This window comes from Candoia aspera, chromosome 2, assembly GCF_035149785.1.
Source record: "Candoia aspera isolate rCanAsp1 chromosome 2, rCanAsp1.hap2, whole genome shotgun sequence".
NCBI lineage: Eukaryota > Metazoa > Chordata > Lepidosauria > Squamata > Boidae > Candoia > Candoia aspera.
The window spans coordinates 163,552,339-163,624,427 of NC_086154.1; the positions used below are offsets into that span (position 1 = coordinate 163,552,339).

General features: G+C 42.7%; 2 protein-coding genes and 1 pseudogene across 4 annotated transcripts in view; 1 reads left to right on the plus strand and 2 right to left on the minus strand.

Annotated features, from left to right (window-relative positions):
- Positions 1-6,773: 6,773 nt before the first annotated feature.
- MLF2 (myeloid leukemia factor 2) lies at positions 6,774-27,030 on the plus strand. Of its 3 annotated transcripts, none has more exons than XM_063294679.1 (9): positions 6,774-7,132; positions 8,360-8,432; positions 9,098-9,224; positions 12,268-12,303; positions 20,326-20,379; positions 21,365-21,490; positions 21,795-21,954; positions 22,046-22,237; positions 26,454-27,030. In XM_063294679.1, the coding sequence occupies exons 2-8, from the start codon at positions 8,383-8,385 to the stop codon at positions 22,222-22,224; spliced, it is 732 nt and encodes a 243-aa protein (XP_063150749.1). In that variant the 5' UTR covers positions 6,774-7,132; positions 8,360-8,382; the 3' UTR covers positions 22,225-22,237; positions 26,454-27,030. The 3 variants fall into 3 exon arrangements, 1 of the variants encoding a protein (XP_063150749.1); XR_010067292.1 differs by having other exon boundaries at positions 6,775-7,132; positions 22,046-22,286; XR_010067293.1 differs by lacking the exon at positions 6,774-7,132 and adding an exon at positions 7,360-7,380 and having other exon boundaries at positions 22,046-22,286.
- A 903-nt stretch (positions 27,031-27,933) lies between these two features.
- LOC134490153 (helix-loop-helix protein lin-22-like) lies at positions 27,934-33,653 on the minus strand (annotated as a pseudogene).
- A 30,003-nt stretch (positions 33,654-63,656) lies between these two features.
- Positions 63,657-72,089, minus strand: part of COPS7A (COP9 signalosome subunit 7A) — a 9,284-nt gene continuing 851 nt past the window's right edge. Inside the window, exons 2-8 of the mRNA XM_063294680.1 lie at positions 71,821-72,026; positions 69,988-70,063; positions 69,144-69,232; positions 68,744-68,946; positions 66,849-66,954; positions 64,433-64,584; positions 63,657-64,232 (exon numbers count right to left, since the gene is read on the minus strand). Coding sequence (XP_063150750.1) covers positions 64,193-64,232; positions 64,433-64,584; positions 66,849-66,954; positions 68,744-68,946; positions 69,144-69,232; positions 69,988-70,063; positions 71,821-71,982 — 828 coding nt within the window. The 5' untranslated portion in view covers positions 71,983-72,026 and the 3' untranslated portion in view covers positions 63,657-64,192. The remainder of the gene's footprint in view (positions 64,233-64,432; positions 64,585-66,848; positions 66,955-68,743; positions 68,947-69,143; positions 69,233-69,987; positions 70,064-71,820; positions 72,027-72,089) is intronic.

Below are 72,089 nucleotides of genomic sequence, written 5' to 3' on the forward strand. Positions count from 1 at the left end.
ACCTGCTAAAATTCTGGTTTTTATATAGCTAGAAGGAGAACAGAAGAAGCCTTATCCTCTTATATCTGGCCACTCTAAATAGCAGCAGGCTCCTTTTGTCATTAGTTTTCTTTCTATTAGTCACTTTAAATTCCATTCCAGAAAGTAAGACTCTTGGATAATTTAGGTGCATGCTATGATCATTTTGTGGGAGTAAACTTCCTTGAATTTAGTGGAATTTACTTCTGAGTAAAGATGGCTTATGCAGTACATATGCTGCTGCTGCAGCAGCAGCTAATAAATAATGCATAATGCTTTTTATTCGAAAGTATATTGTTCAGCTAGAATATTTTTAAAAATCTTCTAAACAGTATTAATGTTAAAATCAGGGCTGTTTCATCCTGTCATATACTTGTAAAAAGGGGAATTAAACATATTTTACATGGATTAGAGTTATTGCTTCATGAGCCAATATACACTCCCAGTTTTCTCTGAGAAATTTCTTGAATGCATTACTTAGAAATTAGGTTATATGACTAAATTGTACAGATCTGGGCAGAGTCCATATTTTTCCTCAAGCCTTGAAGTTTACTGAATCAACCAAGACAAGTTACCCACAATAGTGTTGTCATGAGAATATATGAGACCATATCTTAATACTATACTCTTTGCAGGGCAGGTGGGATAACAGTTATCTTCTGGTAAAGCCAGAATAAATTGATTTTAATGTGGTGGCTTCTAGTTCATTTCCAGACAAAGGGCTGATATAGGCTATAAAGTATTTAATGGCTTAGAACCACATTATGAAGGAATTCTCTATCTTCTATAATCTACCTTTTATGCCCCTTATCCTACCTTTCACATATACATATGTATATATAATTTATTTTAAAAATTTAAAAATAAAGATGAAAACTAATACAAATTAATACAAAGAAAAAGAAAAATCAAAGAGAATTAGCTTTCTCTGCAAGAAAGAAATAAAAGAAAAATAGAAAAGAAAGAAAAAAGATACGAAGCAGTGGCTTCCGATCTTCTTTATAGCAGTTATAAGTACAATTATAAATTTATCTCTACTTTGTGGTTACAACATGACTATCTTCTTTCTATAATCTATCCTATCTAATCATCAAAACCATAAATCATAAGTTCGTTTTTTTCTGTTTTACGCAAGAAGTCCATAAGGGGTTTCCAGTCAGGAATAAACATAGATATTGCCTTTAATCAAAGAAGTCAATTTGGCCATCTCAGCAAGTTCCATCATCTTCACCAACCATTCTTCCATTGTGGGCAATGCTGAATCTTTCCATCTTTGTACATACAATAATCTCGCTGCAGTTATCATATACAAAAAAAAAGTTTCATGGTTTTTTCCCCAACTGTTTGTCCATCAGTCCCAAAAGAAAACGTCTGGTCTCAATTGTATATTAATCTTTAAAATCCTTTTAATCATCTTTCACACATACTCACACTCTGCTCATCATTAGAAGCATTGCACTTCATTGACTTTATTGGCTGAGGCATTTCCCAGTGCCTTTTCAGTACAGGCACCAAAATGATAAAAGCTCTTCCTTGAAAAGAGCTATTCTTTCTTTGGCTTTCAAACAAGCAGTGCTCCTATTTCATCAGGCATCTGGCTTGTCTTAATAACACTTCTGTTGTGGTTTACATTTGGCAGAGATGGAGGGTGGGGACAATAGCTTTCAGCATACCCAGGCAGACAGAAAGCCTCCAAAATGGGCATTCCAGAGGTGAAATATCATTGGCTTTGTGGAAATATGTTGATTTAATTAAGATTCACTTAATTAATCAAGCACAATTTTTTAATTAGCTAAAGCCCTGGCTAGCTTTTGTGATTAGATATGCTAGACTGAACTTTTGAGAAGCACTTTTATAATATCTTTACTTTTTTTTTTGTCCATTCAATTGTGTCCAATTCTCAGAGACTGCCTGGACAAGTCCCTGCAGTTTTCTTGGCAAGCTTTTTCAGAAGTGGTTTGCCATTGCCTCCTTCCTAGGGCTGAGAGAAGGTAACTGGCCCAAGGTCACCCAGCTGGCTTTGCACCTAAGACAGGACTAGAAACTGTCTTCCAGTTTCTAGCCTGATGTCTTAACCATTACACTAAACAAAGCAGCTTTAGAAACAAACACAACATAGTGTTAAATACTTGATAGGGAATCACTTCAGTTTGTTTTAAATAACAGTAACAGGTGTGAAGAGTTCTGGGACTGATATATGCAGGGTAAAGCTATTGAAACACTTTCCTTTCCTCTCCCCTATAGTTTCAATGAACATTCTGCCACATCATTGGAACAAAAAGGCTTCCCTCCAGGGAGTAAAAGCAGGTACTGGGGGAAAGGATTCACTGGGATCAGAGTGGGTTTTGGTAGATGGATTAAACTTCAACTCCAAACCTATTATGACACTAAAAAACTATGATATGCTTGTGCATGTTACTAATTTTTAAAAAGAAAAGAAAAATGGTATTATTTCCAGTGATGTACTCCCAGAGTGCTAGGTGGCAGTATTACAACCGAAACTCTCCCCACGACCTGAGTTTGATCCCAGCGGAAGCTGGATTCTCGGGTAACCGGCTCAGGTCGACTCAGCCTTCCATCCTTCCGTGGTCGGTAAAATGAGGACCCAGCTTGCTGGGGAAGGTGACGACTGGGGAAAGCAATGGCAAACCACCCTGCTATAGTCTGCCAAGAAAACGTTGCGAAAGCAGCGTCCCCCCAAAGGGTCAGACATGACTCGGTGCTTGGACAGGGGACCTTTCACCTTTTCACTCAGCATCACAGTTAATGTTGGAAGTGTTAACAAATCAGCATGCCTCAATTAGCATATAGATGAGTTGATCCCATGATGCAATTCTCTATGTGAGAGGAAGCTGTTTGTTGCCACTCCCACTTCCTCTCTCTTTTTCTCTTCCTCCTTCCACCATCGGAGAAGCAGCATGCTTTGGCTGCTCCTCCCTCCATCTTGGGCCATGCGGTCGGGCCTAAGAAAAGAAACTTTTTCCCCCTTTCTCCATGCAGCCCTTAGCAGCAATGAGGGCTAAAGGTGAATTAATTCTTAGGAAAGAACAGAAGATACAAGTAACTTCAACTTTTCCACCGAACATGGATGTAACCAAACCAAGAATAAAGTCAGTAAGATATTCTTTTCACTTCTTTACCTACTCTGTCTAAGTGTGTGATTCTTTATGCTTGGGAGGGCTGAATGTGTAAGACCAATAACCTGTGTTTCTCTAACATGCTCATTGAAGCTATTTTAAAGATAATATTCTTTTTCTGTGTACAGCTTCTCAGCGGTGTTAAGCTCTGCTCCATTTCAGTGGTTCTAGCAGGCCATTAAATGGCTTCAGTTGACAGGTAAGAGCTGGCTTAAGCACCATACATCTTTGGACTCTCAGAGCCAGCTGGGCTGATAGGCAGTGCCTGCCCTCAGCCCTCTTTAAGATTTGGAGACCAGCAGGTAATTAGATCTAGCGACCTTTTTCCATTTTGCATACAATCTAGCAGTGTCCTGGAGTAGTGTGAAAAATCATGGCTAAAACATAGCCACCTACCACAGTTTGGAGCTGAGATCTTACTGACATTTTGCCAAAGTCCTCTTAACCTAGGATTGTCTGTGGAAGCAAAGTCAGGCAAAGATCGATACAGCAAATATATACCTCCAGATGGCTTCTTTCCTGCTGGATTTTTGCAGGGGGATGTTAGTTTGGGCTAGCCCCCCTGGATGGCACCTTTATTATTGTACTGGTTTTATCTCTTGCTTTATTCCATGGCTTTTAATGCATTGCTGTTAAAGTTAATCAGGAATGGAGCAGCACAGAAATCTTAGTAATAAAAATAATAAAACTGAAAGTGGAGCTTTGGGCACAACCATTTGGGGAAGATCTTGCTATCATTTTTACCAAACCAAAGTGTCCCCCCTCCCCCATTAGAACAATCTCTTCCTGAAAACCTCATGTTAAACTTGACCTTGAACAAAACTTCAAACAAATTAGGTTACTGATTCAAAATTCAGGACCAGTTCTTAAAACAATACCATGGGTACACATTCTGGTCCCAATGAGAAAAAGTATGACAATAAATTATCCCTAATAATTTCAATACATGGATTTTTATTTGGCTTCAGAACTCAATCACAATAATCTCTAGTTTTTGTTTTGCTAATAAGCAAATTTGGGATTATGAGAGCAAGTTACAGGGACTATTACAAAATAGCTGCCATAAGCTTGCAGATTTCCAAAATGATTAGCATGCTGGGTATAGCTAGCCACTAAACACCCATTTCCCAAAATATAAATTAGTGAGATTGAAAGAAAAAGTAACTTTGACAAGAAAATGGGGGAAAACAACAACAACATAGCTCTGTCACAGGCAAAACATTCAGCTACCCCACATATCCATGCTTGAGACAACAATAAAATCTAGGGAAACTCATGCAGGTCACCCCAAAACATATAACAGAGGCAAAGTATCTCCTTCACACTTTCCAATCCTCCCTACCAAGTTCCCTGTCACCCATCCAGAATCTCAAGATGGTCCTTTTTGTGGGGAGGGAAGTATATTTCAGAGCAAGGTTCTGAGTTAAAACCAAGAAGTGCTTCTGCTATCAGAAATGCAGGCTATAAACATACTAATAAATGAATAATAACTGCCTTTCCTTGGCTATTTGAGATAACTGATGTTACAATTTAGGTATAAACCTTACATTAGCTAAAAGGTACATCTTGTTTAAAACTTTATGTCTTCCACTTTGAAGCAGTTTTCTCAACATTCAGATACCCCTTCCCCCCAAAAGCAGACGAGAGCTCAAATGTATTTTCCTATGTAAAAACTGGTTGAAAAAGCAAGGCATCCCCTTATATTCTGCAGACATAGTATGTGCTGCTGCCATTTTGTAAGGGTGCAGAGACCTCTGCTGTTCACATAAGTGCTTTGCAGGTTCAGTGAGTACTGGCAACTATCCTACCATCATCAGGAACAGGGCATTCCCTGCCCATTTGTGTGAATGAGGGTGAAGCTGGACTGCTGGCAACCATTTCCTTAGAACAAATCTTATATTCTTTTATCCTCTCTTGCAATATGGTCAGCTCAAAGGGGTGGCAACCCCCAGTCTGCCATCTCAGGATATCTACTAGGTACTCCCAAGTTTAAGCGTTCAAATGTAAGATAAAAGAAATCAGTAAGTTTCTATCACTGTTAGAACCTAAAACACAACATTGGCAGGTACAATCCTACCCAGTCATTTTGTGAGGAAAGAAACTGGTATCACCTTCCAGCGTGTTTAAATAATGAAGTCAAGTGATGATTGACATTTTAGCTCTAGTGCCAACCATAGCAATGTGCAGAGTAACAATCGGTCTGGAGAATGGACTTCTGAGTTTATTTTGAACGTCATACCTCCCTCCTTTTTCTTTTTTTAGGCCTACCCTCCAATGGTTGCCAACGCCAATGGAATTCAAATTATGAATTCCCCAACTCCACAATTGGAAATTTTAGCAGAATTATTATTGGGCAGCCCAAAATAGCTGATAGCAGTGACAGAAATTCATCTTTCTAAACAGGATTTAATTTCTGTGGTATTGAACAGTGGCATACACTTTTTTACAGTAAAATTTAAAAATATATCCAAGGAATTTGTAACGTTTTAAAAAAATACATACATTTCCTTGCCAATACCCTGTGTAACAACTGTGGCTTAAGATTGTGGTTGTTAGTCCTACCAACATAACTTTGACTTTGTTGATAATGCTCATATTGCTGGAATGTGGAGCCTTTGGCCTACAGCCTACATCTCTTTCTTCATTTATTAGATTTCTGTCAAACCTTTCCTGCAGGAGCTCAAGGTGACACAAGATCACACTTCCAATTTTTCCCTATAAAAAAAACCAAGGAAGGCTGGTCTGACATAAAAAAAAACATAACCACCACACCAGGCAGGCTCTGTTCAAGGTTCCTCTAGCCTACATAGACTGGGTCTTCTGCCACTGGGAATCTTTCCAAGTGGTGTTTTCCTAGATGGCGGTTCCTCTTTTGCCTTTCCCTCTGGGAGTGAATGAGCTGCCCTGGAGCCAGTAAGGCAGCATCAGCAAAGAGCAGGCAAAGCCAGCTTTCAGGGAACCACCATTTCAGAGCACTACATGCACCTAAAATGAGTCCATCCTGGACCTGTGCTTGCCTCTCATACAGTACTTTTCAGTGAAAAAGACAAGAAACAGGCAAAGCCACAAGCCCACCTATAGTACAGTACCTACTTCCCAAGAGTGGCATATTAACAAGCAGGGGTGGATGACTGGCTCCCCCACACTGACATAGTTCAGCCCTGGGGAACTATCCCAATCTTGGGCTGAGTTCTGTTCCACAGCTTGAGTTACTGTAGAGTGCCTTGCAGTGTAGCCTAGCACAGGTGCTCTACTCAAAATTTCTATGTAAGATCTTATCTTTGTTGCACAGGCACATAAACGTGTGAAAAGCGCAAAGCACCATACCATTGAAGAATTGGCTGTTTTGCATGCTTGGAAGGCTCATTTTGAGCGCTAAGATAACTGTTTTTCCAGAATTCTTCTTACTGAATGTTATATTCCTGCCTGTCTCCAACACATCCTTACAAGAATCATGCAAAACTTGGGGTTCTAGATATGTTAACTACAGAGAGGGGGGCCACTACTCGACGTGGTAAAAATTATTACTGCGTTGCTTTTCAACGAGCAATTTAGCTATGTAACTCTATTTATCGGAGGCGGAGCTTATAAATGAGGGTGGTGTTTCTGACCTCACATCCTGTTTAGGCCTTGTGGGTTTCTTTGAAAACGAAAAATATCCTTTTACTGCAAACGGGATTTGCAACAGTATTTATATTTTTGTAAACGAAGCGGGGACAAAGCGGAGCAATTTGGTCTGCCTTTCCTGTTGCCAGTGGGCGGCTGCGCTGTGGTAGCATAGAATTGGAAAGGGGAACATCTCCTCTCTTCTGCCCCCCCTCCACGCAGCATAGTTACAACAAAGAACATACCGTGGGGTGGGGAAGGGGGCAGGAAGGGATGCAGCATTAATCTTCCCCTTTAGGGCTCGCGGCTGGAGCAAATTCCGTGAGAACTAGAGACAGGAGGCGACAGTAACAAAGGATTTGGCCAGAGAGGTGAGTAGTTTTGCTGGAGAGTTTTGTGTGGGTTTTGGAGGGGGATATACTTAAGTATGGGAGCTGGGGATGTGTTCACAAAGGTCCAGATTTCTCATCTCTGTCCCCAGATCGTTCTTTCTCCTTGGAGGCGGGCGCGCGCAGCGGAATTTGGAAAGGAAGGTGTTGGGTTTGGAGAGAGAAGGAAGTCGGGAGATGCGGCAGGCCGGCCTATAGAGGATATAGGGCAAGCTGGTGTTCTTGATGCGGTACTTCGTAATAAATGGTTGTTGAGATTGCAGCGTTGTTCCGGTATTCTAGTGGTATTTTTTACCTTGTTATTGTCACTAGAATCCTGTAATATTAATGTCATGTCTTATAATCGGATTTGCTGGATGTGGTGTAGGTGAGCTAGTGTCGTCAACTTTAGGAGTGGTGGAACGCATGGAGCGGAGCTCTCTAATTTGGGGAGAGGAATGCTGAGGAACACGGAACATCCTCTGCGCTGAGAAAGGAGCCAGATGGTTTGAATACAAGTGGGAGATCTAGGACTGCATTTGCATTCTCTCCTGGGAAGAGAGAATGGATTGATGCATCGCTCTCTGTGTGTGTGTTGTCACTGTGATTATAAAATGCTGCAGAATTCCTGATACGTAGCTATTCGGTCTTTGGTTAAAAATATTCTGTTACATAAATTGATTGATTTCTGTACATACCACATTAAAGCGATCAGATTTACGATCAGACTCGGAGGAGAACAAAACTCCGGTATTTTTTAGCAGTTGAGTACAAGAGAATTTTGGAATTAGTTTGTTCAGCAGTGAGAAAAAGAATCTACACCATTTTCATAGTCTATTAAAGGTGCAAGAATTTTCTCCTCCTTCACATATTTGCATAAATGTGGGAGAGAGGACTGGATGGCTTAGTGAAGATAATTTGTGTTGGATGACACAACTTGAGTGCTTCTTGGCAACAGTTTCAACTGTTTTTGAAGTCTGCTTCTCAGTTTGTTTCTCTACATAGGAAGCAAGTAGCAGCTGGGTTGGGGGTGTTACAGTTATTGGAGTTTATTTATGTAGTGTTTAATATTGTTTAAGGACTAGTATTTACAAACTGCCTAATGTGTTGGTTTTGCATGTAAAAGATGTAATTTAGTTTGGATAAGATTGAGTAGAGCACAATTGCTTGAAAAGAGGGATTTGAGAAGTTAATAAAATTCGTATCTGTTTCCTGTTTCCCTTTGCACAGCCCATCCTGCATTTGAGGGAATTATGTTCCGGTTCATGAGAGATGGAGAGCCAGAGGATCCAATGTTTATGATGTGAGTCTAGGATCCTAGCCTTTCTACATAGGAGAAAAGCATTAGAACAATATTCCCAACTGGTGGTCCGCCAGGATTCTGCAAGTGTCACTGTTAAGAGTCACAAAAACTATTTTTAAAAATGGTCCAAAACTCAGGAAACTGTTTAATGCCACAAGATTTTGATATTTTTGCCTGAAATAGCTTGAGATTTGGTGATCTTGCAAGGTTTCAGCCATTTTAATTTAAAAAAAATGAAATAAAAATGATGATTTCTCAGACACCACCTAGGATGGTCTCTTTATTTGTCATGGTGTCTACAGATTTTAAGTCATTGGTGGTTTTCTTCAAAAGCTTTTGCATGATGACACAGTAGACCATATAAAGGAAAAGGGAGGGAGGGTATGAGGGAGATGGGCGGTGATAAAAATATGATAAATAACAGCTTGTGAAACACTGTGCTAGAGGAAGGAAACAGGACTGTTGGATTGATATGGATTACTTAGAGCAGTGTTTCTCAACCTTGACAACTTTAAGAGGTGTGGACTTCAACTCCCAGAGTTCCTCAGCCAGCCATGCTGGCTGGGGAACTCTGGGAGTTGTAGTCCACACCTCTTAAAGTTGCCAAGGTTGAGAAACACTGACTTAAGAGTTTTAACTCCCCTGTGAAACTTCTTTTCCCACAGGGATCCTCTTGCTATCCATCAGCAGCATGTGAATCGTGTACTTTCAGGGGGATTTGGATATAGCCCTTTCCTCAGCATTAGCAATGGGACAGTACCTGGAACACGCCAAGCTAGTCGAAGAATGCAGGTAATTAAGAAATCAGCGGATTGTGGCTAGATCTGTTTACTACTTTTGCTATAAATATGTAAGTTTCCAGTTTAGTGCTTTGGCTTGATCAGAAGAATCTGGGTTCTGTTTCAGTTATGTACCTATGCCCAAAGAAAGACAGTTACATGTTGCACTTCCCAACATCAAAACAGGGACATCCAATTAATTTTTAATTTATACCCCACCTTGTCACTCAGTGAGACTGCGGATACATAAACTATTAATATAAGCCCTAAACTATCTTTAAAAGTGCCTATTATTACTCCAAAATGAAATAGAAAAAGAGCAGTTGAGAACATCTCTAACCAAATTCTAGCAACACCATTTTAATTTGGAACCTGTAACATTGTAAATACTTCAGTGGGTCTGGGAAGAGTATTGTGCAAATAGGAAGCCCCCGCTGGAGACGACTAATTAAAATACCAGTGACTTACCAAGGTTTTCCCCAGAATTGCTATTTTTTAACTTGAGAGCAGAGGCCCAGCCATTCCTTAGCAAAACAGGGCTGCCTCTTCTTAAACAAAACCACTGAGTTGCTGTTTCATTGGGTTGCCCACTATGAACCTTGGAAGGTTCATTGCTATCTTCTTGGTCCACTTTGTAATACATTGTGTTTGCTTGCATATGTTACTCTGTTACCCATTCTCCTAATTTTGGAAGATCAATCTGAATAATTCACAGGCTTCTTTGGAATTATTCTCAAGGTTGGTTTCTTTTCTGTTGTCAAAGATGACTGATGAAGGAATTAAACAATATCAATCCCAGAACAGAGCAGTTAGGGTGAGGGAACAGTTCATTTCCTCTCTCCCTCCCACCCACCAAATGAGATCCATACTTTCTCCTTCCTTCAGTTGCAAAGCAGAAGAGCATCTGCCCTCTTCTTCCATTACTTACATTAGTATGTTTATGCCTGTGTTTATAGACGTTCTCAAAACAATTTAAAAAGTGGTTGAAGCAAGGCTGCTTTATTTTGTTTTTATATCAGACTTTTGCTGTGCCACAATCAAATGATATTCAGCAGTTTATATAAGACAAAAATTAAAATATTCACTGTCAGATTAAAAATCAGTCACAGTAACAAAATAACATCAGTAGATAGAAATGTATAGAATAGTAGTAGGAAGTGAATAATTAAATGTTTTATTTTTTGGAGGGAGGAAAGATGTTTAGGAGGTTTATATGAATTTTTTTTCCTCTTCGTTTTAATATAAGGGGGAGGAGTAACTGTACTTAGTGATTTTTATTATGTGTTAAAGAGGAATGATTTACAGAAATAATGTGTTTTGGTTTAATACAGAGTAAGAGATTGATTATGGAAACTTTGTATATCCTTGCTGTTAAAAGTCGGAAGCCACATCTTTTTGTAAATTAAAAAAAAATTCTTTTCTTGTGTTTCTGCACTTTTTTTGGTTTTTTGGTTTTGTTTTTATTGTAGTTTTTATTCTTTCTTTGAAACTTAGTAAAATTTACTATAAAGAAATAACAGAATAAACGCCCTGGCTAAAAACAATAAAAACAAAATAAAAGATAACAATAAAAACAAAGGTAAATAAAAAGTACAGGTAAGGGAAAAAAGAACAAGAACAAGGCCTACTTCTTTGCAGATAAAATGCGAAATCTCATTTATTAAGGTTTCCTTCTGTAATTTAATCTTAATCATGGCTTCCTATTAGCTTGCTTAGAATGGATATTTGGGAAATCTTTGGCAAGAGACTTTGCTTTTATGTAAAGTTACTTATTTAGTAAAATAGCAATACTTTCTATTATTCTGTGTACATTTATTAGATGTATATCCTGCCAATTCTCTGGGAGCTCAAGGCAGTATACACAGCACTTCCTCCTCCAGTCATCCACAACATCTACAGGCCTATCATGTAGTCTAACCAAAATTATCCAGTGAGTTCCAATGCTGAGACTGGACCTACATGTGGGTCTCCCCAGTTCTAGTCCAAGACCTTAACAGTCTCTCTTGTGATCTGTCATATGATAAAGAACCAAGTTTTGACAGAATGTAGTTGCTCTCCATCAAAATAATTGCCTGGTGAAGGTCTCTCAAAAGGGTTCTGTAGTAGAGATAATGCAAAATATTATTTTCACTTTTATGATATACTCGTTGTCTTCTGGTTCATCCACTTTTTTCTCTGACTCCCACAGACTCATTGCCAGCTTCCAACTTCTGAATTTAACATTCATATTTAAGAACCTTAGCAATTTGTTCCACAGATGTTTTTCTTTATTTGCCTCTTCTCTATCTGCCAAGATATTCAGCCCATTGATTTTCACTGTCTTTAACTTAGCACAGCTTTACTAGATTGGAAGTTTTGTGTTTGTATTTTAGCTTCTTCATCTGGGCAAGATTTCTAGACCTTAAATGAAGTAATCTTGCCTTTGATGCTTTCTTGTAAAATATTAAGTCACCTTTTTTGTATTTATTTGTGACTTTTCTAACTTCTCTTATGTGGCATTAAATAACCTTCAGGCTTCTGAAAGGAACTTGACATTACAAATAGTAATTCAGTTTTTAAGAAGTTCTTGTTTTGTAATTAAATACGTTTGACTTGGTTGGCAATTTCTACTGGTGTGTGTGTTGAACTTTATAGTGTTCTGGCCACAATTTCCAAATCATTTGATAACACTTAAATTTTATTTCAATTCCTAGAAACCAAATAAGGTGTTATTTAGGTTTGTCTCTTATCTCATAATTTCATGGTCAAGACAACAACCTTATATTTAATTAGTTGAGAATATATCCTGTAGAACTCAGTACTGTTTACATCAACACACAAAATTCAGTAGCACTGACAAGCATGTAGTGGATATATCTGTTTAGATTTTGGCTCTTTAACACAAATTTGGGTCATGATAATCAATTTGAGAATAGGTGAAGCTCTAGTATACACTTCTTTAATTTTTAAATTAAGTACTGAATTCCTTTGTCCTTTTCTATTCTATGCCAGATAAAACAAGTTTACTCTAGGGAAGTGAAGTCTAATTACTTTGTGTCCCTTTCTCACTTCTATAGGCTGGAACTGTTTCGCCCTTTGGGATGGTAGGAATGGTAAGCCATAATTTTCTGGTTTCCACAACTACTTGTTTCTTCCAACATGGTCCGTGTGATCTTCTTTTCTGGGTGGTAATTCAGCTTCCTTCAGTTGCAGCAAAGTTTTGTGACATTTTGAAAATAAAATTGTGAAAATAACGAGGACAGTAACATTTTCCAAATATTAACAATGGGTATGATGATTTTTATGGTAGTTCTCAGTCATTAAATATGATGCCAACAGGAAAGGAATTGAATACACCTCTTCAAGACAGAAAGCTGGGGTTTCTCTTTTGCATCTAGTGGATAGAACAACTTTCCCTCCGTCAGCCTTAACTCTGCCTTCTAGAGAAGAACAGCTTTTCCTTTTGGCTCCATTTTGGGCAGAGAAATAATTATGGTTGATCACACAGTCAGCCAGATGTTTAGACTGGATTTGGCATTTTTGTCCACCAATCGAGTCCTTCCCAAGGACCTGGGATAGGCAGATGATGTTATTTAATAATATTATTTTGGGGCTGAGAAATATTATTATTACTATTATTCTATAACACTATTCTATAACATTATTACTATTACTATTACTACTATTACCTGGTGCATCCAAAGAAGGGAAGGGAAGGTGTACACGGGCTGCTCCCAGGTTCAGCTTATGCTCACTCACTTCATACTCACAGCCTGTTGAGGCATGTAGATCTTGTCAACCCCCCTTGCTTTCTACCTGGGTTTTCCAGATAGGTGCGGCTTGAGCAGACAAGAGACACAGCCCTGGTCAACAGCTGGGATATAATTAGGGACACACACAGATCACTTCCAACTGAACACTGAGGAACAACAGGTTCTTTGTAATACACGGAGACCAATGAATTTAAAGTAACAGCAAAATTTTACTGGTTGCAATGTACCTTTGCTCTTTCTCACACATGCACATACACACTCAACCACACTTATCCACGTCCTTCTCAACTAGGCTGCTAGGCACTAGCTAGAGGGACAGAAGCCACCAAGTTGCCACCAAGTCTGGATCCAAAGACTACTCAAGGAGTGGGCAGGCTTTGGGACCCCTTTTATTCCCCAATGTCCTTGCTTTGTTGATTCACAAGACTGGCAGCTACTCTTGCCTTGTTAATTTACAAGTCTGGTAGCTGTTGATGGGATGGGGGGGGTGGGTTTTCCATGCACACAGGCCCAACTTCCTTTGTCTGGTTTAGGTGACATTTTTCCTTTGTTTCCTTAATGACTTGCTTCCTTCTTATCTACCTCCCTGAAGGGATCTTTTAGACAAGAGTCTTTATGTGCCTGCTTCATCTTTAGGTTATGGCAGCTTCAGCCTAGTATCACAAAGGGAAGGGAAGGGAGGGGAAGGGAAGGGAAAGGAGAAAGATGCACTGCTTGTGGAACCTTGCTGTCTGTCAAGGTACTGCTTGAGAAGAATAGGGCAGGAGAAGCTCCCATCTTCTTAGTAAAGAAGCACAGGATCTACAGGTGTCAGATCTGCAATGTTTTCTCAGACAGATGAGCACAGCACTGCTGGAACATGACCTGTTGGGAGTGGGAGTGTGTAGGGATGAGTTTTACTTTTGCCAGATCATGGCAGAATTGAAGGCTCCAGGATGCAAAGGCCTTGGAATTTCTCAAACAGTACTACCTAGCAGGCATCATATGAAGAAACTCAGAGAGTTGAGGGTGGTATGCTTGGTGTTGAAAGTATTGTCCCATCTAGAACATGGTTGACATGTTCTAATTCAAAAATTATTTTGACAAACTATACATCAATGGGAGTGGAATGAGATTGTAGGGATTTTAGATGGAAGTATCATGCAGTTCTTCAGCAAAGGATCGTTACCTTGTCGTGGTGCTGGAGCTTGAGCACCTCAATGATGCCATGAGCTAAACCGTGAAGGGCCACCCAAAACGGGAAGGTCATGACAGAGAGGTCAGACTAAATGCGATCCCTGGGGAAGGTAATGGCAACCCACCCCAGTATTCTTGCCATGAAAACTAAATGGATCAGTACAACCAGAGATATGTCGGTATACCATCGGAAGATGAGACCCCCAGGTCGGAAGATGGTCAAAATGCTACTGGGGAGGAACAGAGGATGAGTTCAACTAGCCCCAGACGTGATGACGCAGCTAGCTCAAAGCCGAAAGGACGGCTAGCAGCCGACGGTGCTGGTGGTGAACGGTGAATCCAATGTTCTAAGGATCAACACACCATTGGAACCTGGAATGTAAGATCTATGAGCCAGGGCAAATTTGATGTAGTTATTGGTGAGATGTCAAGATTAAAGATAGACATTTTGGGCATCAGTGAACTGAAATGGACTGGAATGGGCCACTTCACATCAAATGACCACCAGATCTACTACTGTGGACAAGAGGACCACAGAAGAAATGGAGTAGCCTTCATAATTAATAGTAAAGTGGCTAAAGCAGTGCTTGGATACAATCCAAAAAACGACAGAATGATCTCAATTCAAATTCAGGGCAAGCCATCTAACATCACAGTGATCCAAATATACGCCCCAACCACAAATGCTGAAGAAGCTGAAGTAGAGCAGTTCTATGAGGATCTGCAGCACCTACTGGACAACACACCTAAAAGAGATGTTATTTTCATCACAGGAGACTGGAATGCTAAGGTGGGCAGTCAAATGATACCTGGAATTACAGGTAAGTATGGCCTGGGAGAACAAAATGAAGCAGGACATAGGCTGATAGAATTTTGCCAAGACAATTCACTCTGCATAACAAACACTCTCTTCCAACAACCTAAGAGACGGCTTTATACATGGACTTCACCAGATGGACAACACCGAAATCAGATTGACTACATCCTTTGCAGCCAAAGGTGGCAGACATCTGTACAGTCGGTAAAAACAAGACCTGGAGCTGACTGTAGTTCAGATCATGAACTTCTTCTTGCACAATTTAAGATCAGACCAAAGAGATTAGGGAAGACCGACAGATCAGCTAGATATGAGCTCACTAATATTCCTAAGGAATATGCAGTGGAGGTGAAGAATAGATTTAAGGGACTGGACTTAGTAGATAGGGTCCCGGAAGAACTCTGGACAGAAGTTGGCAGCATTGTTCAGGAGGCGGCAACAAAATACATCCCAAAGAAAGAGAAAACCAAGAAGGCAAAATGGCTGTCTGCTGAGACACTAGAAGTAGCCCAAGAAAGAAGGAAAGCAAAAGGCAACAGTGATAGGGGGAGATATGCCCAATTAAATGCAAAATTCCAGAGGTTAGCCAGAAGAGATAAGGAATTATTTTTAAACAAGCAATGCGCGGAAGTGGAAGAAGACAATAGAATAGGAAGGACAAGAGACCTCTTCCAGAAAATTAGAAACATCGGAGGTAAATTCCAGGCAAAAATGGGTATGATCAAAAACAAAGATGGCAAGGACCTAACAGAAGAAGAAGAGATCAAGAAAAGGTGGCAAGAATATACAGAAGACCTGTATAGGAAGGATAATAATATCGGGAATAGCTTTGACGGTGTGGTCCGTGAGCTAGAGCCAGACATCCTGAAGAGTGAGGTTGAAGGGGCCTTAAGAAGCATTGCTAATAAGGCAGCAGGAGATGATGGCATCCCAGCTGAACTGTTCAAAATCTTACAAGATGATGCTGTCAAGGTAATGCATGCTATATGCCAGCAAATTTGGAAAACACAAGAATGGCCATCAGATTGGAAAAAATCAACTTATATCCCCATACCAAAAAAGGGAAACACTAAAGAATGTTCAAACTATCGAACAGTGGCACTCATTTCACATGCCAGTAAGGTAATGCTCAAGATCCTTCAAGGTAGACTTCAGCAGTTCATGGAGCGAGAATTGCCAGATGTACAAGCTGGCTTTAGAAAAGGCAGAGGAACTAGAGACCAAATTGCCAATATCCGCTGGATAATGGAAAAAGCCAGGGAGTTTCAGAAAAACATCTATTTCTGTTTTATTGACTATTCTAAAGCCTTTGACTGTGTGGACCATAACAAATTGTGGCAAGTTCTTAGTGGTATGGGGATACCAAGTCATCTTGTATGCCTCCTGAAGAATCTGTATAACGACCAAGTAGCAACAGTAAGAACAGACCACGGAACAACGGACTGGTTTAAGATTGGGAAAGGAGTACGGCAGGGCTGTATACTCTCACCCTACCTATTCAACTTGTATGCAGAACACATCATGCGACAAGCTGGACTTGAGGAATCCAAGGCTGGAGTTAAAATCTCTGGAAGAAACATTAACAATCTCAGATATGCAGATGATACCACTTTGATGGCTGAAAGTGAAGAGGAACTGAGGAGCCTTATGATGAAGGTGAAAGAAGAAAGTGCAAAAGCTGGCTTGCAGCTAAACCTCAAAAAAACCAAGATTATGGCAACCAGCTTGATTGATAACTGGCAAATAGGGGGAGAAAATGTAGAAGCAGTGAAAGACTTTTGTATTCCTAGGTGCAAAGATTACTGCAGATGCTGACTGCAGTCAGGAAATCAGAAGACGCTTAATCCTTGGGAGAAGAGCAATGACAAATCTCGATAAAATAGTTAAGAGCAGAGACATCACACTGACAACAAAGGCCCGCATAGTTAAAGCAATGGTGTTCCCCGTAGTAACATATGGCTGCAAGAGCTGGACCATGAGGAAGGCTGAGAGAAGGAAGATCGATGCTTTTGAACTGTGATGTTGGAGGAAAATTCTGAGAGTGCCTTGGACTGCAAGAAGATCAAAGCAGTCCATCCTCCGGGAAATAAAGCCAGACTGCTCACTTGAGGGAATGATATTAAAGGCAAAACTGAAATACTTTGGCCACATAATGAGAAGACAGGACACCCTGGAGAAGATGCTGATGCTAGGGAGAGTGGAAGGCAAAAGGAAGAGGGGCCGACCAAAGGCAAGATGGATGGATGATATTCTAGAGGTGACGGATTTGCCCCTGGGGGAGCTGGGGGTGTTGACCGACAGGAAGCTCTGGCGTGGGCTGGTCCATGAAGTCACGAAGAGTCGGAAGCAACTAAACGAAAAAACAACAACAATCATGCAGTTGGATGAAAATATATCTGGCTTCCCTGTCAATAGTGTGTGTAAAAGGAGCATAGGATATAACTGTAGACAGGGGAACCAAGAGCCTGTCATGGGTGTGTAAGTGGATCCTACATCCACAGTTCTGTTTGCAACAGTGGACATCAGGAAAGTAAGAAGGTTTATCTTCTGATTTCAAGATAACAGGGCAGAAGGAATTGATGCCCTGCTGGCACCATGGCCAAAGAGTCTAATATATAAACACTAATCCTGACTAAGCTGACCCACAAAATGAGGATGCTCAGGGCATAGATAATCTTAATTCCTCCCTTTTTGCCCAGGGTACTGAGACCTTGGTACTGAGCACTATGGAGATGGGTAGGGAGCTTCCCAGATACCTGCCAGTACATCCAGACATACTGAGCCTAGGTCTCACCCTCTGCCTGAATCCATAATGACTTCAGCCTGTGCCTGGAACTTGAATGGGGCATCTTCTGAGGGCCAGCCTGCCAGACCTCAGCAGTGACACCATCTTGGCATCTAGGTAGCTTAAGTACCATCAGAATCTTGGCATGCCCTTGAGCATTGGTGCAGGAGACAGAGATGAATAGTGATAGGTTTCTAGAGAGGGTCTGGATAATAGCCTGAAGACCAGTACCTTCCACAATCAGGTCACTCATCTGGGGTTCACACTGTAGGACAGATAAAAGTTTCATTTTGCAACATCCCTAAGTTCACTGTTTTCACAGGGGCACCAGTCTACTGTTTCCCCAGTTTCCTTTATGGGATCTGACATTGGTTCTGAGAGCAATTACCACTGTCCCTTTTGAACACATTAGAGAGCCCCATCAGCACTTTCACACAGAAATCAACCTTTCTAATGGCAATGTCCTTGGCCTGTGAGAGATGAGAAACTACAGGGTCTCTCAAAGGAGACTTGATTGTGTTCCACCAACACAGGGTAGTTTTTGGGGCTTTACCCATGATTTCATGCCAAAGATTAATTTCACGTTTCTCGGGATAGGAGATACTGCTACCAAGTTTCTTCCCCAATTCTGAGTAAAATATTTGAAACAAATTAGACATATACAGAACCTTAAGAATTTGCCTTAAGTCCCCTCTAGGGGAGTGGAAGGCTGACAGCTTATTCATCCCCTTTGAGAGAGGAGATGAGTAGGTGGGTCACGGAGTGTATTACTCTGGCCTAGGCAAGCAAATCCTGACTGGCATCACAGCCTATTCCATCAGTCTCAGGGGCTCTGGAAGTGGGGATTCTGCTAATAGACCTATGCAGGGTGAGAACCTGGGCAGAGGCAACTGGCTTCATAAAGCATTCCAAGACAGACAAATTCACCTTGGCAGAGGCAGCCTCCCAATGCTCTGTACTATGGAGGATGCTTTAACCCATGCTGGTCAACCGGGCACACTGCTGCAGTACAGACTTCCTTCTTGGCTCCATCTTTAGTGACTGAGAATTGCATTTGGACTTACCGTGTACCATTGTGGTAACCAAAAGATGGACCCAACAATCCCACTGAAAAGTAAGGGTCTGTAGAGGTAATTAGGAGGAATTTCTTAAACTTGTTCTTTATCCATAGCTTGTATGTGAGTGGTTTTGTGTTTCTTTGTTTTCCTTCATTACCATACTGAAAGCATGTTTTACTTGTATTTATTCCTGAAATCGTCTATTAATAAAGATGTTCCTAAACCATTTTCTCAGCTGAAGTTATTATGAGGGGGGAGGGATTCTTTCTACTAGATGCAAAATTCTAAGCCCCGCTTTCTGACTAGAAGAGGGAAAGTCTTTTCAAAGTAACTAAGAGACGATCAAAAAGCAGGAATTTTCAGTAAAAATATTACTGAATTTGAATTAAACTTTTTTCAGTGACCTTTTAAGATAAAAAAATATACTAGGGTGGAATTGGGTAGCTTATCAATCTAATAAATGTCGTAAAAGCATATTGAATATGTTCTTAAATACATATTTAAACATACCTTAAGAGTATATCATTTGGCACTTGGCAGATTGCAGATAAGGAGGAAAAGATAATTCAGAGGTCTAGAGAACTTTACATACATATTGACCACAAAGTGATCTGATCACGGTAAAGGACCGTTTACACTGTCCTCCATTTTCAAATCACATATAATCTACTCCAAGTAAAAAACTAGGTCTAAGGCGCCTGCCTGTATGCATCAGACCTGAGATTGCCTAAGCACATCCTGATCTCACATCCAGAGCATGGATATTAAAATCTCCCAGCACTAAAGTCTGGGAGACTCCAGCACTAGCTGGACATCTGGAAAAACAGGCAAGTCTACCATAGCAGCAGGATAATCAGTGCACCTACATTAGCCCTAACATTATTTTCTGGCCCAACTTCACTTGAAGGGCACTCATATCTGGTCACCTGTGGAGTAGCACATCTGGTCAGTGCCAATGTCTCTTGAAAAATTGTTGCCATGATCCCTCCCAGAGCTTGATGTTAGGACTGCTGCAGTACCTGAAACCCAGGCGGGCAAATGTTAGGGCTACATTCCTGTCCTCACCCAGCAAAGTTTGTGTGATGCAGGCACAACCCTAACCCATAATACTTGTTGAATGGTGCCATTCCCAGCAAATGTTTCTGTAGAACTCCATTTCAGCAGTCTCTCTTCTCCAGTTGCCACTTCCAATCACGCTGTCTCTAACAGGCCTCTTCTTTGCTGCTGCCATTCTGTTACACCTACTTTCTTGGCCAGCCTTCTTCCAAGCTCACTGTTCTTCCTGGTGGTTTGGCCATAGTGGCCACAACAATGCAAGACACAGTGGTCTCCTTGAACTCTTAAAAAAATTGCCACAGATATGTGTAGTGAGCTAGGAAGTGTTTTCTGAATCTGTGCCCTTGAGTTTGGAGCATTCATATCGTTATGGTTATAGAAAGTACTCATGAACAGTTGCTAGAAATGGCAACAGCTCCCCATTTCAACTAGTCACTCTCCACAAAGCTCTTGTTTTTTTGTCTGTTCAGGCAGGTGGATTTATGGACATGTTTGGAATGATGAATGACATGATTGGGAACATGGTGAGTTCATTTTGTCTGCATCTCTTTTCCCATATACAGTAGTTCTAGTTGATACTATAGGCAATGTAAAAGTCCCTTTAAATGGGCAGAGGGCAGAGAAATGGGAAAACGTCTGGCCTCACTGATACGTGATGTGACAGCAGTGTAGGAGCACAGTTTTTATCAACCGAGCTTCAATTATTGTTCATTTGTTTGAATTACAAGTATTCCAGAGTGCCATGATATGTAGATACGGGTAGAGAATACAGTAGCCATGGCTGTGGTGTTACTGTCACAGAATTTGTGCTTTTTTCCAAGGTATTCCCAGTACTGAGAGGCCAACATCCAGGGCTGTGTATATGTAGCAGACTCCACCTGAGTTCAGAGAAAGAAAGCAAGTCAAATTATGCAAAACTGTAAATATTACATAATAAGATTTGTAAAATAGCTGCATACCTCAGCTAAAACAGGGGAGTTTTTCTTAGTGCATAATTTGAATGAAATTAGAGCAGGATTTAAAATTAATAAAACTCTGCACAAGTCCTAGTGCAGGAGGTATTAGTAAGGTTCAGCCTTACTAATTTATGCACTCTTCAGATGGGCAGAAGCAGGATCTCTTTCTCCCGTCTCCATACTTGTTTCTTTCCCATTCTTTTTTGAAAACTATTGCAGACACAGAGAGATAAATCAAATCTTGCTTGAGAAATATCAAGAAGGAACCCTCAGGAGGGGAACTGAAAGACTACAGCTTGCAGGAGTTACATTTTTGGTGTGGCATCAGAGCCACATAAGAGCCTTTTCCAAAACTGCTGCAAAATTTTACTTTTGTAGTATCTCAGAAGAAAAAAATTACCAATTAACAGGGCAGTGTTTTGGAGTGTGCCTCTGGAGAACCATCAGTGCCAAGTGCTGCTCTGCTTTGGAAGATTTATTTGTCTTTTATACAGTGGATAGATTCAGGGCAATTTCTATTTCTTATTTTATTTATTTTTTCATTGTACTTTAGGAGCACATGACAAGTGGTGCCAATTGCCAGACATTTACTTCTTCCACCGTCATATCCTACTCAAATCTGGGTGATGGCCCTAAAGTCTATCAGGAGACCTCAGAGACACGCTCTGCACCTGGTGGGGTAAGAAATTGGCTGATTCCTTTGACAGAACATTTAAAGAAGCCCCCAGATTGGTTAATCCACTGGGCATTCATCTACATGAATACAAACGTAAGGGGAAGCAGGATATGAGGTAAGACTCATTTTCAGATATGGGATGAGCCCTTTCACATGGCAATTAACAGTGACAGCAAAGGGTACCTATTTTATAATTTGATACAAGTTGGTTCCTGCTGAGGCAAAACTGAAGAATTTCAAGGGGAACTTCAGGAAGGCTACCAGCAATACTACTTTGTTTTGATTATGACCTATCTGCTACTCTCAGATCCGGGAGACACGGCGGACGGTGCGAGATTCTGACAGTGGGCTGGAGCAGATGTCAATTGGGCACCACATCAGAGAACGTGCACACATCATGCAGCGCTCACGCAATCATCGCACAGGTGACCAAGAGGAGAGGCAAGACTATATCAACCTGGATGAGAGTGAGTGTTCCCTTGCCACTGCCCTCTTTTCCTGCATCAGGCTGCACAGCCTGTCAACACTCAGTTGCTGCTTTCCTGTTTTGATTTTCAGGTGATGCAGCTGCATTTGATGATGAATGGAGGCGAGAGACATCCCGCTTCCGGACACAGAGGGGGCTGGACTATCGGCGTCATGATGGAAGCAGTGGCCGAAGAATTGAGGGGGGTCGTCTTGCTATTCAGGGACCTGAGGATTCTCCAACCAGACAGTCGCGTCGGTACGACTGGTGAATCCACAGCAGATGTGGGGGGTGGTGCAGTGCGGTCACCCCCAAATCTACTTTCATGCTCTTGTAAGTCTTAATTGTCACCCCTCACTTGCACCACGTGCATGCCTTCAAGCTTCTCAGATAAGAGAGTATGTGATCTTGTGATCCAAACCACCTTTTCAAATGAGTTGAGGCAGTGGTTTATTTTACAGCCTAGAAGAGTTTGCTTTCTTTTTAGTAATTCCAGGCACACTAATAAAATGATGTACCTGGTAAAGCAACAAGCACATTTGTAAGCTGGAAATCAAAGCTGCTGCTTGCAGAGCATGAGAGAACATTAAGTCCAGCAGGCTTCCAGAAAAGCCTGTGATTTGGCTGTCATTTAGTCATTTTACAGGGAAAATATGAGATCTTTGTGGAAGACAACTTTTTTTTTCTTTTTTCTGTTTTTTGCAGGGGGAGGGGAGAATTCTGGAAATTGAAGTGAATGAAGGCTGTTCTCAGCAAAAGAGTTTTTATAAAACTAAAAAGAAAACCTCTTCCTAACAAAATAGGGCTCCTAACACAGTTCTCTTTTTGAAATTAAGCTTGTTGAAATTTTCTCACTACCTTGGTGGGAGATTACCTGGGGACAAATTATGAACAAATATGTAAACAAATAATAAAAAGCAGTATGCAGACAGAATTTTAAGAATTATAATATTGAGAAGTCCTTTGCTGTCATGGAAGCAGACACAAGAGATTCTGTGCTTTTCCCAGGGAAGATGGCAAGATGCAGAGAGCCTAAAATTACCGTTCCTGTTTTCACTGACCATCAGGTTTGAATCCTGATGTTTTGTTCAAAAGCATCTTTGATCAGGTTCACCTTCCTGCAAAACAAACTCTTTTATAGCTACACTTATGGATAACAGAAAGGATCTTACAGCATGTTGATAATACAGAATTGCAGCATCCGAGCTCATTTGAAAATCTATCTCTATCTATCTATCTATCTATTTATCTATTTATTTATTTATTTATTAAACTTTTCACCGCCCATCTCCTCCGAATGGAGGGACTCTGGGCGGTTTACAACATAAAACAACTATATAATAAAATTCCAATATAAAATATAGACTAAAACAATTTTAAAAACTACCAAATATAATACAATATTTGGATATTGATTTCAGTTAGGATTTGCTGCCTTAGAGCAGTGTTTCTTAAATCTTTTTTCTGTCAGGACCCCTTTCCACTTTTAAAAAGTATGGAGGACCCCAAAAGAGCTTTTGTTTCTATGGGTTATATTTATTGATAATTATTGATAAGGGACGCGGTGGCGCTGCGGGTTAAACCGCTGAGCTGCCGATCGGAAGGTCGGCGGTTCGAAACCGCGTGGCGGGGTGAGCTCCCGTTGCTCGTCCCAGCTCCTGCACACCAAGCAGTTCGAAAACATGCAAATGTGAGTAGATTAATTGGTACCGCTTCGGCGGGAAGGTAACGGCGTTCCGTGAGTCATGCTGGCCACATGACCACGGACGGGTCCTTAGGGACAACGCCGGCTCCAAGGCTTAGAAACGGAGATGAGCACCGCCCCCTAGAGTCGGACACGACTGGACTTTACGTCAAGGGAAACCTTTACCTTTACTACCATATTAAAAATTAAAATTGATGCATTTGTAGAATATTTATTGAATTATGTAAAAAGTACAATATTAAACCCATTAGATATTAACACAAATAAAATATTTCTCATGGAAAAACCTTATTTTTTAACAAATTAAAAAAATAACAGGGAGTTCCAGTGGGAACATGGCAGACTGAACAGCTGTGCCCGTGGGCTCAGTGGGCAGAACTGACAACGCAGCAGTTTTCTAGGGCTCAGGCAGACTTTTCTGAAGTCCAGGAGTGTTTTCTGGAAAAAAGGAAAACACCTGGAATCACCCCATCTGTCCTCTGGATGGCTGCTTGCAGCCAGAAGATCACAAACAGCGTTTGCTTTCGACTGGTAAGAGCAGCCGGAAGGCTGGGACATCACCATTTCCAAGCCGTGCTGTATCCTTAAAGGGACACTAAGACCGGCCACCCCATTTCTAAATCACCCAATTTATATTTCTTTTAAGTATGCATACCCTAAGAGAGGCTTTCTACAGCAAGGAGAAGCAGGTTCTCTTGGTGCTTATTGTTATCTTTGGGATCAATTTTTTAAAAATTCTTTTTAAGTTTTGGACTTCGTTTTCCATCCAAATATTAAGGAGGATTGAGAGTAAATAATTGTTTCCTTGTTATTTTTGTACTAAATTTGAAGATATTAGCATTTTCCTACACGTTGAATCAGCTGTTTTGAACTTTCAGTTTTCTGCTTCTACTTTCCCTGGGGAACTGTCCTCATATTTCACTTTTGCCTGTGTAAACACATTCTGGAATTCTTTCATATCTTCGACTTTCGCTGGTTAAGCTCCTGGGGGCACCGTAATCTACTGCTTGAGACATGGAGGATTTTAAACAGGTTTTCTCTGACTTCCAACAAGATTTTAAACAGATTCTTTCTGATTCCTACTAAGTTTATGCAAGGCATTTAGGACATTGTAGAAAATATGAGGTCTAAAATGTGTCATCTGGTTGGGGATGTTGTGGATGAAACTGAGGATTTTAACAGTGACAGAAATGTCTCTTCTAAGAGTGAGATGGGGACTTCCGTTGAAATGCTGGATGAAGATTGGATAGTTGAGTTGGAGAAATTTAAGGGAGAAAGCAAGTTGCAAGCCACAAGTGAAATTGATTTTCTGGTGGAGTGCCAGGAAAAGGAAGGGATTATTATGTATGGGAGGTTTCCTGAAGAGAAGTCAGAGTTTTTGAGTGGGGCGGTTGGGCTGTTTGATCTTCTTAAGAAAAAAGCTCTGTGTACATTGTGGGGATATGTAAATGCTTTGGTTTATTTTGAAGTGGGATAAGGGTTTGAGAATGTATTTATCTGGATTGTTTTTAAGGCTTGGCTGATTTCATTTATCTTTAATGATTTGGATTTAGATAAATAAGGTATAAAAATGTCTACTTGGATGGTTTTGGGTTTATTAAGATTAAGATCATTAAAATTGTACTACTAATGGCAGACAATTTATGTGCTTTTTAGTTTGATTTTTTTTAATAGTAGAAATGTATGGAATAGTAGGAAGGGAATAATTAAATAGATGTTATCTTTGGGGAGGGGGAAGTTTTTTAGGTTTATATGAATTTTTCTTTTAATATAAGGGGAGGGAAAAACTGTACTTAGTGTTTTTATAGTGTGCCAATGTGGAATGATTTATAGAAATAAAGTGGTTTTGGTTTAATATAGAGTAAGGGATCAACTTTGAAAAAAAAATTCTGTTGTGTTTTCACTCTTTTTTTAGTTTTTTTTCATTGTATTTTGTTTTTCTGTAGCTTTTATCTTTGCTTGAAACTTAATAAAATTCTTATAAAAAATACCACTTAGAAGAGTTGTTTTCAATTTTTGCAAATATCTTCAATATCTGGTAAATAATTTTGATTTCGTTGTCCCCTGAGAGGGTTTGGGGGGGGACCCCCCTCAGGTCCTCAGACCACACTTTAAGAAATGCTGCCATAGAGTGATGTGAACTTTGGAATGGCTTACCTTTTTTTCTTAGGAAGCCTTAGAGTTTTAATTTTGTTTAGCTGCTGAGGCTTTTCTGTGAACAGATTCTGTACTTGAAGAATCATGATTCTGATTCTTATACTGTAGTATAAAAATGTTGTAAAATGTGACTGAAATAATGTATATTCTGTATAGGAACTAGATATCTCGGCTGCATAAAAAAATAGAAAATTGGATTTTGGTTTACTCAGATTGAATTAGATAAAAACATTGTTATTTGTTTCTGGCGACTGAAAATGGTAACTACAGTATTACTCAAAACTGGATTTAATAAAGAATGAGACCTGTTTCTCATTAGGATGGCAAATCTGTTTGTGAATTGTATCCCTGGCTGTCTTGAAAGATTACCTGGCTCCATTTAAAAAAAGAAAAAAAATGCCTCCACAAAGAAAATCAGTGGGAAGAAGAAAAGTATTAGCTTTCTTTCTGTATACAGAAAACTTCTTGTCAGTTTTCTATGTGCAATACATTTATTTTGATTAAAAATCCAGTATTTGAATTCCAGCCAGGGCATTTTGCATTCAGTTTCTCCTTGTTCACCGTCCTCCTGTATGTGCCTTCTGCACCCTTTCTGACTTCTGTTGTTTCTTTTCTTCTCTTCCCATCCTTTTACTTAGGTACAGACAGTGAAACTCTGATGGTGAAGCCCCTACAAGACAACACTTGGATCTTCCGCAAGCTGAATTCTAGCTTCCTGCCCTCCTAAGATTTAAATTGACTAACTCTGCATAGTTATATTTCTTGCATAGAACAGTTGGCCAAGGAGAATGTGAGGGACCTTTGTCTATAAATGAGTAACATACCAATTACTGTTTTCCTCTAACTCCTTTCCGCCCTACAAAAGCTCCCCAATTTTCCATTTGGATATTTTCGGGCGATTCAGGAGTTCTTGCTCATCCCCATACCTCATTTCTACTTACCCATCTCAAACAGCAGCCACATAACAGTTGACCTGCTATTAGTTTCAAGTAGTTGGAAAACAACCTTTAGTTGTCCCTGCTCTTGGCCAGCCTGCCTTCCCTGGAACTTGGGATATGTATGAGGTGCAAGGGATCAAATGAGGTGCGGACAAACCAAGCAGGTCCTACCTCTGTTCTCCAGTTGTCAGCTCCCAATCTTATAAAATTTGATTTTGTGAAACTTGTAACTAAATGTTTATTGAGTTGAATAAAGAAATGGAACCTGTAAAGCAAATGGGATCCGCCTCTACTTCAGTGTTTGTGTCCAAGTTCTCAAAAGACAAAGACTTAGTGGAGACTGTTTTCTTAGAACCTCTTGACTTCATAGCTTGTGGCGTCCCTTACTGAATGAGCACCCGGCAGCTGAAGTTATTTTTTTTAAAGGCCCATATTTTATGTGAGAGGGTTACAGAATCCTTAATGGAACAAGGATAGCATTAAACCCCATGGCCCTACTGTTCCAGCTTTGATTAGAATGAACATGGACTTCTTTCCATTCTCTTCAGGACAAGAGCTTTTGAGAGGTTTAGGTACCTTTTTGTTTTTGGCTTAGACATTGCTGGACACTGGGGTAAAGGTTTTTTTTTTTAAAGCCATTGCTTAAAGATAATATTTAAAAATACTGAATACAAATATCACATGCACACATAGTCACTCACAGCATCATGCCTATAAAACGTAGAATTAGGTTTGGCTGATAAATGTACAGTATAGCAAATGTATTAATGGCATATAATAAATATTGAACAATATTAATTAAATATTTTTTAATTTTATTTATTTAAAACATTTATATAGCTGCCCATCTTGGTTAATAGCCAATTAACCAATGGCTCCAAGTCAGGACCAGATTTTCTTCCAGTTTATACGACTCTTATACTTCTCTGTACAGGAGAATAGGGTTGGGTGCTGTTCATTCAATATGCTTGCTTTAAATTGTTGGAGATAATTGGTCCAAGTTTCAAAGCACTGTCAGAGACAAAGGTGAATATGTAATAAAGCTGCATCATTTTGCTGAACCCTTGAGAATCGATTTGATGAAAGTATCTTGCTTCTGAACAACAACTTTGTTGTCTATTGGTTCTGTCCTGCTTGGGTCTTCAGGGTGAGGCCAAGGCTCTTAATTTCAAGATTCCTTTTACCATGGCATCCATATGCAGGTAGCATTGGGGGGTATGGACAGCTGAGCCCAAGATACATGTACCCTGGGCAATAGCAAGCTGGAGGAGGCTACAACTAGGCCTCAACACTGAAAGTATGTACATCTGGAAAGGGAAGTAGCCCTGCAGGCATTATAATGGAACAAGGAGATGCCCTCAGGATGGAAGACAGGTGAGAGAAATGAACCTGTCCTGTAGGGTTCTCCACCCTTGGAAATGACCTGGTGCAGTAGGAGTGGATTGTGCAGAAGTGGATTGTGCAGCCTGTTTTATGTGTTGCAGAATCTGAAGCTTCGTGTCCTGACTCAGAGGAGCCAGCTATGCTTAGGAAGATCCTAACAGCATTTATGCAGTGGAAGAAACCAGCGACAAAGTCTTAGTTGTCTTGAGAAGGGGAGGTGTTCATAACAGCACCTGTAGGAGAAAGCAAGGTCAGACACGATGGCTTTTCTGATGCAGAAAAAATTAAGCGATGTTCTGAACGCCAGCACGTAACATGTTTTCTGTGGTCTACTTTGGCTTTGTGCCACAAGAGGAAGGATACAGGGAAAAGAACTGTCACCTGCTTGAGCCGCTGCAGTTGCTGTGCAGTCATCTCCAGAATCACAGCTTTCTCCAGATGTGACAATGCTCTACTATGCTATGGAATTAAAAAAAAAAAAAATTGCACTCTGAAGGTGCTTATGGACAAAGATTTTATTGTGCAATCATCTTTATTTGTCTGTCTTCCAAATTCCCAGGGATCAATGTCTTCAAAAGCCCAGCTTCCAACTTTCACTGCAAAAATCAGTTGAGGAAGAAAAGGCAGAACAGCTCTGCAATGACTTTTATTTGCTAACAGCAGAAGGCCTCCAGCTGGAAGCATCTTGTATTTTTACAAAGTTCAGATTGAACTGTTGCTCTTCCAAACTCAGTGTATGCACAAAGCTGCTTTTACTTCATGGGGATCCTTCCTGTTCTTGGTAGGACCCATCACAGAAGTGAATAAGTGAAGGATTAACACCAATTATGCAGAGCAGTTTTCCAAATTCAGGGCGGTAGCTTTTACTTGTATACATTATGGGCTGAAAATGCATACAGACCTTTAATACTGAATCTGGCCAAACTAAATTCTGCAACAATGCATTTATGCAAATCTATATAATTTTTCTTCTGCAAAATTTCTTATGTAACTCATTTCTTTTTATTGTGATGTGATTTTACTGTGATGTGACTCTTTTTATACTTTGTAGAGCTACAGGAAATCATAATTTGGCCATCCTGTTTCAGTTGTGACAGTTTGGGGAGAGAATATGTACTCTGAAGCCCTGCTTTTTCTGCAGGGGTTAGTCTCTGCTTTCATAGTTTCTAGTATGGCACTAATATTTTAATAGTTCAGGAGGTTCGTTTAGGGCTTATTTAACCATAATTTTTAAAAAGTGTAGAGTGCAGTAAGCCAACAGTTAAACTTTTAGCTGTATGGGGCAGGAGCAATACTGCACATGTATTATCCAAATGAATGATTTAAATGTTTGATTCCTGGATAATTATGGAGGGAGTCCAAGTTATTGTACTGCTGCTATTGGGAGCAGCAGAACCTCTCTGAACCAAGGAAATCACACATTTTGACTTCAGGAGTAAATTGTTCTTCAAAGGGCTTTGCTCCTCTATGATCTATTTGCATTTATCTGTTGTTCTGGGGGCTGATGAAGTAGCTGTTTCAGCTGTTGTGGACTTGCATTGATGTGGGACCTGCAGCATCTCTCCATCAGTGGCTTGATGGACTGCCAGAAAGAAGGAGCGTGTGCAGTATCAGGAAGGAATCAAACCTAGATTTTGTATAATTAATTAATGTTAGAAAAATGAGTTTGGCTGCCATCCCAAATACTTCGTAAATTTGTGGAAGAGGGGGATAGCTTTCTTACTTCTTGCTGGAGCATGATCCTAAAACCCATTCTTAATGCAAGAATTCATAAAGAGAACATATGAAGTAATAAGAAGAATGACAATAAGCATGTACAGTATACAATACCTGCCTTTTATATTTTGGAAGGATTAGAAAGGCCTCCAAGTCTGAGGTTTTGGTATCAAATTAGACCCCATCCTGCTGCCTTTCTCATTAAGACATTTTGAAAGAAATTGCCTCTTGATGCCTGTATTTGTAATGAACTCAGATAGTCTCTGCAGTGACAGCAATGTCTTTTTTGACTTCCTTCTGCTTTCTGCTTTTTAGTTAATGGCTGATCCACAAAAATACATTTGTATAAAACAGCTGAATAAGCTGTGCATTAAGCAAGAGATTCAAAACTATTCTTTCGATGATGGTAAGAATGTGTGTGTGTGTGTGTGTATTTAATATGTTCATTCGTGTCCAATTCTCAGAGACTGCCTGGACAAGTCCCTGCAGTTTTCTTGGCAAGGGTTTTTTGGCAGTGGTTTGCCATTGCCTGCTTCCCAAGGCTGAGAGGGAGTGGCTGGGCCAAGGTCACCCAGCTGGCTTTGTGCCTAAGGCAGGACTAGAACTCCCGGTCTCCCAGTTTCTAGCCTGGTGCCTTAACCACTACACCAAACTTGCTCTCAATAATGTTATTAGGATTATCCAAAATAGCACAGAAGGCTGCAAGCTTTCAGGCTCTGAAGACTTGTTCATCAGGCCAGATGTTACAAAAACCAGGAGTTAAGGAACAAGAAAGAATTTAATGACAGTCTCATGATGAACATTGTGGACTGTGTGTAGAAGTTTATGATATGCATTTCAAAGCTTGAAACCTTCTGAGACATTTTGAATCATCCCATTATTACCCAAATAGTCATCTTTTTCATGGACCAACAGAGCTATTACTGCTTTTTATCTACTGAAAAAAAAAGTGATTAAAAAAAGCTCTTGGAATAAAATTGTGAAGTACTCCTACTCTAAGCTAAAGTGTGAAGGGAAAATCGCTTTTCCTGATTGGAAGTTCACTGTAGGGCCATGAACATTACCTCCTGTGTAAAAGTTCTGCTACTAGGCCTGTCCATTTCTCCTCCCATATTTTTATGACTTTGCCAAAGTCATAGTTTATTTATTTTATTTATTATTACAATTTTGTTACCGCCCATCTCCCCCAAGAGGGACTCTGGGCGGTTTACAATAAAATTCAAACCACAACAATAAACATTAAAATCCGATAAAATAAACAATTTACCAATATAAAATACAATGTAGATAAATATAAAATCCAAGTGGCTCTAAGATGCCAATCTGGTGGGGGGGGCTCTAAGGTGCAAGCCACCTCCGAGAATGGCTACCCGCCTTCCTGCCCCAGGCGAGACAGCAGAGCCAAGTCTTCAGGGCCTTCCAGAAGGTCAGGAGTGAAGGGGCCTGCCTCACCTCTGGGGGCAAGATGTTCCAAAGGGCAGGGGCCACTGCAGAGAAGGCCCGCTTCCTGGACCCCGCCAGATGAAATTCTTTTACAGACGGGGTCCGTAACATGCCCTCTCTGCATGATTGGGTGGGCCGATGTTATAGTTATAGTTAGATATTCTAGGCAGCTTCCTGGGGAGAAATGTGTGCAGCTGAATTGATAGTGTTGATCAGAATGAAATATAAATCAATCAACAGTGATGTTGGTGAGAAGACCTGGTTTACAGGAGGAATTAGGTATTCTTGCAGTCCACACTTTCATCTTGGGCTCTGCCTTATTCCCGTAATCTGTTCCTGTAATCCTGTGGAATGTGCTCTCTCAATTACATTGGTTGTATTATAGACTGCATCCATCTTGAAAGATCAGGATCTTATTATTCCTACCATTTTTGCAATTTCTAGGTGTGCCTATTGTAAAATGCTTTATAAAAGCTGCACCTGAAGGCATCTGGGCTGCAGGATTATGACTAACCAGTTTGAGTCTTCTTCAGTGGCAGTTTACATAAATTAGATTACAAGTTTAGCATCTTTTTTTTTCATCAATTGCAGTGGCTGCTGATACTTATCTTTGCCCAATAATATTTGGTTATGAAATTGTATCTAGCCTGAGACCTATAGGTCTTAAAGTAGACTTCCTCAGCCTTGTGTCCTTAATGTGCAATGGGATTCCAACTCCTGGAATTCTTAACCAATAGCCACATTGACTAGAAATTTAAGGAATTATAGAATCAATACAGGTAATCCTCACTTAACAACCATTCATTTAGCAACAGTTTGGACTTACAACAGTGTTGAAAAAAACGACTTATGACTGCTTCTCACACTTATGACTGTCACAGCATCCCACAGTCACGTGATCATGATTTGGGCAGTTGGCAACCAGTTCACATTTAGGAACATTGCAATGTCTCATGGTCACGTGATTGCCATTTTCAACCTTCCCAGCCGGCTTCTGGCAAGCAAAATCAATGGGGAGCTGAATGATTCACTTAATGACCATGTGATTCACTTAATGTCCACAGTGATTCACTTAACAGCTGCCACAAAAGTCGTAAAATCAGGTTGGATTTGCTTAATGACCGCTTTGTTTAGCAACCAAAATTCTAGTCCCAATTGTGGCCATTAAGCGAGGACTACCTGTACATCTGAGGGCCACAAACTATATCAGGTTTATCTTAAGAGAGACTACCCTTCTTTCTTTCTCTGATAAGTCCTGGTTTAGTTCCATCAGTGATATGTACCCCTGCCACTAGAAAGAAAGCAAAGCGTGTGGAATGATTTCCCCAGTGGAAATTAGAAATGGTTCCTCTTTGCATTTAAAAAAAAGTATTTGTCTCTGTACCTGATGGATATTTTGCAAGTAGTTCTATTACATTTTTACTGAAAATGTCTGGAATCACACATTACAATTTTATATGATTGTTTTTATTTTTACTCATCATGATATTCTTTGAGTATGTATTGTGAAACAACTCAATTAAACTAATCCTCAGGAGAATGCTTGCTTTTTCCTTCCTATCCCATACAGGATGATGCTGAGCTGCAAGGACCGTTTTGGATGCTGGGCTATGAAGAACTCTTGTGGACAGCATAGTTTTGTGGGATTTTGAAGAACCCAAAAAGAGCCAGAATAACAATTGTGGAAATAGAGCCTTGGATTCTGCCTTCCATGGCATTTGATGAAATAATTAATAGGAATATGTACGATAGCAGCATCCGAATATATAGATGCATACTCAAAATTAGAGTACTTGATCTACCTTTAATGAGGGTCATGTCTGGATACAAAAGGATGACCGAAGAGATAATGGATAAGGCATATAAGCATGTGCTCGGGCTGGAAATTTAATTTCAGTACCAAAACTGTTCTCAGCCCTTCTTCTGCAAACCACTCTGATATTTTAGTTTAATTCGGGGGTGTGATCTAAAACAGCTGGGGTCCAGAAGGTAGAGGAGGGCTGTAGCTGCATGTTGGGAAGGGAAGGATAGTTCACATATGCTGAGGCAACTCTCCCTTTTAAATCACACACTTTGAGATGAAGCTCTGACATGGAAGAAAAGTTCTGGAAACAGCTACAGGCAACCAGGTGCAGCCCTGTTTGCCTGAGTGCTACCTCTTCAACCCATATTCCAGGATAGCCCATTTAAAAAAAACAAACTAAACCTTAGAGACTCTGGAGGCTGCACCAGAAATATCCAATGTTAATTTCCCCTGCTAATGAACCTTGCTCTGTTTAATGTGGAGAAGGAGCTGCGTTTCCTTACCTTTCGGTAGAGATTACTGGAATGATTTGAGTTCCTTTTAGAGGCTCCCATTATGTCGACACCCTTCAGTTTTGGGTTGTTTCCTGAATCAATCACTGAGTGAACAAAAGTACCCTTCTTGCTCATTGTGTTTTACAGTCTTAAGCTGTTCAGCAGAATAATGTGACTGGCTTTGTGGCTCTCTTTCCAATATGTCACCCAATTCTCTTTTTTCTTCATCTCTTCTGTCTGTAGAAGTGATTCATTCGCCCCCTCATTTCTTTCCCTCCTCCCACAGGACTGGAAATGCCTCCTTTCTTACCCACCCCTCTCCTCTCCCTCTTCCAACCTCCCCCAAATTTCCCTTCACATCTGCTGCAAGGCCAGACATCCCTTTGCCTGAAGAACTGCTGATGGGTTACTCGGAAGGCAGCAGGAGATGGAAATGCAGACAGGCGTAAAGACAACATGTCTCTTTTCTGTTGGGTTTGCCTTTGACCCACGAGAAATAAACCAGAATCGGACCAAGCAGGCACGCTGGTGGCTGTGTGTGTGTCTCTGACAGGTAGCTGCTATGGCTCCAGTCTTTTCAACAACACCACACCTTAGCAGTATTATTTCCTGTATTATAGCTGTAGGAACTGTGGCTTGCTAAGGCTACCTGATGACTTATGGTACACTAAGGTTTAGTCCAGAGCCTTTCTGATTTATGCCTGTCATTTTTTAGCCACAGCATCATGCTGAATGTATCCCTTCCCATCATCTGTTTTCCTCTCATCTTTGGCTATTTCCACTCCTCCTATGGCTGCCCCATATTGAAATTTGCCTGCATCAACTCAGAGTGAACAGCTTCAGAACATAGCTCCCAGGGCAAAGTGAGAGGAGGCTTAGCAGCATGTAGTAGTGATCTTGACTGAAAATAGGCACATACAAAACTGTCAGGCCTGAACTTTGAATAACAGGGCAAGGGAGGCTGAAATTCATGGACTCCAAATGGCCACCGTCCATTGGAAACAGCTAAGAGGCTGAAGTTGGCATGCCGAGCCTGATTATAGTTGATGCTCACTGAGGAGATTACTTATCTGTCAGAACGTTTTATAGCTGGGGGGAGCACTGTTGGTGCTGAGCACATAGATGCTCATTTTATTACGTTTATTTTCCACAAGATTCAACAGGGCAGAAAGTCTTCAGCCTATCAATACTGATAAACATTCCCAAACTTTTCTGAGCTGGTTTCTAATGGACTCTCAAGTTTTCCCTTTTTGTGAAAATAGGCTGAAAAGGATAATTCCTGTCTGAAAGCAAGTCTCATTCTAGAGCTGGAGAATGCAACACTTAAATATACCATGACATGCACTTTCAAGAAGCCTAATCAAGACTTTGATGCTTATAAATTAAAAGTACTCCAGTTACAAAGGAACAATATTGCCATGCTTTTAAGCAGAGCTTCTGAGCTGATGCTTCCCTCCCCTCACACCTTCATTCACCCCCCACAGCTGCTCTGCCCACCCCCTGCAGGGACAGACTGGAAGTTCACACGGCTTCAGTGATGACTTCTAACGGTCCCTCTCACAGGCAAGATGTATCTAATTGTAGCTACAGCAAAGTCAGAAATGTAATGATGGAGACTGTTACCAAACACCTTCACTCTGCAAAGATATTGAAGGCTTGTCAAAGGCTTATCAATCACGTTCCGACAAGCAACACCGTTGCCTTGGCTGCGGGTCCTGTTTCTCCTCTTTCTCAAGATTATTCTCACCGCCCATTACAACTATCACAGAACATCACCATCTTGAAGTTCCAAAATTATTAATGTGCATCCATGAACATGCTCAGAGATGGGAAAAGATGCTCCTTGGGGGTTTCCCCCCTCACATTCTTGCACTCAGGGCCATTCTACAATGTGTGATATGTAATAACTTTGAAAGTAAAGCAGCTTAGTTTTCAGATTGTACAGGTAATCCTTGCTTAATGACCACAATTGAGACCAGAATTTTGGTTGCTAAGCAAAGCGGTCATTAAGCAAATCAGACCCAATTTTGCAACCTTTTTTGCAGCGGTTATTAAGCGAATCACCATGGTCATTAAGTGAACCATGTGGTTGTTAAGCGAATCACACAGTTCCACACTGATTTTCCTTACTAAAAACTGGCTGGGAAGGTCAAAAATGGCAATCGTGACCACAGGATGCTGCAACAGTCATAAATGCGAACCGGTTGCCAAGTCCCCAAACTATGATCATGTGCCCGTGGGGATGCTGCAACGGTCATAAGTTTGAGCATTGGTTGTAAGTTGGTTTTTCAGCACTGTCATAAGTCTGAACTGTCACTAAACAAATGGTCATTGAGTGAGGACTACTTGTATTATGCATGAAATTTCAACACAGTAAGCAGAGGAATATATAATGCTGTGACAGAACACATATTTTATAAGTAAAACGGCCCCAGGTTCAACCCAAGCACAGGGTCTGGAATGATTTTGTCTGAAATTCTGGAAAGAGAAGGATCAACAGTAGTGCAGGCCATACTGAGCCAGAAGAGACCATAAGAAAAGCAGTGCAGGAAGGCCTAATTCAGCATCAAGGCAGGTCATCAGGCAGCAAAAAGCAGAAACTTCAGGCAGTTGATTTGGAGTAAAATGAAGTAGTAGTAAATATAACATTTTTAAAAATCTACCTTTATGGGATTTTTTTTTTTTGCTCCAAAATAACTTGACCAGCTTTGGTTACTTCGAATGGAGCAAGCAGAATGCAATATAATTTGTTGCTCTTCCCATTTAAGGGTGTGGATCAAGTCAAGACATTCTGGAGCCGGTAAAATAGATCAGTATATTCCAGATGTGATGCTATCCTGGTTGTGAGAAATCCAATTGTGGTGATGTTTGGCAAGCTGGTTGTTGTTGCTAATTATTTTGGGCTGGAACAAGATTTCTCTTCACCTTTACTGTTTCTGTTTCTGCTTCTGTTCTTTGTTGTTCCAGTAACAAATGGATTATAGTATTAATCAAAATATCCCTAGACAAAAGTCAGTGCAAACTTACCACTGACCACGATTATTTTAAAACAGAGAAATAAAAGTGCTTCATGGGGAAATTCTCTAGCAATTTCTATAGAGAAATTATTAACACTGAAAGAGACAAGTTCAGAGAGAGAAAATGTAAAAAAACACAAATCAAATGCTGACTCATAGCTTGCCTATGCTCAGGACTCTTGAGTATAATGTTTATTATTATTTTTATTTTATTATGCTACACTAATCAACAAATGAAACACAAAAAAATATGTGTTAAAGAATTAACACCACTGCACAACTGATAGTATAACAATAAAAAAGGGGGGGGGGGTAAAAGGCCTTGAAATTATCAACAGAAAGCTCCAGAAGTTTTGGCCACATTGTTTATAAAGTTGTCTTCCTTCCAATGTCCTGATTTTGCCCAGACAGAGCGGGTGGGGGGGTGGGGTGTCTCCCCAGGTGCCTTGAATACAACCCCAAACCAGGACAACCACAAGCCCATCCTAGGACCTGGCAGCAACTGATTGCACCACACAAGTACCTGAGTAGGGTTATCAAATTTGCTGGATGATCATTAGGTGCCAGAAAAGAAATTGAGATAACACCAATTTTGCTACTTTTTAATGGTTGTCTGGATTTTGGCAGTCCTACTTGGGGTTGAGTTTGCAACAGCAGCAGCAATAGCAGCAGCGTTGAAACTAATAGTCATAGAAAAGCATAACCAGGTTAGGGTTAGGGTATGACTACCAGATCTGGGCTATGAAAATCCAGATGTCCATTAGATGGCAGCAAAGAATTAGAGCATTCTGGGCCTTTTTGCTGCTGTCTAGTAGACATCTGGATTTTTGCACCTCAGATCCAGGAACCCTAGTTCACTATTACCATTATTATGCCTTTATTTATTTATTTAAACAGGAGAGATGGAGATGGATGGATGGATGGATGGATGGATAGATAGAAGGATGGATGGATGGGTGATAGAGACCCACACACATATGTAAGTACATACACAAAGCTTATGTTCTTTCAAGATCATGAATATCTCCTTGTGAGATGGGAAAAGAGATCTATTTGAGTGTCAGGCTGCTTCATTACAGAGAAGCTCCTCCATACATTAATTTCCAACCTAGGAACCCTCATTTACACACACATACACACACACCTTCAGTTCTGAGCATTAGCTGTGAAAAATGTGCCTGAAAGCAATGCCTTTGGGAATATCTAATATCAGACGGATGGCTGCATAAAACTTTTAATGGTGACCTTTCTTCCTTCTGTAGCTTCTTGCTCAACAGCTATTAAAGTAGGGTTCATTCTAATACAAGAGACTATTTGACTATTTTCTATCATTTCAACTGCAGACCTGCTGATTGCCAGCTTCTGCCCCTAGTAACTGCTTTTGGCTTTGGACACACTCATGATGCAAACCAAAATGCTTTTTCCTCAGAGAAGGGGGAGTTGCTGATCATCTTTGGCAGAATTTGCACATCAGTGATTAAATTTGCCACAACCGGGCTGTTTCAGAAAGGCAATGATAAATAATTCTGCACTCCTCCCATGATGTGGTGCTGACATAGTTGTTAAAATGGCAGCAGGCTTGTAGATACCTTTCTCTGGAACCACAAAATAACTTTGGGGCCTTGGAGGGTTGGAAAAGATTTATGAGCAGCCATAGCTTACAAATGCCTTGTAAAAAAACAGCAAACACCTAACACCAAACTAAGCAGAGGCAAGAAAAACTGCAACATAAGTGCACCCTGGAGCCCACAATTCTTTCCTACGAATGCCTCTGTCAGCTCCTTGTTTTGGCCTGTTTCTCTTTTTGGTTTGTCAATGGCTGGCAACAAAAAGAGAACAAACAAAAGTTCTAAAGTCAACAATATCTACTCAATATTTCCCTTTTAAAAATATTAATTTAATGAATCTCCAAATCTGGAAGGCTCAACATCACATTTGGCCTGCCAAGAAATACAGTATACCACCCTGAGGTATGAGTGAGAAAGCAAGTCATAAACCTGGCTGGAACTGGCAGTTGGGAAATAAGGTACCGATGGCCCAGGTTGGAACATTTTCTGACATAGTCAAAGCTGTTAATAAAAGGACATTCTTCCAGTAAAGAAGCAGACTTTTGCAGCAGCTGGGCATGCTTGCTGGTGGCAGTTTATCACCAACCTTGGCCACTCTCAAAAACCTAAGCAGTGTCCATTCTGGTTAATTCTTGGATGGGAGACCACAAGGAAACCCCATTGTTGCAGGTAAGAGCAGGGCATTGAAAGAGCATTTCCGTGTCAACCTTCTTCCAGTTTGGAAGAAGAGAGCCAATTTGGTGTAGTGGCAAAGGTGCTGGACTAGAAACCAGGCACCCTGTGAGTTCTAGGCCTTTCTTAGCCATGAAAGCGGGCTAGGTGACCTTAGGCCAGTCACTCTCTCAGCCCAACCTACCTCATAGGGTTGTGGGGAAAATAGGAGGCAGGAGTATTAGCTATATTCGCTGCCTTGAGTTGACTGTGTGTGTGTGTGTGTGTGTGTGTGTATAAATAAAAGGTAGGATAAAAATCTAATAATAATATTAGCAAGCAATTAGCCAAGGAAACTATACAGACATGACCAAGTCACCAGAGGTGAACCTCAGCTCAAAGGAGACTTTATTTTTACTATGTTTATACTTTTACTACTCAGGGGTACAGGCTAAATACAAAACATAGTCTGAACGTCACATATCTCTTCATAAGTCATAATTCATTTGCTGATCTGAAAATGACTACATACATTTTTCCCAGTGCAACTATTCTGTCCTGTGCCAGACATTAAAAGTGCAGGACATCTGACATAGATCAGAATTCTTTATGGCAGCTATCAATCTCATCACAGCACAGGAATGCAAGAGTTCAGGATTTCAGAAGAAAAGAGAAATCCAAGATTCAAGAACCAGAGCCCAGTGCAGTCTTGCAGCAATCAGACAATCGGAAGGAGCACAATTTCAGGAAGTCAGGTCTGAGGTTGGAAAGTTGCTCTTAACAGAAATCTGACCCCCAAGCCTTTCTTTTATACCACTAACTCAGATCTGCCAATTTCTTTTAAGAAGCCTCATCTCTGGTGGTTCTACTCACTTGATCTTTCTGTGTGGGCAAGGGCTGAGGATCTTTTCCAGATCAGGGGATTGTCTCACTGCTCCAGACCTACAGGCTCATCTCCAGATAGACAGGTCCTGCTCTTTCTGAGGCTCTTCTGCAGATCTCTGAGGACCCACTGGCTCCTGGAGTTGCAAGGTTGGAACATGTCAAGTTGGGTTCCTCCAAATCAAAGTGTGACTCCTCAGACTCCTCCACAGCATGTGTTTGGCTGAGACTTGGCTGAGACTGGAAAAGTTTGCATTATAAACAGGATGTGCTGTTAACCCCTCAATTTGGTGATATATGATTGTGGGATTTAATTAATTTTGGGGAGGGAAGTGTATTCTTCAACCTCTCCTGCCATGGGCAACACTGCCATGGGCAATGTTGCTGCTAAGAAATTCTACCAAGTCAGTTTCCTATCCACCAAAGGAATATCTAATTTGCCCAGTGCCCATTCTTGCTATATCACTGGGTCTCTTTCTGGGTGAAGATGGTGGAAGCTGTAATCCAACATATCGAATTGGAGAAGGTTGGTCCTTGGCGCAAATGCATGACTGCTGAGATGATGTGTCAGGCTTTGTCTTTTCTACATCCTATAGCTGGTCATGATCATTTCTTTTGAAATATTATAAGAGGTGAACATTCTCTCAGAATATATTTTAACCAAAAGAACAAACATTTTCTTTGCTTTTATATTCATGTAGGTCTGCTGCTTGGAGTACAAGAGAAATACAGCATAGAGTGAAAGATTGTCTAGAAGAAGCAGAAGGCCTTCAAGAAGTATAGCTTGGAATGAAAATAGAGATGACAAGAACATAACTAAATTCCTATTTTCTCCTCCGTGTTTTTTTCTGTCAGGGGCAGGGGGCAGGAGATATCAATTACATAGATAATTGAGCCCTGCGGCACAAAGATAATCTTCAAACGGGGGCTTCCTGATCCCCAGATTCTGGGTTTAAGAAGGGCATGGTCATTTTTCCCTTGCTAGTGCAGACTCTGCAAAGGGCATAGAGGTTTGCCTACTCCTGTCACTTCCTACAAGCTCACATTTGCAAGGCCATGGTGATAGAACTGGTGGAAAAGAAGGGGTGTCTTATTTCTTGAATGTTCAACTTTGATTTTTTAAAAAAGTGAAAGGATATCTGTAAACCTTTTAGAAAGTAAAAGTTGAGATAGCATTCTGGTGATTATTCCATAAATAATAAATCTTCCAGCCTTCTGACCTTTTGTCCAACTGGGCAAAAGTCCTAGGATGACTGAAATGCATTAGTATACTAATCTGTAATTTATGGAAATGTAACGAATTAAACATTTGCCATTTAACACTATTAGCATTTGTAACTAATAGAATAGTGAAATGTCATGCAAGAGGAGTATGTGTGTTTGTAAGTGTGTGCACACACATGCTTATGGCAAACCAATTAGAGGGACAATTGAGAAGGAGATCAGCACAGGAGGCAAAGGCATAACCCTTCTTCTATCATATGTTTTCTGAGAATATCTGTCATGAGTGAGGATGGCGAGCAGGGGGCTCCCATCCAGACTGTAAAGCGCATGCATAGTACTGAGGAATTAGGTGGCCATTCAGAGAGACACAGATTGGGCCCGCCTTAGTCTTTGGGGTTTATATGTCTGGGTTTTCCCACGCTTCTTCAGTTTGTTAGGATTCTCTGTTATATAGCACTAATAAAACACTAGAGACCTACTCCTTGTCTCAGCGTGGTTCCTGGCTGTTAGGAAAATATCATCTCATAAGTGCCTATTTATGCTGTATAAGGGACAAATAACAGCCCCAGGGAAACCATTTAAGTTAGAGGTAGGTGTCCTTTTTGAGCTGAGAGCACAGTTGGAATTCTGAAAGCGTGAGATGGGTCTACTCACAAAATGGCTACCAGGGAGGGTTCCCTATCTTCAAAATGGTTTTCCTGATGGGCCTGGACAGACTTTATTTACCAGAAGTCAAACTGGTCTCCTAGGACACCCTGCACCTTCCCAAAGAGATCTTCATGGCTGTTAAAGGAATTGCTGCAAATAAAAGAGATTAGTGTTTTGTTTTGCTTTGCTTTACTGTATGGCAGCATCCTATTTAATTTCTTTCATTAAAATAACTTTTGAAAAATCAGATCAGACAAGAAGTCTAAGGGAATCAAGTAAGTTATTTAGAAACATATTGGTCCCTCTGGGCATTCCTTGACCTATCCCTAATTTAAATGGAGAAAAACAGGCCAGAGTGAAATATCTCTTCCCCCATAGCTTTTTTAAATTTCAAAAGCCACGTCTCTCATCAGTTTGAGTTTTATGGCCTTGATTGTTTGGACTGACCTGCAATGGCATCTCCATCATACCTTGATAGGTATGAGGCCATACCTTCAGCTTCTAGGGTTTTTACCACTTCCTTTTATTCACTTTGCAAAAAGCAAATTAGGTTATATATTTTAAAAAATTAAAACAAAATTATAAAACAGACTGAAAATAACAGGTATGGCCTCAGCAATATCATCAGAAAGAGCATTTAATGGAAATAGCTATAACTCAATCATCAAATGCCTTCCAGAATTTAAAAAAGTTTTCATTACACATCTCAATGTGGGCAAGAAGAGCACTTAGGTAATTAATTTCACAGAAGAGACAACAGTTCCAAATTCTAGTGTTACTAGTAAAAAGGCACATTTCTGGTACCTGCCAATTTGATTTGTGTGAATAATGGGCCATTAAGCAGAACTTGCCCTGCCAGTCTTCAGTTTCAAGTAGGTTCATATTAACACGATCTGATCTTTCAGATAATCTAGTTCTAGGTCATCTAGGCTTTCAAAGGCTAATAAAAACCAGCACTTTAAACTGAGTTTCCAACACTGTTGTGCTTAGTCATCTTTCAACGAGCTTAGTTTCTGATCTCTCTTTCGAGACAGTCAATGTGATAGTCAGAAAATAAGAAGATAATGGAAAAATGCTGCCAGATGTTTCCGAAGCCTTTTACACATCCATTTCCTTTACAGATTGTGAAAGGTAATGTCTGGGTTAATATTATTTAGTCACAGTGGCTGACTTCCATGCCTTGTACCTTCAGATCTTTCCCTCCCTCCCCTCCTCTCTTGGGATTCTCAGTTGAAAAGGTTGGAGTAGCAGTGAAGTGACCTCCATCTTTCCCTTTGTAGATATGCCTCAGTGGGTCTCCATCCTGCTGTTTCCCTGCATGACTTAGATAGAGATGCCATCACCCCTCATTAGCCAGATTCATCATGCTTTCCCTTCCCAGTAGCCATGCTGGCTCTGCCTTTCAAAGGAAAGGATGTGACATTAACTTTTGGCAGGCCCTTAGGGATTATGTGGTATCAGACCACCATTAACACCTCTTTCTTGTCTCACTTTATATTTGTCCCAGCCCTGCACCCCCACCCCCAGCAACTTAACCAGAACAAAGTGGAGGAACTGGACTCATAATCTTTTAAAAACAGAATAAAATTTGAGGATTTCTGGATGCCATAAATCTTGACTATTATAAATCTTATCACTAGCAAGCAATTGATACACATGGGGTGGGGAAGCTTACTGTATATGGAAAATACAGAGTAAGCTATTATTTTATTGTGCCTTATTCAAATAGTGCCTTATGGTACTTTGCAGATTACAGCTTCCAGTGGTTTCCAGTATGAATAAATAACACAAGGTCTTATGAAAAACACAAAAGGAAACATTTCCAGCAAACAGATTCAGAACAGATAGACCAATTTTTGTTCAGTGATTCATACAATTCGTCAGGCAAAAGCGTGAGACAATACCAGCCCACAGAATCTCCATTAAGCATTGGAATATGACAAAAATGAAGAAAAAGAACATCATTCCTCCCACTAGCCTACCAGTCTGTGGTGCCAGAATTGTTAAATTATTCTAATTTTAGAGATGTGCTATCCCAGCATCATCTAACTTCCACAGGACGGATGCAAGAAGGCCAGGGTAAACTTGTGGTTCCGGATGGAACAAGCATTACGGTTCCAATTGGTAAAGTAACAAGGACAGGTGAGATTCAGTGGCTGACAGTGACAACCCCTTCTAGCCTAATGTTTTCAGACTGTTTCTGGAAACCCCTGGCTTAACTTGGAAGGAGGTGGCTATCCCTGCTAAGATCCTTAATAGGAATCAGTAATAAGACCCTAATTCTGTTGGTAAGAGTTTTTTTAAAATTTTACCATTCTATAGAGTCTGACCATTGTAATTTGCTTTATTCATCTTCTCTTTAGCTCCTGAACATTTTTACTCTATTTTGCTTTATTTACTTTTATTGGTAACTTCCTCAAAGAGGCTAGAGTAAATTTCCCATCTCTGACAAGCAAACAGGAAGATCTTAGTGCTGTTTCTGCCTTCTGTCCTTTGATTCCTGCTTCAAAATGGAACATGATGTAAAACCAAAGGGATCTACACAGTTGACTCAGAACTGGCTGCTCAAGGCAGGGATAGGATCTGTATCGCTCCCACCAGGGCCAACTTGCACCTGTATTGCACTTGCTTACTGTCAACCCAGTAATTGACTCAGTAATTTCCAAAATGAGGAATTTGTGTCAGTGGGCCAGTCACCCTCTTTCAGCCCTAGGAAGCAGGCAATGGCAAACCATTTCTGAAATCTTGCCAAGAAAACTGCAGGGACTAGTCAGGAGTAAAAAACTGACTCAAAGGTGCATGCGCGCATGCGCACGTGCATGCACACAAACACACACAAACACAGTATGGCCATGCTGTACAGTTTGAAGACAAAGCTTTCCCCAACTTTCTTCCTCCAACTTCACCAACAGTATCCTAAGATTATTTTTTTTTTCTTTTCTATGAAAGTAGGGACAACATTATTTCTCAAGCAATGGGAAGTTCAGGACAGGTTTTGAAGAATTGGTTTCCTGAGAAAGAAATATCTCCAGATGTTTTCAGCTTCTCATTACTAAGCTCAGGTAATTTACGTAAAGCCAGGGATCATCAACTTCTGACCCAAATGTCTGTGAGTCCCTTTTTCATGAACCTTGGCTGTGTTTTCCTGTGTGAAGTACTATAGTTATTTTTTCAGCTCCTTCCTCTCCAGCACTCCTTCCCAAACCTGGATAAATTACCCAAAATTGGGTAAAAGTGGTTTTTCTTTGGGTAAAAACACAAGAACCCATTACCCAATCACAACAGGGACATTTAAATAAGGACCTTCTGATAAGTGGTTTTGGGTAATGAAGGAAAATGTTTGGGAAGCACTGATCTACAGTATCAACAGCAACATAATTTGGCAGTGTTTTACCTATACATACCTCACAAGCTGCTGACTCTCCTAGATTAGCTCGCACCCATGATTATATGGAGGGTACTTCTTCACAGTCAAGTCAATGAGCATCCCTCCCATTCTCAGAAAAGTATATTGACATAATTTGCACCCCCACTTCCCCGTGGCTGAGCTTTGCGGTGCCTCAGCAATGAAGCCAGGGAGAGGTGCTGCCTTTACAGATTTAAAGGCAAGGATTGGTGGACTCCCTGGCTTCCTTTTTCCTCCCACTCTGCATTACTTACCAACAAGAAAAACAACTTTCAGTTGCTCTCCATAATATGAAGCCAGACAGGGTTGGGGGAACTCTGGGCATTCCCTCCCGCTTCATCCTGCCTGGATGGGTAGATGGACATTTATTTTCCATGAGGCTCCTGATGGAGCAATGGTCCTGTATTAATTAAATAAATAAATCCACAAGTCATCTTTTGGGGCATTGTTCACATGCACATTAGAGAACCACCTCCCATTTAATCCTGCTCAAATCATATGCCCCACTGACCAGTCAATCAGGCAGCTTTGTTTTAGGGTGGGGTTTTTTTTTTGTATGGTTCCCCCCCCCCCCATCAAATTATAGGACTATTGATCTCCTGGGAAATTGAAGTCTACTCACAAAAAAAAGCAAAAAAAATCTTACTTTGCACAAGCATCATATCCAGTCCCTCTTGCAGCCCAAGCCAAAATGAATGGACATTGCTCAGTGATGTCAGACTTGAACTGACTCCCATGGGTGAGAGGATAAGAGATCGATATTCCTTTATTAGAAGAGAGCAATATTCCCATGTCAAAATAAACAAAGAAAGAATGCTGTGGAAGCCAGCACAGCAATTCAGTCTCTGCCCCAGCTTAAGCAAAAATAGACCGTAAAGGGCAGTGCCCAGCAACTGGGTGGGGAGGAAGCCTGCACTAAGTGGCTCACAGGAGCTGTACGTAAGGGGTGCAGCCTGAGTTGTGATGTCCCAACATGTTTCATCATTTGACAAAAGCTTCTGCAGATGCCAGTGCTCTGAAGGTCAAAGAATCTGGGGTCTGTGACCTAGCCATTAAGTGGGTGGCAAGTCCCTGGGTGGAGCCAACTACAGGTCTGTGTCAGGGTTCTCAGTCTACTCTCTCTTCAGAACATGATCTCAAATTATGCAGAGGGTACTGGTGGAAGCCAAAGACACTTTTATGCCAACTGGAAAAGATCCTCCCAAGATGATGAAATATCAACAAAAAACTCCTCAATTGTTTATAGTCACTTAACGCTATTATGTTGACCACAATTCACTGCTTTTTACTGTACTTTGTTCTCCTGTGTTTCTTCTTACTTTGCATCTAGGTCTTATCTCCTCTCATGTCCTACTTGTCACTGACCAATAAAAGAAGTTCCTTATGCACACTTAGATATACGCAAACTCATGTCCCTATGTGGACTTCGAAGAAGCAGAATAGGAAGAGTATTGATGTCTTGGAACTCTGGTGTTGGAGAAGACTTCAGAGAATTCCATGGAGAGCCAAGAAAATAAAACAGTGGATCATCATACAAATCAACCCAGAATTATCACTAGAGACACAAATGACCAGGCTCAAATTACCCTACTTTACATATTATGCAAAGACCAGTTCCCTGGAGAAGGCTCTAATCCTGGGAAAGGTGGAAGGAAAGAGAAGAGGTTGACCAGCAGCAGGTAGATAGGCTCAGTTCCAGTGGCAATGAGTGCACCGTTGGGAGACCTGGAAGGCCAGATTAGGGACAGACTGTCATGGAGAAAATCTACCTATGTGGTTGCTAAGAGTCAAAAACAACTCGATGGCACATAAGCAATCAATCAATCAATCAATCAATCATGTCCCTACGTATTCACTAAATAATAGATAGAATTCTAGCATTTTATTCTTAAAGTATTTTTATTAATTAATTTAGACATTTTGAGTTTAGCACTTAGGTTCTACTTTTAATATCCTGCTATCCATACTTCTTGTACTTCAGCAAATGTCATATTCACTCTTATTGACTTCTTAGACATGTTTCAGACTAAGGAATTTTATTGCTTTTTCTGGAGAGTCAGTTTGATGTTGTGGTTAATGTACCAGGCTAGAAACCAGGAAACTGTGAGTTCTAGTCCTGCCTTAGGCAGCTAGGTGACCCTGGGCCAGTCATTCTTTCTCAGACCTAAGAAGCAGACAATGGCAAACCACTTCTGAAAAGCTTGTCAAGACAACTGCAGGGACTTGTCCAGGCAGTTGCCAGGAGTCAACACTGACTTGAAGACCCAAACACAATTGTTTTTTATAGGTAATGTCTATGCTTTCCTACGTTATGGGTTCCTACGCTTTGTTTTTTATTCTTTTATTATGTTGACTGTTTAATTTGCGGCTCACTGGCTGTAATAAAGACAAAGCTATTTGCTTGGAGGTGGGGGCTCATAGCTTCTGTCACTTAAATCAGATCACTCTTGAAACATTACTCTGAAGTACATGCTTCTCTTCATTGCACATTCAGACAGATTTAGGGAACTGAAATCATTTGAGACTTTCCATTGGGGTACCATTTCAAAATAGGGCAGTGAGAGTTTGGAAAAGCCATGCATTATAAGATATGATATGGTTGATTTTCATACTTCATATTAGCTATTTATCAGTGTAAAACAATCAGTTTTTTACACATGGCCCACTGAATTTGTTTAGCAATGGTAAACCACTTCCATTTTGTTGCCAAAAAAACTACACAGACATATTCAAGGTTGCCTCCTGGTTATAGTATTTGAAAAGCATTATCTGGGCCAGGTAACAGAAATTCAAATATCTTTATACCCCAAAGCACACTTTTTTTTGATGAGGACAGGGCAGCTTGTGATCAAGCTGGGATATGAATAGATTTCTGAATCAACTCCTAATAGAATTAGATTAAGTTAAACCCCAAAGCCCTTGAAATACAACAGCCACCCAGAGCTCAGCTATACAGTATGCTAAGCAGCACAGGGACCTGTCTTTTAACTCAATGTCGTTTTCCTAAATCTCCAGATGGCGCTTTGATGGGTCTGGTGAGCAACAGAAGAACAGGAAACAGCACTGATGTGTAGCACTTATGTCCTGAAGGATACAAATATAAAGATGGGAGTTTACAAAGGGAGAATGAGAGAGGGGGCCTTGTTAAGAGCTGGGAAATTTTGCTGCAGCATCTCCATTGTCATGAAAGTGAGCTGCATGAATTGGAAACATCCAAAAGCAGCTTTCTCTAACATACCAGGAGTATTGACAAGAAAGACAGAAGCAAACACAGCCACATATTGTTCTTTGGTTCCTCAAAATTTCAAAGGAAGCAAGAGAGAAGACAGCTGAGCTTGCTCAGAACTAGTGATAATGCCACAGTCTTTCAAGCAAATTGATTTAAAATAGCTGGAATTAATAACCTGAACCTCAGACAAGAGGAGAAAATGATGGATATTTTGCATTCATATTTCTTGATCATCGATTATGTTGGGTCTGTGGCCTGTAATGAAGCAACTGGACTGAACTGAAATCTTGTCATCCACAGGTGTATCTACCAGCAGGCAGGGGTCTTCCCCAGAGCAAGTCCCACACACGTACATTGTGCCAGAGAAATGCATAGTTGGGCTGCCTCCTATTTGGTATTATCAGCCTAACAAATGGCATAAAAATTAGACATACGACACCTGGGCTGTAAAAATCTAGATGTCCACTAGGTGGTAAAGTTCACTTTAACCCTCTCCCGACAGCGGTGTTGGAAGGGAAATAGAGGAAAATCCCAGTTACTGAGCGATGGTGCCCCTGCGATGCAACTGCAATAGAAACTATGGCCAATGAGTTGTTCTATTGCGGATTCCAAAGGGACACTTGTTTACAGTTGATCTCCCCTCTTTTTTCTAAATTTCCACGGCATTCTGATTATTGCATTTATATTATCTACTAGGCAACAAAGACAATGCTGTGTCCCTAAATGTTGCCAAGAATTCTGCTTGCTGAACTCAATTTCCCCCCCCCCCCCTTATTGCACTTCTCTGGCTCTGCAGTCTTCTATTCTCTAGCTGGACAGGCCGTCAAACTAGATAAACCAACATCAGCTAGGTGAAGATCCTTTCCGTGTTTTAAAAATGTAACACGTATTTTTAAAGTAATGGATTAGGAGCTTTGCCTAATTTTCTCAGTGTACTTGGTCACTTACTTTATTAAATAAATAGCCCAGACATCTTTCTCTCTCACCAAAGCCATAGAAAGACTTACGGGTTGACTGGAATTCAAAGTAGCTGTTTAATAAGAGGAAGTTTTTAGCAAGAGTGGCTCCAAAAGATAAGACTGTCACTAGAACATATTACTGTGAATCCCTTAAAGAAGTCGGAACCCAGCTTCCCTTATGGTGTGTTCTGTGCATGCTCTACAATCAGGAGCAAGGATCTCCTTTGTTTATGGGGAAAATTATATTTCCTGGAGCCTCTCAGTTCTGTCGATATAATTAAACTGCTTTGTCTCCTCTGCTAAAACTAGATGGATATGAAGCTGGTTTAAAAAAAAAAATGCTGTCTGGATTTCAGTCTATGCCTCAGCTTTAGCAGTGATGCTGACCAGGAGTTCTGCCCTGGATATCAAAGCCTCTAATCCATGGGTTCCTCTATTTCTATGCTCCTGCCACCCATGCTGGGAAATGTGATTTTGAATGAGCCCCACCCAGTCGACTCTCACTTGTTGTCATGAGCACCGTTGAGCTGAAGGCATCAGCACAACGGCACACATGACAATACCTAGGAAGCAGAGGAAGGGATTTAAAGATACGCAAAGCACGCACAACAACAGACACAGACCCCGAGGGGAAGGGAACGACCCCGGCCGGATGAACCAGCCATTAGAACACAAAGGGGGAAGGAAGAACGACAAAGACAGGGCGGATCACGAGGCACACCTGAAGCTGTCAGCAGAACACAACGGATATTGCCAGCTGACAGCAATCACCGGCTGGAGAAAGAAAACGATCATGAGCGAAGCCCGGGGCACCAGCAGGGGCCCCGTGACCCCTCACCTACCGGCAAGGAAGCATGCAGGACTTGTGGGGATGACACAACCCAAGGTGGGGGGGCGCTGACCGGCGCGGGCTATTTAAACCCCGCACCGGTGCGCTCCCTTCACTCTCAGCTTTTTCTAGCTATGCACTATGCTGAAATAAACCTGAACCTGCTCTTCCTTGAATCAGTGTCTGTGTTTTACTCAGTAGTAGGCAGAGCCTGACATAAAGCTGAGAGTCATAAACTCAGCCTCGCCAAGCCCCACCGGACAACAACAAGCCGCGGGAGGAACAGACGGCGAGAAGAACACGAGCGGAGAGCGATGGAGCCGACGCGTCACAGCCAGGACGGGCGAGCCGCACGGCGAAAAGCGGAGGAGGACCGACAGAGGCCAGAGGCAACGCGGACCCCAGGAGCCACGGACACCCTCCCGGCCCATCCCGAGCCTCAGCCCCAACCCCGGAGGGAGGCGGAGGCGACCCGGCCATGGGAGGGAGCAACATACCTCCCGAGACCCGCGGAGACCTCCCTGCCCCACATCGCACCCCAGCCACAGGCGTGGAGCTTCAGCCCAATGGCAGCAAGCGCGGTGGAGGACGGAGAGGCGAACCAGCCGATTCACTCCCAAGTCGAGGGAGCTGACCAGCGGACGGAAACGCCTGAACCCCACCGGTGGCACAACTATGCGGAGACGCCGACCGGTCCGATCACAGCTGCGGCGCGGACCTCAGACCGAGAAACGCAAGCCAGACTCGCGGCCATGGAGGCCCAAATAAGGGACCTCGGGACCATGCTGCAGTCGCTGATGTCCTCCATGCCTCACAACTACGTTCCTGTGCAGGTACACACCCCTATCCAAACCCCGAGCGGGTCTTGGCACCCCCATAGGCCAAATGCTAACCAGCAAGCGTCCCCGGTGGACAAAGCCATGGGACGGGAAGCGAGGAGAGGGGACCCACCGAACACCAGGGCCCCAAAGGACTTCCCCATCTTCTTCGACGGGAACCCCGCAAAGCTGTCGTTTTTCATCACAAACGCCAGGGAGTTCATGGGGTGGCACGGACACTCCTTTAACTCTGAAGTGGACAAGATCGCAGCCATGGCGATCAAGTTACAAGACAGGGCGGCGGACTGGTACGTCCAAATGTACGAGTCCAATTCCCCGGCCCTCTCTGACTTCCACGCCTTCATCACTGAGATGAAGCACTATTTTGAGGACCCGCTAGCCAAGGAGAGGGTTAAAAGCGCGCTTCAAGCCCTCAAACAGGACGCACGAACTGTCGCGGACTATGCCCTCGAATTTAAAGCCCTCGCAGGGAAGATTAACGACTGGTCCGAGACTACCCTGCTAGAGATGTTCAAAAGGGGCCTCAACTGCGAGGTACTCCAATGGGCACTCTACCGGGACGACCCGGAGACTCTGCAAGGCTGGATCTACCTAGCGGGGAGAGCGGAACACGCGCACCACACTTTCTTAATGGCGACGACAGAGGACAAAACAAACACCAGCCCAAAGGTACCCGCGCCACACTTGGGGCCAGCCGGTCCCACGTATCAAAAAAAGAAGTTTACTCGCAGACCCTGCGCGAAGTGCGGAAAAATGGGGCACAAAACGGCAGATTGCTTCTCCAACCGAACACTAACTAGCGCTCCCAAACCCGCACCGAAAACGATGTTCAAACCAACTAACCCACCGCCGCCCCCCCCCCACTGCCGAATGACCGGAGCCACAGCGACACTGGACGAAGACTGGGACGCTTACTTGGCGGGGAAGGATGCCGAAGTCCCAGACCGGCCGGCGGGAAACGCTCCCCGCCTGCCTTAAAACGCGCCGCGAGGCAGGTGGTGGGACAGGGGTGCGAAACACATAGACAGAGTGACAAAAGCCCCGTAATAATGGGGTCAATCAGGCTTTCTGTCGGCAACAGAGCCACCACGGCCGCAGCGCTAGTGGACTCGGGGTGCTCCAAGAACCTGATCCACCCCGACATAGTCGCCAAGCTCGACCTGCCTTGCCTCCCCCTCCCCACGCCGCTGGCTTTCCACCAGCTGGACAGCTCAACAGCGGGAGGGAAACCAGCCACGACGCAGACCGAGCCGGTCACCCTGCAAATGGGCACCCACACCGAGCGAACATCGTTTGTGGTAACCCACATAGGGCGGCCCATCGTAGTCTTAGGAATACTGTGGCTCGCGACCAACAACCCACGCATTAACTGGAAGACCCGCACCTTCCAATTCAATGACGGCGCATACCGGGCGCCAGTTCCGGCGGGCAGGATCAACCCCACAGTGGGACGGGCAGAGGCGGCAGCCCAGGACAACACAGCAACCCCAGAAGACCTACCTGAGCAATATGCTGATTTCTCAGAGGTCTTCGGAGAAGAGGAGGCAGACCAACTACCCCCCCACCGCAAGACGGACTGTAGAATTGAGCTGCTTCCCGATGTCCCCTTACCCAGGCCGAAGATTTACTCGATGACCCCAAAGGAGATGACAACCCTCCGGGAGTTCATCGATAAAAACCTGGATAGGGGTTTCATAGAGCTGGCATGCTCACTGGTCAGAGCGCCCATCTTATTCCGGGAGAAAAAAGATGGCACCCTACGGCTCTGCACCGACTACCGGGGCCTCAATGTGGCGTCCCTATCCAATAAATACCGCCTACCCCTCGTGAAAGACATGCTCGTCCACCTGTCCACGGGCAGAGTATTCTCCAAGCTGGACCTTCGTGAGGCATATTACCAGATCCGAATCAGGGAGGGGGACGAATGGAAAACCGCGTTCAACTGCCCCCTAGGCGCCTTTCAGTACAAGGTGCTGCCATTCGGACTAGCAGGGGCCCCGGGAGTGTTCATGCAGCTCATCAATGAGGTACTGCATGAACACCTGTTCAAAGGAGTCCTAGTCTACATAGATGACGTCCTCATCTACACCCAGACGCACAAAGAACACGTAACCCTAGTCAGACAAGTCCTCGAGAAGCTAAGAAGGGCGAAACTCTATGCCAAACCCTCAAAGTGCGAATTCCATAAAGCACGCCTAGACTACCTGGGGTACCGAATCTCCGGGGAAGGCATAGAAATGGACCCCACAAAAGTTGAGGCGGTGGTGAATTGGGAACGCCCACGTAACAGGCGCCAACTCCAAAGCTTCCTCGGCTTCGCGAATTTCTACAGGTCATTCGCACTGGGGTTCGCGGAAATAGCCCTCCCCCTAACAGACCTCCTCAAAACTAAAGGAGTTGGGGACACACGGCGAGCCAAGAACCCAGGGACAGTACTAAATTGGACTCCCGCGTGTCAGACAGCGTTCAACAGGCTGAAAGCGCTGTTCACCATGGAGCCAATCCTCGCACATCCGGACCCAGAACGGCCGTTCGTGGTCCAAGCCGACGCCTCAGACTTCTCCCTGGGGGCCATACTGCTCCAAAAGGACCCTACAGGAATCCTGAAGCCATGCGCCTACCTGTCGAGGAAATTCTCGGAGACGGAAAGGCGCTGGCACGTATGGGAGAAGGAAGCGTTCGCAGTAAAATCAGCACTAGAAACATGGAGGCATCTACTGGAAGGAGCCACCCAACCGTTCGAGGTCTGGACAGACCACCGGAACCTCGAGGCCCTCCAGACGCCCAGATGCCTCAGCCCGAAACAGGTCAGATGGGCCCAATTCTTCAGCCGCTTTAACTTTCAACTGAAGTTCATGCCGGGCAAAAAGAACTTCCTGGCTGACGCCCTCTCCCGACTGCCCCAAGATGAAGAGCCCGTCCCAGATATGATTGGGACGGTCCTATCCGCCTCCTAGCTGGGGATGGCTGTGACCACCCGGAGCGGCGCTCAGAAACAGCTCAACCCCACGTCGCAACCGACGGCAAGCCAACCAGCGACCAGACGGCGCCACCCGCGACTGCCAGGAGGAATACACGCAGACCTCACCGCCACCCTCAAAACCGACCCCTGGCTACTAGCAAACCCCGACAAGGTGATGATGGCACAGGACTTAGCATGGGGTGAAGGCAGAATATATGTCCCGGACTCGCAGCGCCAGGCGATCCTGCGCAGATCACACGACAGCAAACAAGCGGGACACTTCGGGTTCCTAAAGACCCTTCATCTAACATGATGACAATTCTGGTGGCCCGCGTTGAGACGGGATGTGAAGGCCTACGTAACGTCCTGCCCGATATGCGCCATGGCCAAACGGGCACCAGGTAAGCCCCCGGGACTCCTACAAACGGTGGCGGAGCCCTCCTGCCCATGGGAGGAAATCTCCATGGATTTTATAGTAGATCTACCACCCAGCCAGAAGAAAACAACCATTTGGGTGGTGAAAGACTACTTTTCGAAACAGGCCCACTTCATCCCCTGCTCATCGGTCCCGTCCGCCCAGCAACTGGCTAAACTCTTCCTTATACACGTGTACAGGTTACACGGATGTCCTGTACGCGTGGTGACCGACAGGGGCACACAATTCACCTCGAAATTCTGGCGGGCCTTCCTAAAACTGATTGGGACCCAACAAGCCCTATCCACGGCCTGGCATCCCCAGACGGACGGAGCCACAGAGATCCTCAATGCCACCCTAGAACAATTCATACGCTCATATACCAACTACCACCAAGACGACTGGGTCGACCTGCTTCCGTTCGCAGAAGTCGCATACAATAACGCCGTTCACACGAGCACAGGAAAAACCCCGTTCGAAGTAGTCTCCAGGCGCGAGTTCGTACCCATACCGGAGCTACCGCAACCCCCGGGACCCCAAGTGGGTGCTAGTGACTGGGGATGGAAGATAGCGGAATCGTGGCCAATAATCACGGCAGCGCTGAAGGAAGCACAGGCGGCCTACAAAGAACAGGCCGACAAGCACCGGCGCCAGCAACCGACATTCCAGGCAGGGGATATGGTCTACTATCCACCAAATTCATGAAATCACCTCAACCCTCGAAAAAACTGGGGCCTAAGTATATCGGGCCGCTTCGGGTAACACAGATAGTGAACCCGGTAGCAGTACGCCTGGACCTGCCGCACAATCTAAGGAGACTCCACCCGGTATTCCACAGCAGCCTCCTGAAACCAGCAACCACCTCCCGATGGCACCCAAGCACGCCTCTGCCCTCCCCAGTGATGATCGACGGCCAACAACATTTTGACGTAAAAGAAATACTCGATTCCCGCCGTCAACGGGGTACACTACACTACCTAGTGAAGTGGAAACACTTCCCCCACCCAGAATGGGTGGCGGCCCAACATGTCAAGGCGCCGGACCTGACCCGGGCATTCCACACGACGTACCCCGACAAACCAAAGGGGCGGCAAGCCGAACCGGCCCCTAGAACACTCTTCCCCCCTCGGGCCTCCCCCCCCACCCACCGCGCCCCCATGGGAAGGGGCCCCCCAAGCCTGCGACTTGAGTAGACCTCCTCCCCCCTGGGACTCACCCTCCCCCCGCCCCCCCAGGCCCACTGGGGAGAGAAGATTGGTCATAAGTGCATCGCCAGGGGGCAAACACCCAGGATGCACACATGACAAAACAACAAACATCAACATAAACAAGCAACAAAACAAAAAGATAAAGATCCTACCTGGAGCTGAAAAGCACCCGACCAGCCACGCCTCCTCCCACGACGAACTGAGCACGAACAAGCAGGGTATGGTCGAGGCATGCGCACTCCCAGGGTGTGGTCGAGGCATGCGCACTCGGAACACACCCAAAAGATGGACACGAGGTAGAGGGCGGAGCAAGGGGAGGGGCAAAAGCACTCCGGGGGGAAAAACAAACAAACAAAAAAAATTTTTTTGACAGCTCTCCCGGGAAAAACCGGAATGCCGGGGGGGGGCTACTATTCAAACGGGGGGCAGTATGTCATGAGCACCGTTGAGCTGAAGGCATCAGCACAACGGCACACATGACAATACCTAGGAAGCAGAGGAAGGGATTTAAAGATACGCAAAGCACGCACAACAACAGACACAGACCCCGAGGGGAAGGGAACGACCCCGGCCGGATGAACCAGCCATTAGAACACAAAGGGGGAAGGAAGAACGACAAAGACAGGGCGGATCACGAGGCACACCTGAAGCTGTCAGCGGAACGCAACGGATATTGCCCAGCTGACAGCAATCACCGGCTGGAGAAAGAAAACGATCATGAGCGAAGCCCAGGGCACCAGCAGGGGCCCCGCGACCCCTCACCTACCGGCAAGGAAGCATGCAGGACTTGGGAGGATGACACAACCCAAGGTGGGGGGGCGCTGACCGGCGCGGGCTATTTAAACCCCGCACCGGCGCGCTCTCTTCACTCTCAGCTTTTTCTAGCTATGCACTATGCTGAAATAAACCTGAACCTGCTCTTCCTTGAATCAGTGTCTGTGTTTTACTCAGTAGTAGGCAGCGCCTGACACTTGTACCTTCCCATCAGGTGTGTCCATTTGTCCACTGGCGGAACAGTCTCTCCAGCTTTTACCTTTCTTCCCTCACTGGAGCTGAAAGGTGAAACTGGCGGAACTGTTGTCAATTCCACCATTTAAACAAAGCTGGGGAGGGGGAGGGAATAAAAAGAAAGTTCCACTGTTTCATTGGTGCAGATAGGAACTGGTGAGCCAGTGCTTTGAAGCGCCACCTGTTAGAGATACAGAAGGAACTCACCTACACAAATCCTGAGACCTCTTTTGCAAAGCATAGTAGGATTCAGGCTTTATACAGGCATAATCTTCTCCCCAGAATAGCCATAGAGGGCAGTGAAAATGGGCATGCTGGCAGATCCATAGAGTGACCAGTTGGGGCACAGACATTGCCTAGATTAAATGAAAGCATGCCAGAGAAACTGCACCGCCAGGCTTGTGCTGGCACAAATTGGAAAAAGCTACTTTTGAAGCAGAGCGGAGAGGACAACTGCAGGCTGCCTCCAATGCCAGAATAGGGACAAACTAAGGGGGATGTCATCTGTTCGCGCCATCTCAAGGTGACTGCTGAAGCATTGTCCTCCCAGTTAGCAGTAATCGCGTGGAACAGCCCTTAGACCAGTGCTTTCCAAACCTAGGTAATTTACCTAAAATTAGGTAAAAGTGGTTTTTCTTTCGGTAACGACTCATGAACCCATTAAATTGACTTAAAGTGTTTTACTTACATTGGGTAAAAAAGACTTTCTGATAAGCAGTTTTGGGTAATGAAGGAAAAAGTTTGGGAAGCACTGCCTTAGACAGAGACCTACAGGCAGGGCATTTTCTCTTTAATCTGTAGGGCTTGATAGCCATTTATCTCACTCAACCTATACCATGTTAAAAGGTTACCAGTCCAGGTTTAAAGTGATAGGTATCTTTTAAAGCCAGTTTGACTTGGGATCCAGAATGTATCTAAAGGACTGTCTGTCTTCTTCCTCCTTTCTATCTTCTGAGCTTTAGGCTAATGGCCCACAGGTAGAATTTCCTTCCTCCCTCTCTCCTTCCTTCCTTCCCATGCACCAGGCACCTTTACTAGATCTTAAGGGAAAGTCCATTCTGTTCTCCCATTATCTTTAATCGCTTTTAATATTTGCTCCCTCCTTTTTCCTGCAGATTCTCTAGTACTATTATAACTTTCATCTCTCTCCTGTAAGCTGCCTTTGGCTATGGATGATAAAGCTGAGTGAAAAGCTTGTAAGTAAAATAAATAGACTAATAAATAAATAAAGCCAGCAAGGCATGGGATCATTACTTTTTTGCCCTTACACCAATCCTTTGAGAACATTAGGCTAGGAGAGTTATTGGATAATCCAAGGTCATCTAGTGCCTAAGACTGAATAGGAATTTAAGCTTATGTCTCTTTTAACACACTGGTTTTTTCTGTTGTATAAGTTGCCTACCAGAAAGAAATACCTACATCTGTTTTCAGAAATAGGATTGATTTTTGCCTGGCACATTTCACAACAGTTCAGATTCTGATAACCAAAAGCTTGATATAAGATTAATGTTCAATTTTTACCAAATGTAGTACAAATACAGCCCGTGTCATGGTTGCTGCAACATGAAGACATCTTACTATCTATTTGCCAAAGACATGTCCTCACAACAGAGTGGCCATCTCATTGCTAGCTAGCTGCTGAGACACACTGAAGCTGTGCTTCAAAGAATTCAAGGAGAATTCAAACTACTTTGGCTCTTGGGCTGTGCAGTTCTTGAGGTGGGGCATTGTTTCCCCATCTTCTTTGCAAAACCCTGAAGGGACCTGAAGCAGCAGTCTGGCCAAGAGTTCCAGCTGGTTGAAACTCAGTAGCCTACCCCAGCATATTGCAGAGCAACCTGGACTGAAATTAACTAGCCCACCAGCTGACTCTTCTCATCCTCCAACCTTTGTGGATGTCCCAATGGGAGCTCCAGCACCCCTGCCGTGCACCAAGCCAGTCAATTTCTCCATGCCTACCTAGCCGCTGCCTAGTCTTCTTTAGGTAACCTTTCTACCACCACCTGCACTGAAAAAGTCAACAAGTGACCTTTGAGGTAGACAACTCAGCCCAGAAAATATGGATTCTGAGTTATTCCCCCACCCCACTATTTCCCCCACCCAAAAATCCAGGAAATATCAGAGGCAGTTAATTTTCCTGCTGGTAAATGACCCTGGATGTGAGGGGGAAGGACTGCAGGGATCACTGCCCTGAAACTTCCCCTTGTTCCCATGTATGCAGGCTGCAACACTGACCAGCCCTGTTGATGAAGCATAGTAAAGATAGGTTATAGAAGCAGTGGTTTTATAACAACATATTTTCCTCTTGAGCCAAGGATGGGAGGAATGCATATTGCCACTGATATGAGGAAGTAAACCCTGCTTTGGGGATATTCTGTATACTCTGAAGCACTATCTTAGCAGTGGATAGGTAGGCTTAGCCCAGCTCTGATATATCCAAATCTTTCTGATCTTCTTCTTGTACATCTTGCTGGTGCTCTTATTCACATTTCCTCATAATTTCTAGAAACAAAGACTAAAGCTGAAACAATTCCATATATTTATCACTGCCCACCTCTTTCCTTAGTTCTTGTAATACTGCCTCCTCCCACGGCTTCTACCTTCCTTGGGGAAGAAAGGAGATATATCCACATATTAGTTGGGCAGCAATTATGTTAGTACAAGGAAAGGTCATCTTCCAAAGATGTTTAGGAAAGCCCACATCTGTAAAATGCTTTTTCTCTCTGCATTTTTAAGAGTTACAGACACTAGTTGACTCCCAGTGCTTGAGAAATAACCATTTTGCTACTAAGGCAGGTCTCAACACTTACACAAACGTATTTCCTGCAGGCTAGGGACCGATTTGTATTTAGATGCATAAAGATATGAATCATGCCATATTAACCTCAATGGCCTCTTTCCAAAACAGATGAATCTCTGTGCAATGATACAAAAAAATGCATCAAGTAGCTAGCATGGAGTTTCTGCTGGCAACTTATAATTGCCACTAGTTATTTTAATAACTGGGCAGTATTTGGATTCTATTTCTAATGGACACCTACTGATGATAGGGACAAAACTTTTAAATAATTGTGTATAATAATGCATGGTATGGATTATTAGAACCACAATAAAATAGCTGAGATGGATTCAACCCTATTACAGGTAGTCCTCACTTAACAACCACAATTAGGACGAGAATTTTGGTTGCTAAGTGAAGCAATCATTAAGCAAATCTGACTCGATTTTACGACTTTTTCTGTGGTGGTTATTAAGCAAATCACCATGGGTAATTAAGCAAACTACATGGTCATTAAGTGAATCGCACGGTTCCCCATTGATTTTGCTTGCCAGAAGCTGGCTGGGAAGGTCGAAAATGGCGATCACGTGACCATGGGATGCTGTGGTAGTCATAAATGCGAACTGGTTGCCAAGTGCCAAAATCATGATCATGCAACCATGGGGACACGGTGATGGTCATGTGTGAGGACCAGTCATAAGTAGTTTTTTCCAGCACCATCGTAAGTCTGTACCATCACTAAATGAATGGTTGTTAAGCAAGGACTACCTGTATGACATCTCAGCTAAACATGACAATACTGTGCTTAAACTACCAGGTAAACTGTCCTGTTCAGACTAAGAGGCGACCAGACAGAATTACAAAAGGAATTCTTTATTTTCAACAACTATTTACATCAGAAGAAAGCCCTTAGTAAGTTAGATAATCAAGTTCACCCAGGCAGTGGAAGGCAACAAGGTAAGTCTGCAGGATCAAAGGCAGAACCAGTTCTTGGCAATACAGCAAGACGAGACTCTGGACTGGAGGCGAGAGTAAGTTTGGCAGAAGTGGCAAGGCTAGGCACAGCTGGAGCGACGAGACAAGACTAGCAGCTGGAGGCAAGACTAGGCATGGTTTGAGTGACAAGACAAGGCTTGGAACTGAAGGCGAGACTAGGTACGACTGGAGCAGCAGGACTTGGCTCAGAACTGGAGACAAGACGAGGCACAGCTGGAACGACAAGTCTCAAAACTGGAGGCAAGACGCAGCACGGCTGGATCAGCAGGACTCGGCTTGGAACTGAAGGCAAGACGAGGCGCAGCTGGAGCAGCACAATGAGACTTGGGACTGGAGGCATGGCTAGGCGCAGCAGGAGTAGCAAGAAGCCACTTGGAGCTGGGAACAAGGCTGGACTTGGATGGAGCAACAAGATGCGGCTGGAATTTGGAGGCAGGGCCGGATCTGGCTGGGACGGCAGGAAGAGGCTTGGAACTGGAGGCAGGACGGAACTCGGTTGGGGCGGCAAGACATGGGGATCTGGAGGCAGGGCTGGATCTGGCTAAAGCAGCAAGATGAGGCTTGGAGCTGGGAGCAAGGCACAACTTGGCTGAATCAGTTGTAAGGAAGGAGGATCCTCAGAGGCAGGAGAAGTTAGCGCTGATTCCGTATCGGCTGTTTCCTGGCAAAGACTCTTCCGCAAATGCTGGCAGCTTGAAGGATTGGTTGTCTCTGGCAACTTGCTCTTTGTGCTGGTGCCTTTTTATCCCATCCTTTTCATGCTGTTTCTCCTCTGTAGCCAATCAGGCTGCCTCTGCCTGGAGCACTTCTCTGCTCTCCTCTCTCAAGCACTGATTGGAGGATTCAAACCTTCCTCCAGATTCTGCCCAATCAGCTTCTCCAAATCTTCCCGCTCTGCTAAGTCACTCTTGGTTTCTATTTCCCCAAAACTTTCCCAATAAGTTTTGTTTTCCCTTCCTGACTCAGTATAGGTTTAGTTTTCTGAGTCTGACTCAGACTCAAACTCTTACGTAAACACAAAGATGTTATACTTGGCTTGGATAACTGTTATTCGTATAAATGTTGGTCCCAGATGCTGTAAAAGTGAACTTTTTTTAGTCATTGAAGGATAAGTTAATTGTATCTGTGAATCTGTAAGGAATGTATATTCTTTTGTAAGGAGCTTCTTTAAGACATTATTGGATGGTACACTGAATAATTTCTCTGAGGCACCTCATGTTGTTATACCTTCCACAGATTGGCCATCATATTGGAGAAAATCAAAGGCTTACCAATTTCAGCATTTTTAACCATTAGATCTACCTCTCACCTTTTTTTTAGGTGACTGCAGGTTCTACTATTTTAAGAGAAGTTTGTTCAGTTGATTTTCACCACACCATATCTAATTTTATATTCTTCTTTATGATGTATCTTCCTCTTTAAACTTAAAACCACTCAAAGTTCTGGCCTTTCTTTGAAGTTGAAAATCTCCTGATTTTCACAGCAATCACCTTCACCCCAAGATCCCTTTTCTAGACAATAATTGTTAACTCATCCATCAATATAAATGTGTGGTTAGGATTATTTGTTTTTGTTTTTGTTGAAATGAGGATCACTGTACAATTGCTTACACTGAACTCAATTTATCATTTTATTTTCCATTCCACTGGTTTGGAGATGACCTTTGAAAGCTTCTCATTAACTCACACTAAATAAATTGGGGTCTGTAGCAAACCTGACTATCTTAGTGCATGTAATTTCAAATCTTTTATGAACAAGGTCCCAGTACAAAACCTGCAGAAAGGTACTGTTTATAACCCTCCTTTATGAGAAGTGGCCACACATCCCCACTTTCTCTTCTTAAAGCAATCTATTTATCAAAAAAAGAAGTCAGCCCTCAATTCAAAGCAATCCTAAGATTAAATTGAAAAAAAAGGTTATAAACATACAAAAAAGTCGTATGTTGTATATATAGTTGAAATTCCCACTGAAACCAATTCTGCTTTTTCCCTGTTCCACAAATATTTGGCATACGATACTCCTGTGTGTGTGTGTGTGTGTGTGTGTGTATTCCAAAAATGGGCAGTGCCAAGACAGATAAACATACTGAATTATTGACTGAAGTTAACTGTTTGCCAAAGAAGGCACTCCATTGATAAGGTTCTGATCCCTCATGCACATATACACAACAACTATTCTCTCACATAAAATCAACAGGAAAATGAAAGCCCCAGGAACATGGGTTCAGCAAAACATAAACCTGCAAGCAGCAGAAGACACTTCCGCTGTACCAATTGTTTCATGGCTCTTGTGCCCAGCAATGGGGGTTGCTGTGTCAGGGAAGGATCTTTTAAAACCAGTTTACTCCCTGAAAGCTTGGATGACTACTGGGAAAGAGATTCTTGGGGTTTCACCTGTTTTTACCACCCTTCCGTACCCAATAAGGAAATGAGCTCATAGACGTTTTTACACTGGGATGCAAGCCCAAGGAAACTATGCTGCCTACTCTGTAGTGAGTCCCACTGATCTGAATGGCTGTCCCAGGGAAGTATGCTTAGGGCCTCCACTCCTCTTCTGTCTGCAGGTAGCTCCAGATCGCCTTCGTAAGCCCAGCATGAGCCAGCACACAAAAACTCTGCACTGATTGAAGAACCCAGTTTTCCAGAGTCCTAATTAAACCAACTGGCCAGCAATTGCCAGGAATCTGTTTTAAAAAAGGTTTCTATTTAGCCATCAGCTGTGAGTATATATTACATACTTCTGTTTGACCAATAGTTTCTCATTGGAGTTCTTTCAAAACTACACTACACTTGATCTCAGCCAAAAGAGAAAACTTTTGAATGGATGCCATCTAAATGTAGTGATCGGTCAAGTTCTAAAATTTCTTCAGTTTGTCTGAGCTTCCCCAAAATATCAGTTCATGTACAGGTAAACCGCATTATCTTGTGAGCAAAGACAGATTCAGAGCATTCAGTCAGCATTTCTACCATCTCTTTCTCCGTGAAACTGCTGGTCACTCAACTATCCAATGACCTCCTTACAGGTTTCCTGGTTCTCATGTTGTTTTTAATATTCTTAAGAATATGTTCCTCAGTATCTGTTGTTATATTTTATTACCATAACATTTATTATGAAGAAATGTATTTTTATTCTCATTTGGGCATGGCTCCCATTTTTTAAGGAACGTTTTTTCTTAATGGTTTCTTTGACACGGTTTCTTTACAATCCTGATAAGTTTCTTAACCTCTTGCTTGTAAACTGAGCTCATTTCTTGGCTATTTCCAGACTTCCTTTCAAGGTGCGGAGCATTCCCATTCCCATGCTAATAACTCCACATTTCATTTCTCCTCCTGTTTTCCCTCTAAAGGGAAACCCCACCAATACTGTGACCTAGAAACAAGTTATCTGTATCCAAAACATCCCAAAATAAATCAGCATGGCACCAAAGTGAAGACACCCTTGGAGATATGTCTATATTTTTATCTTTATTTGCTTTATATATTTATACTATTTTTAAAAACAATCCACTCAAAACACTCACACAAACCCTTCTCCCTTTCACTGATCCAGTGAAGCAGAAAACTGAGATGTCAAGCTGTGTGCCCCAGAGCAAACGTCCCAGGATCTGCTCATAGAATTTAAGTGGCTATTCGATGCCAGACTTGTTTCCAGACAGGTTCCACAACAGTCTGTTGGTGCAAATGTAATTTAAACACGGGTCATTTCATGGCTCTTTAAAAATGCATTCAGGAAAACAAAAGTCAGAAGAGAGAGAGGGAGAGAGGGAAGACAAGGATAAAAAAAGTGGCATTCGAAATAGAGAAGGTGCAGACAGGATTACCAGAGTAATAGGAGAAAGTAGCTTTAAGGAACACGAGAAGAAAATAATGGAAAGGCAGAACCATTTAACCGGGACAGGGTTGCACAGAAATACATCTGGATTGAAGAAGAAAGCACCAGACGTGGGACACCTGTTTGAACTTCCCAGCCAGCAGTCCTGTCAGTTTGATTTAGACCAGATCTTTGCACTGCCTCGGAGCCTGCAGAGAAGGAAAAAGCCTTGGAATGAGGACCAGCAGCACTTTTGCCTGAACGCCCAAGACAAGGGCTTTGCAGACCCTGCAGGTAAGTTGTCAGAGCCCCAATGTAGGGGACTGATGAAAGACCTCAGGGAGGGCTCTGCTCCCCTGTCCTGTCTGCAGAAAAGCAACAGCCAACCTTCACTGGGATGCCACCTCACCCTTTGCCCTTGGAGGCCTTCTTGCTAGCCTGGCGCTGGTTGGTACCCGGTGCGGGCTCCCGGAGTTCTGACAGATGTTGCTCGGGGTCCTGGGATGTTGCTGCCGCCGCAGCCGCTGTTGTCACCTTTATTGTCTTCTTCAGATTTGCCACCTGCTGGGCGAAAGGAAAGTGAGGGAGAAAAAACAAGACACAGCTCCAGCGCCAAAGACAGGAAGGCTTCCCTAACACAATCATACTGGAAAAACCTCACCAGGTATTCTCCATCCAGGTCTTTAATTTAAACATTCCATCTGGGGGCCTCTGTCTGTGCCAAGGCTTCAGTGGACGCCTTCCAGTGTTCTGAAGAGCCATTCCAAGAATGCTGCATTCAACTGGAGGTTGTGGGCGTGTATATGAAAACACTGTTGAGATTTCTCTCCCCAGCTGCTGACTCATCCAATTTATTAACAATATTTGTAGACCACCCCAGTCCTAACAGACTCTGGGTGGTGAACAACAAAGCACAAGAAATTATAAGCCATACAGAATAAAAGCAATAAATAAATGAAATGTCTGAGCCAGGAAGTCACAGGTATCTAGAATAATCTTTTTCTTACATTGCCCATTAGTCAAAATAATTAATTTCTCCAGGCAAACAAGGATAGGCATTTTTTGACTGTATTATGAAATACATTCATAAAAGCATTTGCTGACCATGCAATCAATCGATTTGAAGAATAAAATATTCCTCAGATGAAATGTCTTTACGTGTTATTTTTAATATTGGTAGAGTTGTATTATGCTCAGTTTTCTGAACAAGAAAGAATCACAAACCGTATCCGATACGGCCCCAAAACTCTAAAAATTAAGGTATATTTGTGGGGAATTAAAATGGAGCATGCTCCTTTCCCCAACACGCGACAAGACTTTTATCAGAGCATGTAAAGCAGGCATGGACCGCTTCCGTTGGCTCAAGGCCTGCTCCAGGTTTTGTATGCCCTGTCAAGCGTTACACTCCAAAAGCGGCAGGCTCTGGGAGGAGGTTTCAGGAACCTAACAGGTAAGCAAACTGAATGCCTTAAATATCCGAAAACCTCCCACATTCTTAAAACGCACCTCCCACCCTTCCCTTCAGTGTTTTCCATTAGGAGTCATAAGCCTGGAATAACGATGCACATCAAAGTGCAGCAGATAGCAAAATGGGTAATTTGGTAGTACGAATAATTAAAGGTTCTGTCACCTTCAGAGTAGAATTAAATGGTGTAAGAGGCAAATTAACCATGTAAAAATGAAGGAAAGAATCTTCTCCATGGATAGGTGGACAAAGTTTTTTAACATCTAATCTAACAACTTCTGTCATCCAGGCTATAATTGCTACGATCAGCTAGTAAAATGTAGTTTTGAATGGAGCACTTCGGATCACATTTTAAGAGCATCTTTCTGCATCACACTTCCAAACATTATTACATTAAATATTCCTGACAAGATTTGAATGATGATCAAAGATTAAGCATTATGATCATCTCTTTAAAGACAATATTCACAGCTTAGGTTTAGGTCCAGATTTCCTGCTGATGAGAAGACAATTTTATCGTTTTATATCTTGGGGTATGACAGAGACATAAGAAGATGCCTTATATGGAGACAGAACTCAATATTATCTACAATGAGTAAGAAGCATCAGACACAGAGGAGGTGGAATTGACATTTTTAGTACATTGTTGCTGGACTTCATCTCATCTAAAGTAGGCAAGATAAGTCTACTGGAGGTGTATTTATTAATTGCATATGTCTCAATTTCAAAGACTCTAAGCACTGTACAAGAGCAACAACAACAAAGCAATACAATAGAAAAAATAGATTAAAACTAAAAATATATATTACAACAACAACAACATTCACACTCGGCCCTAATAAACTTAATGGTAAAATCCCAAAGCCCTTCCAAAACAGCCAAGTTTTTACAACTTTCTGGAAGGCTACAAGAATGGAAGCTACCTTTGCTTTGGGGGGCAACCTATTCCAGAGGAGGGGAGCTGCCACAGAGAATGCCCATTTTGGGGGGCCCTCCCACCTTACCTTCTCTGTTCATTTGAACTCCAGGGAGCTGGAGGTGCTGATAGATGTCTGATAGAGGTGATCTGGTAGATACCTAGGGTCTGAGCCGTCTAGGGCTTTATAGGCAATAACCTAAAACATTTGAATTGAACTTGGCAAGCTGCTGGTACGGTTAATGCTCCCACATCACCTTCTGTCCTTGATAGAAAATTGCCTTGCTGAATTTCAGGGGCACAATCCTGGTGGGGCTCTGGAGGTTACAAGTTGCCTACCCCAGCTAGACTGGAAATATACGAGACCAGCAGAGGTTGCCAGGTTTAATGGTGAAGTCAGTCTGAAGCTGGGGGAAAGCTCTGCACTGCAGCCCTGCCCCTCACCTCACTCTCAATCTGCTGCTTCAGGCCCAGCTGCTGCTCTTTGTGTTGATTGGCTCGGCTAACTTGTTCTTCAATGCTTGAAAGGACAACTTCGCAGCCCTGGCACCTGGGAAGGACCAGTAAAAGTTGAACAAGCAGGAGACCAACAAAGCAACTAAGAGAGCAAACAGCATTTAGCAGAAGCTCGTAAGTCTTGGGATCTGGAGATCTGAAAGGAAGACTGGCTCATGGGCATCCATGGGTAGGAGGGCACACGAGGAAATGTGCATGATAAGGTCATCACACAAATCCCATGACTTAGGTGCCTACATCGGATGTTGAGACCCAAGCACCTAATGGCAGCATTTGCTTGATGACGACGAGCATGTGTCTGTGTGTGATCAAGCATCATTGCATTTTGTGCTGCAGGCCCCACTGGAGAGACTTCAGTTGAAGAGGGGCGTGTAAAATGTTCTCATAGCAAGGGAAGAAAGAAGAGGGATAGGAGAAATAGTCCTGTGAGAATGAATCTGCTTCCACAGACATCCGTACTTGGGCAAGGTCACCACACAGGCATACAACCCTATTCCCACCAATGAAGAGTATTGTTCTAAGATTAAGATCAAGTTGCAGGTGTACCAAGATTTTACAGGTACAGAAAAAGCATAAAATGTGAAAAACAGATCTAGTTTCCCAAGAATCTTGGCTTTCATTTTTAAAAGAAAAAAAGTTGTTGGACCTAAGAGCTTTTAGAAACATTTATAATGTTTTGCAACATTTGATGAAACTCATATGTTACATGGGGAGCAATATTTCTATCATCAGAGAATATCTCTTCAGTGTCCCTGAGTGCCTCTTATCCCTCTTTAAGATTCACAAAAGCAGAATAAATTATGTTAATTGGTGTAACATAACAACCAATTCATCGGGCACAAAATCTTGGTATTAATACTGCATACAGGTAGTCCTCACTTAACGACCATTTGTTCAGCAACCATTCGAACTTACAATGGTGCTGAAGGGACTTACAACTGGTCCTTGAAGTTCTGGCTGTTGCAGCACCCCCACAGTCACGTGAACAAAATTCAGGCCTACCCGCATTTACGACCATGCCCCCTGCTGCCGCCCCCCCCCAACTGAACTCGGTCGTTGTCTTTGCCTGCCTCTCCTCCACTGGGCTCAACATCCTGGCCACACACAGGGCAGGCACAGGGCAAATGTCCCGCAAGCTGGCAGGTGAGAGCTACAGGCAGGCAGGCAGGCGTGTGCTGTGCCGCATGCCACTACCAACCAGGTCCTTCTTTTGCATGCTGGTCAGGGCCTTCTTTGTGAAAAAAAGGAGGCCTTGGCTGGCACACGAAAGGAGGACCCAGCCAGCAGTGGCATGTGGTGCAGCAGGTGTGGCAGTGGGCAGGGCAGGGCTGGGTGGCTGGGGCATCTGGTGGCGGCGGCCAAGAGATGGAGGGCAGAGATGGGTAGGTGCATGGAGGGGGTTGCAGTGGAGGCAATCCCTTATCTTCTTCCAAGAATGGCCTGGATCTGGGTAGGCCTTTGCCTACTGACCGTGTGGGATTCGCTAAACGACAGCACCTGGGATTGCTGGAACTGCTGTTGCTAAGTGGAGGGGCCCTTTGACGTTTTGCTTAATAACCAAGTCACTTAGCGACAGAGTTGCCGGTCCCAATTAGGGTTGTTAAATGAGGACTACCTGTACAAGGTGATAAAAAGCCCTTTGTTCATCCTTGCCAAGTGGTGTGATGCTGATTAGGGGACCGCTGTCCCAAATGGGACCCACGATCAGCACTCTTTTGAGTTCTTTCCACATCTGCAGCAAAGCCTGAGAGTGTGTGGTGGGCTTCTTTGCCTTGGCTAGGATGCACTGTCCCCAACTTGCACAAGATCAGAGACTTCCTTACCATTCTTGAAGCGTGCGGGTAATGATACTGAGCTCTTCCCTGCGGATGTCCCGGCCAATGCTGTAGTCGACCTCTAACCGCTGGTTGCGCTGGTCCAGGCTCCCCCGGAGTACATCAGCGTACACTGCCTCAATCACCAAGTCCTCCAGCTGTCGCACGTTCTTCAGCTGGAGCTGCTCCAACAGTACAGAATAGGGGATGCACTGTGAAGACACACAAGCCAGTGTAAAGCATTTCCTTCCTTCCTTCCTTCCTTCCTTCCTTCCTTCCTTCCTTCCTTCCTTCCTTCCTTCCTTCTTTCTTTCTTTCTTTCTTTGTTTATTTGAATGTATTAGCCACCTGACTCCAGAGGACTTCTAACCACTGAGCAGAATAGGCAAGGAAAGGAGAGGCATGCTACCTTCAGCTTGGAAGCCAGTGTGACAACAGACAGATGGCGCAGTTTGTTCTTCTGAGCTTCTGTCAAGGGCGGCAGGTTCCCAGCTTCAGCTGCTCTCAGATCAAAACAAAAAGTAATATTCCTTCAAATTCTCACTAGCATCACCGGATAAGATCCCACCCATTTTTCCTATAGTTAAGCATTCTTCCAATTTTTTCCACTTCTCATGACAGACTCAGAAACCCTACACCCAACCTCAATTCTTTCTCCTCATAAGAAGAAACTTTACCAGTCAAAATTTACCTAAGTAGAAAACATGCATACTGTAATTTACACAAATACCCAGTAATCCTATACAAATTCTCCCTTCTTTGGGGGTCCAGAGTTTAAGCGTACCAATCAGGCCACTTAGACATTTTAAAAACAAGAGAGCCTGATTCTGACACCACACTCGCCCAGTAAAGATAAGAACTTGGCATTATTACCAAGCAAACAGGGCGGTCATCCCATTATGTGCCCCCAACATGCTTCATCCTCTGGGACATCATCCAATGATAGTGGACAAAGAACAGAAAAACACAGAGAACAGAGTCAAAGGAGTGAGGCAATTACAAGTTACAGGCCAGCCTCAGTCTGCTTTTGATGTCCAGCTACAGGGAATTTCCAGACTATAAATCCTGATCCTGGGCAGGAGAGCTTCAGCACTGAAGCTGTCTGCTTTCTAACTTAAGGGAAAATGGCATCATATTATTCAGCCCCTACAGTGAAGCACTGCTTCCTTTTTTTTTTTTTCCTCCTGGCTCTTCCATCTCTATTGGCAATTTTCTCTACCATTCCTGCTTCTTAAGGAGAAGACAAGACATACCCAGGTAATCTGAATACGTCCCATATGCAAAGACGGTGAGCAGGCGGAAAACAGGCGAGAATTCACTATCGGCTAGCTATAGAGGGAGAGAAAACAACTACCGTTATTTGCGAAATGACAAAATAACTTTTTTTTTTGCTCATGGAATCTTTCACAGTTCACACCAGAATAATTTTGTTTAATTACTAAAGAAACATAATTTTGTCCTTGTTCTTTTCCCACACAGAAATCTCAAACACACTGTAAGCAAGAAGGAAACATTGGTGGTCCATCTCGTGAACATGTCCAGGCAGTACTACTCAAGAGTATAATGGGGGAATCAATATAATGTACTATTCCACATAAAATTAAAAATTCCTGACATTTATGCAGAAAAATATTGGATAGGGAGAAATGTTCTAGCCTACTTGCTCTTAGACATGCAGTACTAGTTTTCTATATGGACAGTTGTTATTGTTTGGAGGACTATTTAATGTTATGAGCCTCCATCTGTCATCCCAAATGTATAACCATTACAGTATATTCTTAGTATAAACAATTTCAGGGAAAAACTTTAAAACAGCTTGTTTGTTTCCTTCTGTGTAGTGCTCTTGTAGAGGGAATGCTGCAGTACAAGTGCTCAAAATCCAACATAAATATCTAAGAAAACAGTCTCTGCTCAGACACAAAGCAAGGTTACTGGATAATTTTGGACCACATGTATCTCTCCATCTAGTGTCTCTCACAAAGTTGTGTTATAGAAAATGGCTGGGAATTTTAGAAACATCAGCAAAGTCTGTCTATTACACAGATCATTGTCATTCAGAGGTTTTGCAGACCTTCACAAGAGCGAAGCATTGTATAAAAACCATCAACCCTTTTAAATTCCCATGTTCCACTGAATAGGCCACCTAAGAGAAATTCAGGGCTATATTAGTGCTACATTATCTTCCTCCACGTGAATCCACCCGCAGGATCCTGATGGACTGCTATAGTTTGGGAAACACATGTTTCAAACCACTGTGTTCCGTGACAGAAGGAAGGGATAAAGTTTTAAGATTGTTGAAAGTTGACAGCCCCACAACCATTTCCTTCCTTACTGTCATTCTAAACCTTTCTTTAATTATAGAAAAAACCCATTACCCAAAAATGATTTAGAAGAACTCAGTGCAATGGTTTATGACATCAGCTTTCTTTCCACACTTTTTTTCTACCATGTAATTCCCAAATCCTTTAATTAAAGATATACTTCTTATGGAGATTTATGCCTTTATGGAGGACTCTGGGAAGCATTCAAAGATATATATGCCATTTAAAGATGATACTAGGTGGGTCTATTACAAAATACATATTTACCTAGAATAAATACTGGCCTTTTTAAATTCATTATAAGGAAAGATCAATCAATTTTGCCTAGCATGAGTGATTAGAATCTCTGAAGAATCCTAAATGGATTCCCAAGTTCAGTATGAAAAACATTAGCTTAAAAGCTATGTTATTCAGTCCTTCAATGGAAAGACCACTAATCCCCACTTAGTACTGTTACACAAGAATTTGTCAAACCAAGTCAGACAGAAACCTGAAGCTGCTCATTTAAATATAGAGCAGAAATACATGTTTCACAGGATGTGTGTACTGATAGCTCTGCTTTAAGGCATAATCTATGACTTAAAAATTATTATAAAGTAATTATAATAGTAAGGCAGCACTAAGAAAGGCTGCCTTGCTGACCTGAGGGGCACCAGAGATCATACAGACCTAGAGAAGATAAGGACCTGCGACTTTCCATCTTTTGGACTTTTGGAAGGTGTACCAGACTACCCAAGTCTTTACCCTGTGGGTCTCAATGCTCACCTCTTGAACATTTGGCATGTCAAGCAGCTCTCCAAAAACATAAATGCCCGGGGCTTCCAGCACTTGATGAATGAGGCTGGCCAGAGCAGCCCCGCGGGCAGATCTTGCCAGCAGCAGAAACTGCTCCTGATTCTGCCCAGTCACCTTCACTTCGGCCGCCATTGGGCTAGGTGATCAGAATGGTTCAGGACTGCAGCCCCCGCCACCTAAAGGAATAAACAAGTGTAACAACTGGAGCTTCTCTTCCCATATTTCCCTAGAGCAATAGA

Excerpts from the sequence above, each read along its gene's own strand:
- MLF2 (XM_063294679.1), top strand. The coding sequence starts at position 8,383 with ATGTTCCGGTTCATGAGAGATGGAGAGCCAGAGGATCCAATGTTTATG. Across the intron at positions 20,380-21,364 it reads ATGACATGATTGGGAACATG|GAGCACATGACAAGTGGTGC; the intron begins GTGAGTTCATTT and ends ATTGTACTTTAG. Across the intron at positions 21,491-21,794 it reads CACGCTCTGCACCTGGTGGG|ATCCGGGAGACACGGCGGAC; the intron begins GTAAGAAATTGG and ends TGCTACTCTCAG.